This window comes from Hordeum vulgare, chromosome 7H, assembly GCF_904849725.1.
Source record: "Hordeum vulgare subsp. vulgare chromosome 7H, MorexV3_pseudomolecules_assembly, whole genome shotgun sequence".
Taxonomy (NCBI): Eukaryota; Viridiplantae; Streptophyta; class Magnoliopsida; order Poales; family Poaceae; genus Hordeum; species Hordeum vulgare.
In genome coordinates, this window is record NC_058524.1 from 607,123,621 (window position 1) to 607,195,709 (window position 72,089).

A 72,089-nucleotide genomic window follows, 5' to 3' on the forward strand; every position below is an offset into this window, starting at 1 on the left:
TGCTTCTGTTATGAGGGGAACGGTCACTGAGGCAGAGCTACCCTAGATGCTTGGTAGATAAGTAGGTTTGCAAAGTCGAAAGTAGTATATTTGATATACATGATGTTGATGTGTTCTTTACTAGTACTCCTAGTAGCGCGAGGGTATTGGATACCGGTTCAGTTGCTAAGTGATTGGTAACACGAAATGAAAGCTACGAAATAAACGTAGACTAGCTAAAGGCGAGGTGACGATATGTGCTGGAAGTGTTTCCAAGGTTGATATGATCAAACGTTGCACGCTCCCTCTATCATCGGGATTGGTGGTGAAACCCAAATAATTGTTATTTGGTGTTTGCGTTGAGCATGAACATGATTGGATCGTGTTTGTTGCAATACGATTATTCATTTAAAAGAATAATAGTTATTCTATTTGCTTGAATAATTACCCTCAATGGTTTATTGAATCTCGATCGTAGTGTTACACATGTTCATAATATTAGTGCCAAAAGAAAAAAAGTAATAATGATTGTACCACTTAGTTGTGGCACTGCCACTTGAGTCATGTTGGTGTAAAATGCATGAAGAAGCTCCATGTTGATGGATCATTTGGACTCACTTGATTTTGAATCACTTGAGACATGCAAAACATGCCACATGAAACAAGTAGAGTAACTTGTTGGGAGTAATGCATTTTTGATGTGTGCAGTCCAATAAGTGCTAAGGCACGCAGTGGATATCATTATGTTCTTAGTTCACTGACGATTTGAGTAGATACAGGAGTATTTACTTGATGAATCACAAGTCTGAAATGTTGAAAAGTTCAAAGCTATTTTAGAGTGAAGATCGTCGTGACAAGAGGATAAACAGTCTACGATATGATCATAGAGATGAATATCTGAGTTACGAGTGTTGGTACGCAGTTAAGACAATGTGGAAATTGTTTCGCAGTTCATGCCACCTGGAACACCATAGTGTGATGATGTGTGTGAACGTCTTAGCCACGCCCTATTTGATACGGTACATACTATGATGTCTCTTATCGAATTACCACTATCGTTTATGGGTTATGCATTAGAGACAACCGCATTCACTTTAAATAGGGCACCGCGTATTTCCGTTGAGATGACACAGTATAGACTAAGGTTTAGAGAAATCTAAGGTGTCGTTTCTTGAAAGTTTGGAGCTGCGATGCTTATGTAAAAAAGTTTCAGTCTGATAAGCTTGAACCCAAAGCGGATGAATGCATCTTCATAAGATATCCAAAACACTTGGATGCATCTCCTATCTCAGATCCGGAAGCAAAGTGTTTGTTTCTAGAAACGGCTTCTTTCTTGAGGAAAGGTTTCTCTCGAAAGAATTGAGTGGGAGGGTGATAGAACTTATGAGGTTATTGAACCATCACTTCGACTAGTGTGTAGCAGGGCACAGGAAGTTCTTCCTGTGGCGCCTACACCAATTGAAGTGGAAGCTGATGATGGTGGTCATTGAGCTTCGGATCAAGTTACTACAAGCCTCGTAGGTCGACAAGGTCGCGTACTACTACAGAGTGGTATGGTAACCCTGTCTTGGAGGTCATGTTGTTGAACAATAATGAACCTACGAGCTGTGGAGAAGCGATGGTGGGCCCGGATTCTGACAAATGGCTGGAGGCAATGAAATAGAGGATCCATGTATGAAAACAAAGTGTAGACTTTGGAAGAACTACTTGATGGTCGTAGGACTATTTAGTAAAGATGGATCTTTAAAAGGAAGACAGACGACGATGGTGATAAGTCACTATTAAGAAAAGCTCGACTTGTCGCAAAGATGTTTCCGACATGATCAAACAGTTGACTATGGTGACACTTTCTCACTCGTAGCGATGCTAAAAGTCTGTTAGAATTATGTTAGTAGTTGTTGCATTATTATTGAAATATTGCACATAGGATATCAAAACATTGTTCCCTCGACGGTTTCCTTACGCAAACATTGTATGTGATACAACCAAAAGGTTTTGTCGATCCTAAAGGTACTAACGAGTATGCAAGCTCCAGCAATCCTTCAATGGCTGGTGCAAGCATCTCGGAGTTGGAATATACACTTTGATGAGATGATCAAAGATTTTGGGTTTGTACAAGGTTTATGAGAAACTTGTTTTTCCAAAGAAGTGAGTGGGAGCACTATAGAATTTCTGATAAGTATATGTGGTTGACATATTGTTGATCAGAAATAATGTAGAATTTCTGTGAAGCATAAAAGGTTGTTTGAAAGGAGTTTTTCAAAGGAATACCTGGATTGAGCTACTTGAACGTTGAGCATCAAGATCTATGGAGATAGATCAAAACGCTTAACAGAAGTTTCAACAAGATGCAAGCCTTGACAAGTTTTTGAAGGAATTCGAAATAGATCAGCAAAGAAGGAGTTCTTGACTGTGTTGTACGGTGTGAATTTGAGTAAGACTCAAAACCCGACCACGGCAGAATAAAGAGAATAGACGAAAGTCATCTTCTATGCCTTAGCCATAGACTCTAAAGTAGGCCATGCTGAGTACCGCACCTGATGTGTGCCTTGCAGGAAGTCTGTTAAGAGGTACACAGAGTGATCCAGGATTGAATCACTGATCAGCGGTCAAAGTTATCCTTAGTAACTAAATAGACTAAGGAATTTTTCTCGATTATGGAGGTGGTTAAAGAGTTTGTCGTAAACGGTTACGTCGATGCAAGCTTTGACACTAATCCGAATAACTATGAGTAGTGAAACGGATTCGTATAGTAGAGTAGATATTTGGAGCATTTCCGAATAGCACGTAGTAGCAGCATCTATAAAGATGACATAAAGATTTGTAAAGAACGCATGGATCTGAAAGTTTCAGAACCGTTGACTAAAACCTCTCTCACGAGCAAGACGTGATCAGACGCCAGAACTATATGGGTGTTGGATTCGTTGAAATCACATGGTGATGTGAACTAGATTATTGACTCTAGTGCAAGTGGGAGACTGTTGGAAATATGACCTAGAGGCAATAATAATTAGTTATTATTATATTTCTTTGTTCATGATAATCGTTTATTATCCATGCTATAATTGTATTGATTGGAAACACAATGGTTGTGTGGATACGTAGACAAAACACTGTCCCTAGTAAGCCTCTAGTTGACTAGCTCGTTGATCAAAGATGGTCAAGGTTTTCTGGCCATAGGCAAATGTTGTTACTTGATAACGGGATCACAACATTAGGAGAATCATGTGATGGACTAGACTCAAACTAATAGATGTAGCATGTTGATCATGTCATTTTGTTGCTACTGTTTTCTGCGTGTCAAGTATTTGTTCCTCTGACCATGAGATCATATAACTCACTAACACCGGAGGAATGCTTTGTGTGTATCAAACGTCGCAACGTAACTCGGTGACTATAAAGATGCTCTACAGGTATCTCCGAAGGTGTTCTTTGAGTTAGTATGGATCAAGACTGGGATTTGTCACTCCGTATGACGGAGAGGTATCTCGGGGCCCACTCGGTAATACAACATCACACACAAGCCTTTCAAGCAATGTGACTTAGTGTAAGTTGCGGGATCTTGTATTACGGAACGAGTAAAGAGACTTGCCGGTAAACGAGATTGAAATAGGTATGCGGATACTGACGATCGAATCTCAGGCAAGTAACATACCGAAGGACAAAGGGAATGACATACGGGATTATATGAATCCTTGGCACTGAGGTTCAAACAATATGATCTTCGTAGAATATGTAGGATCCTATGGGCATTCAGGTCCCGCTATTGGATATTGACCGAGGAGTCTCTCGGGTCATGTCTACATAGTTCTCGAACCCGCAGGGTCTGCACACTTAAGGTTCGACGTTGTTTTATGTGTATTTGAGTTATATGATTGGTTACCGAATGTTGTTTGGAGTACCGGATGAGATCACGGACGTCACGAGGGTTTCCGGAATGGTCCAGAAACGAAGATTGATATATAGGATGACCTCATTTGGTTACCGGAAGGTTTTCGTGCATTACCGGAAAAGGTTCGGGCTCATCGGTAGTGTACTGGGAGTGCCGGGAGGGGTGCCCGGGACCATCAGGATGGGTGTCACGCCCCAAGGGGTCTCATGGGCTATGGGAAGATATAAACCAGCCCCTAGTGGGCTGGAATAAGTTCCCACTAAGGCCCATAAGGTTTGAGAAGGAAAAAACACAAGGTGGAAAGAGTTTCCAAGTGGGAAGGTGGAATCCTACTCCAAGTAGGATTGGAGTAGGACTCCTCCACCTCCAATTTCAGCCAAACCTTTAGGTTTTGAGGCTGCCTCCTCCCCTCCCTCCCTCCTATATATAGTGGAGTTTTAGGGCTGATTTGAGACAACTTTTGCCACGGCAGTCCGACCACATACCTCCACGGTTTTACCTCTAGATCGCGTTTCTGCGGAGCTCGGGCGGAGCCCTGCTGAGATTAGACCACCACCAACCTTCGGAGCGTTGTCACACTGCCGAAGAACTCATCTACCTCTCCGTCTCTCTTGCTGGATCAAGAAGGCCGAGATCATCATCGAGTTGTACGTGTGCTGAACGCGGAGGTGCCGTCCGTTCGGCACTAGATCGGAGCGGATCGTGGGACGGATCGCGGGACGGTTCGTGGGACGGTTCGTGGGGCGGATCGAGGGACGTGAGGACGTTCCACTACATCAAGCGCGTTTATTAACGCTTCTGCTGTGCGATCTACAAGGGTACGTAGATCGGAAATCCCCTCTCGTAGATGGACATCACCGTGATAGGTCTTCGTGCGCGTAGGAAATTTTTTGTTTCCCATGCGACGTTCCCCAACACCATTTGCATTTGAGCAATGCAGGCTCCATTATCCTCATATATAATAGTTGGTGATCCTAATGAACCAACACCACATGAAGTTTGAATATGGTTAATCATCCTGTGAAGCCATACATATTCCTTAGATGCTTCAAATAATGCAATAATTTCAAAATGATTAGTGGAAGTTGCTACGAGAGTCTGTTTTGTTGACTTCCATGAAAAATCAGTTCCACCATATAAGAATACGAAACCTGTTTGTGACCCGACATTGTGAGGATCAGATAGATAGCCAGCATCAGTATATCCTACCATAGTCATATCTTGGTTTTTCTGATAGAATAAGCCAAGATCTTTTGTGCCATGTAAATATCTAAGGATATTCTTTACTCCCGTCCAATGATGTTTTGTTGGAGCAGCGTTATGTCTAGCTAGTAAATTTACTGCAAATGCAATATCAGGCCTGGTGCAATTTGCAAGGTACATTAGCGCACCAATGGCACTGAGATACGGGAACTCAGGTCCTAATATCTCTTCGTCATCATCCCGAGGTCTAAAAGGATCTTTATTCATATCAAGGGATGTGACAACCATGGGTGTTTTGGTTGGATATGATTTATCCATATTAAATTTTTCCAAAACCTTTTGAATATATGCAGGTTGGTATACTAAAATTCCTGAGGGAAGATGCTCAAGCTGTAAGCCTAAGCAGAATTTGGTCTTTCCCAAATCTTTCATCTCAAATTCCGCCATTAGATGATTGCGTGTTTCTTCGATATCAGGTGTACTTCCAATGATATTGAGGTCATCAACGTACACTGAGATGATGCAAAATCCATTTGAGGACTCCTTTATAAATACACAAGGGCAATCATCATTATTTGAGTAGCCTTTCTGAATAAGGAACTCACTTAGTCGGTTATACCACATTCTACCCGACTGTTTTAAGCCATATAGTGACTTCTGTAATTTTACACAGTATGCGTTGCGATTTGCTTTTAGATTCGGCATTTTAAGTCCTTCAGGGACTTTCATATATATGTCCGATTTGAGTGACCCATATAAGTATGTTGTCACTACATCCATCAACTGCATAGAAAAACTCATTTGTACTGCCATAGATATTAAGTATCGAAACGTTATTCCACTCATAACAGGAGAGTATGTATCATCGTAATCGATGCCGGGTCTCTGCGTGAACCCTTGTGCTACAAGCCTCGCTTTGTATCTCACCACTTCATTGTTTTCGTTCCTTTTTCGAACGAAAACCCATTTTGCTCCAACAGGGAAGACATTATGAGGAGTAGGTATTACTGAGGAAAATACCTCTCTTTTGTTGAGCGAGCGCAGTTGTGCCTCAATTGCTTCCTTCCATTTAGGCCAATCACGACGCTTGAGGCACTCCCTAACGGTCTTTGGTTCTGGATCTAGTTGAAGGGTTTCAGCAATTTCAGAGGCGAAATATATGTCCATAATTGTAGTCTCTCTATTATATGATTCTCCTGATTCTGTATAGTTTATGGAAATTTCTTTTATACCTTCAGACTCTATGTGATTTCCCACAACAATAGAATCATGGTGTTCCGATGTCCCAGCTATTATGTTTTTATGCGCATTTATGCTAGGTTCAAGATGTTGAGCATCTGGTTGGTGTCCTTCAACTTGAGGTTGAATTGCATTTACTAGTAGAGGATTTGATTTCCTCTGTTTCCACGGAGGCTTTTGAGAAGCTATATTCCGACTAACCAGATTTCTGGGTTTGAGTGGTTTTAGTTGGTACCTCCACTCGTTCTGGTGCATTAACAGTGGGAATATGTGATTTACTGACACCTTTATGGTCAGTAAATGCATTTGGCAGATTATTTGCAATGTGTTGCAAATCTATGATCCTCTGAACTTCAGTTTCAGATTCTTTATTACGTGGATTTAAGGACTGAATGTCTGTTACATTACAATCTATTTCCTGGCATTCTCTGTGGCTTGATTCTCCCCCTAATGCCGGAAAATGGTCCTCATCAAAAATAGAATCAGCGTAACGGGCAGTAAAGAGGTCCCCTGTAAGAGGTTCAAGATATTTTATTATTGACGGAGAGTTATAACCCACATAGATCCCTAGTTTTCTGTGGGGGCCCATGGATGTACGTTGCGGTTGTGATATCGGTACCTATACTGCGCAACCGAATTTTCGCAGATGGGAAATACTTGGCTGAGTGCCACGTACTAGTTGCAGCGGGGAGGTTGTATGATATGCAGTTGGTCTGATTTGTATCAGATCTGTGTCGTATAATACCGCATGTGCCCAACAAGATGCTGGTAAATTACAATTCTGTAATAGTGGTCGAGCAACTAATTTTACTCTTTTGATGAGAGATTCAGCCAAACCATTTTCAGTATGAACATAAGACACAGAATGTTCTAAATGAATGGCCATAGCCATGCAATAGTCATTGAATGCACGTGCAGAAAATTCAGCGGCATTATCCATTCGAATTGTTTTTATCCTATTTTCAGGATGATTTGCTCTTAATTTGATAATTTGAGCAATTATCTTGGCAAAAGCATGATTTCGTGTGGACAATAGACATATATGTGACCATTTAGTAGATGCATCTATGAGCACCATGAAATATCTAAAAGGTCCTGATAGTGGTTGAATTGGACCACACATATCTCCTTGAATGCATTCAAGAAAATTTAATGACTCATTTTTAACTTTAAGATAAGATGGTTTTATAATTAATTTTCCAGTTGCAGACGCGGTGCATACAAAATCTGATGATTTTGGGAATTTTTTAGTTGGAAGACTGTGACCAATAGAATTGTCAATAACTTTTCTCATCATCCCTATGCCAGGATGACCTAGGCGATCATGCCAAGTCTTGAATTTATCAAGATCTTGAAAAATTATTTTGTACGCAACATGTGGTACGGGTTTTATATAACTGTAATATAATCCAGATGAAAGTGAGGGGAATTTTTCAAGAATTTGTTTCTCGGACCCATTGCTCTTTGTTAAAAGCACATATTCAGAGTAATTTTCAGAAATTGTTTCCAGATGGAAATTATTTGATCTGAGGTCTTTGAAACTTAGAAGGGTACGTGTAGATTTAGGATACAAGAGTGCATCCTCAATTACAATCGTAGTACCCATAGGTAGAACAAGTGTGGCTCGTCCTGAACCAATAATTGATGCATCGCGACCGGCGATTGTCATAAAATTCCCTTTTCTCTTAGTTAGAGTTTGGAAATATTTCATTTCCCATAAAATTGTGTTAGTGGTACAACTGTCCACCAAACATAATTCTTCTTCCATTGGATTATTTTCCCGTAAAATCTATATAGAGTAAGAGAATATTTTAGAATGAAACTTTATTCATATTAGTCACATATAAATATATATATATAATGTATTCGCATTACAGTTACAAAAATAAATATGACATTATGTTTGAATTACATAATATGATTGGTCCGTAGGACTTTATTCTAATAAGAGTTATACAAATTATAACATCCATTATTACAATAAAATAGCTGATAACATCAAATGAGTGATGTGGAGATTATATGAGATCTCCATATGCGTCTTGGGTGTATTCCACCATCAGGTTGTCGATATCAAGAAGATCTTCATCCTTCTGTCTTGTTTCCTTAGGAGCGCTTTGAGAAGTGCTAGCTGCAAGTTTTCTTCTTGTTGTAAGGCGTTGAAGTGAGATTCAGCTTTTCCATGAACTTGTTTGCCTTTCCAAGTGGATTTGATGTATAAATCCGCTAGATGCTTGGGAGTTCGGCATTTGCTAGTACGATGGTTAGTACATCCACACCTTTGACAAATCTCGGAGTTGGTGTTTCGGTCATTTTTCTTGAAGTGACCTTTACCTTTAGATTGACCAAAGCTTTTCTGCTTGTTGTTCTTTTTCCACTTTCCATTGAATTTCTTGAAATTCTTTTTGTTGCCCCCATACTTTTTAGTAAACTGAGTGTTAGCATGTGCTTCAGGGAGTGGCATTGAGCCCGTTGGGCGTGTCTGATGATTCTTCATGAGAAATTTATCATGTTTCTCAGCCTGAAGTAAAGTATATATAAGCTCAGAATACTTTTTGTATTTCTGTTGACGGTACTGTTGTTGTAGTACCCTTATCGAGGGGTGGAAAGTGCACAAGGTCTTCTCAATAAGATCTTCTTCAGAAATTGCTTGATTGCAAAACCTTAGTTTTGAGTTAACCTTGTGAACTGCAGAATTATATGCTGCCACAGATTTGAAGTCTTGGAACCTTATGAGGGACCATTCTCTCTGTGCTTCTGGCAGCATAAATGCTCTTTGTTGGTCATATCTCTCCTTGAGAGAGTTCCACAAAGCTAGTGGATCTTCTTCCATCAAATATTCCGACTTTAAGTCCGGATGGAGATGTTGCCTTAAGAAACTTAAAGCAGTATATTTGGCTGCCGTGGTGATTTCTCCGGCGCCTTCAATGGGTGTGCTGATAGTGGAACCGAGTTTACGGCTTTGAAGGGCTATCTTTGCATCCATTGCCCATGGGAAATAATTACTACCATCTAGTTCAAGTTCATGAAATTCACGATGCATGACGCCAGCCATTTCCTGCATGGTATTATCATGCATAATTTAATTTTACTATGAGAGTAAAATATAAGTACAACAAATGCTTCAAGGAAGCAAAATTTTCAAGTCTAGCTGATGCTTTATACATATATGTGTAGACCTCATTTTATGTATATGGCACTTTGAAGATAGTCACCATTGCGGTGTTGATCTCACAGTAATGGAGAGCATAATCTGATTTTGACCAGTAGATGTTCATATGTCCATTACCTTGTGTCATACTATATTTTTACAAAAACATTTTGAAGGTAATCATCTGTCAAAAGATTAGATGTAGACCTCACAGCAAGAGTGGATAATCTGCAATTTTATGCAGTAGATCGCCCAATTACCTTGTGATTTTACGAGTATAAAATTCGAGGTAGTCACATCAATTTCACATATTTGGGAGAGCACTCGAAGATAGTCATTTTTCCAAAAGAATGGAAGCAAAATGTAGATCTTTCAGTGATGAGGATAATCTGCAAAGTGCAGTAGATGCCTCATCTACCTTGTGTTCCCGAAATTTGAATTGTAAAAAAAAAATGTTGTACTTGAAAACTACATATTCTAAAAAAAAATGTTGAGGCAATCATATAGAATATATAGACATAGTCTGAGACTTTATTTTAGACAATACATAGTCTAATTATTCAAACGTACAATACAATACCGAGTGAATATAATAAGCAGAGGTTCTTAATACAGTGAGATATCACACCCAAATAAAAGGAACAGGCTGCTACAATATAGTAATACTGTGATTATACTAGCATAACATACTAATTGTTACTTTATTTAGACAGTCTATACGTGGTGGATTCTTGGCCTGTAGGCCTTTGTGGAGAGCAAACGTGGCCTTTTGGAGAGAGAAACGTGGCCATGCACCTCATGAGTAGACAAGGGATCACAGAGCAGCGAACGCATCAGGGTTTCCTCATAGCGCCGCCACTCCCATTCCCATCTATTCTGGCTCAATCTCGTGCAAGAACTCACCACGCCAACCCTCCTCTCCCCATGGCAGCTTCTTCAAGGCAGGCGGGGTGTTCCCCGCGCCGCCGCACGGCCACCGCCACTGCTGCTCGCCTCGGGGGTGCCGGTGAGGCCGAGGGCCGCCGGTGATCACGCGCCTCGGACTGCAACGCGGTTCTACGCCATGGCCGTGGCGAACTGCCGCAGGATGCGGCGCGCCTCTGGTGGAGGCGTGGGAGGGAGGAGTGGTGCTGGAGGCGGGGGCGGAGTCGCCGGTGATGGTGGAGGCAGCGTCGACGACGAGCCCTGGCCCTCTCCTTCTTCTTCCATCTTGATGGCACCGTTCAGATCGGGAACAGCGGGTAACCGCCCGTTTCCGCTGCTGCCGGCATCGAGGACGGCAGATCCGAGACGGGGCCGTATCCTTGGGGGTAGAGGTGCTTCGGCAGTTCGTCTGATGGCGTCGGCGACGGTAGTCGCGATGGTGCCCCCGTACGCGCTGGGCACGGTCCGAACTCGTGCTGCATGCAGTACGGGGGTAGAGGTGGCGGCGCGAGTTCGCAAGGGAACATCTCTTCTTCTCCCAGGAACGGTGCTGATGGCCCTGCAAGAAGCCAATCCATAGGAGGGATGTTGAAGGCGGATGGCGGAGTGGCCGGTGCGATGTAGTCGCCGGCGACGGCCGGAGCCGAAGGCCCGGCCTGATGTATTGCATGTATGTCTCCATTTGCAGCAGGGGTCGGAGCGGAGGATCCAGCCCGGTGCACCGTCGGTGCTTGCCCACGTAGTGGGTGGTTGCCTCTCCGGGCATAACCACGGCGACAGTTCTGGCGGTAGTTCCTGGCGAAGAAGCGACGACGAGGGCCACTCGTGACACCAAGTCCATGACGACGTCGTGCAGCCTAGTGATGAGTGCGAGGAAAGCGACGGAGACGGCTTTCCCGCTGAAGGCAAAAGCAAGGGATGGCAGGCTCTCTCCTGCCATGTTCTTACCTTTTCCTTTTCTCTGTCGGCCTTTTTTCTTGTCTCTGTCGGTAAAGCAAGTGCTGATAACGTGTGTAATGTAAAAAACGAGAGAGGGAATAAAATGATGGAATCATTAATGTAATGGATTGGGAGTATATATACCCTGGTACAAGGCAGTTACAAAGAGACAGTTGCTACAACTAGCAACCGACATAGCGGGGATTAACCCTTTAATTAATCTAATTAATTAATTTCTAACAGGCTCAACCGGTGTTCGATGGAATGGAGCGCCGCGATTTGTGACGTGGAATACGATTATATGAGCAGGGTGAGCAAGTCGCTGATGCGGTCTAGATGTTTCTCCTCACGTGCTCACACTTGTGAGCTTGGCGTCTGCTGTCGCGCAGTGTGAAGATGAGCGTGGTGGGAAGCCAATGCATTGTTATGTGCGTACAAAATGCAGATCTGACCTAATTTTTTTTTAAAAAGCCCCGCTTCGGTACACACCCCCACAAAACGTAGAAGGATAGAAAGGTCATTTCTCTTGAAACGTATTCGGAAAGAGTATACGTACGCCGCCACGCCGGCCCGCCCTGCCCCGCCTCGCCACGTCGCCACCGCTGACGTGGAAAATCGTCGCCTCGTTACGCCGCACGCCACGCCCCCGACCCGGTTGACTCGTCGTGCATGCTGGTCCAGCCCGTCGCTTGACCTAAATCGGAGTCACACGGGGTTGACCTCACCGCCGCCGACGCCCCGTCACGATCAGCCCGCCGCACCTCCTCCACATCGCCGCAAACAACGCCGCCCCATTCCCGACCACCACATCGTCGCTCCATTGCCGATCACCCCGCCGCCGGCCCGTCCACGTTCACTGCCGCCGAACGTCTACCCATCGCCGCCGACGATGTCGCCCGTTCCCGACCACCACTCTGCCGCCTCGTTCCCGATCACCACGCCGCCGCCCCGTCGAGGATCATTCCCTGCCGCCGGAGTCATCGTAGGTTTGTGACCTAAGCTGTTGAAATAAAACTGAGTCTTATACATAAATTTAATTCTAATTTCTTTTTTTTATTATTGTATAGTGTTTGAGGTCTGTTTGAATGGAGGAGGAAACTGGTTATTCGAAGGATGAGTAAGATATAGATACTGTCGATGCAACTGATAACAGTTCTATTAATGATGATGATACATGCAGTGAAAACGTAAGTGACATATATTTAGATCTTTAAGTTTGTAAAATACAATCTTTATTTCATGTGTGTGTTTATTGTACAGAAAGATGTTGATGTTGAGAATGTGAAAAATAATAAGGATGACTCTTTCTATGATAACGTAAATCAGGTATGTTCAATCATTTTGGTACGGTAGCCAGTAGTGTAAACTAGATTATGATAGAGCATAACTTTCATGATTTTTTATTTATTTCTACATGAGGACATAAATGATTGTATCGACGATGACGGTGAAGTAGAGATTGACATTGCGGAGACTGAGAAGCTGGAAAAGATGTTGGATACGCATTGTAAGGTTATGGAAATGACATTTAAATCCCAAGGGGATGCGTACATGTTCTACAACAATCACGCGAAAGAGCATGGGTTCGGCGTCAGGAATGAGAAGGTGAAACGAGGAAAAGGTCCTGCAGGAATTATAAGGTTCATGCGGTTTGTTTGCTTCAGAGCAGGGAGACGGCAGAGGAAATTCATAACCATGGATGGCCGCACGCGCAGGTCAAGGGGGGAGACTCGTTGCGATTGCGGTGCACACTTGGTGGTGAAACTCGATAAAGCCCGTGGAGTTTCGTTCGTGGCGGCATTTTTGGATGATCACAACCATGACCTCCCTCGACCCGATGAGGTGCCATTTTTGTGGTCACATAGACGGATAGATGATTTCCAGAAGGCGGAGATTTTAGCGCTATCAGGGAAGGGGATCCGAAAGCACATCATAGTTGATAACTTTATCAGTAGATACAATTCGTATGATAAATACAGACTTGTGAGACGTGATGTGTACAACCTATGTTGCAGAGAGAAAATGAAGCTCCTTGCTAAAGGTGATGCTGACACGGCGATTGGTATAATGAGGAGTAGAAAGGAGAAATATCCGGACTTCTTTTTTGAGTACGTGCTGGATAAAGAGGGGAGATTGAAGAGCATGTTATGGTGTGACGCACAGTCTAGGCGAGACTATCAGAATTATGAAGACGTGGTTGCATTTGATAGCACGTATACGATGAACAGATACGGTATGCCGTTCATCCCATTCATCGGTGTTAACAATCATCATTGCACCATCGTGTTTGCTTGCGCCATTGTGTCGGACAAGACCAAAAGAACCTATGTGTGGCTTCTCGAGACCTTTCTGAAAGCAAATTGTCAGATAAAACCAAAATCAGTAATCACAGATGGAGACGCTTCAATGATTCGAGCCATTCGTACTGTTCTTCCGGATATCTTCCATCGTCTTTGTTCATGATATGTGAAGAAAAATATGCAGAGGCACCTTTATCACAAATCATTTATGGAGTTCAAATCATTGATTTACTATCCGACCTCGCTAGTCAACTTTAAGAAGAGATGGAACACTTTCATTATTAGGTGGCAGATAGCTAAAACTGAACAGTGGATTAACAGGATGTACAGAAAGAAGACACTATGGGCAGCGTCATATCTTTCAGATGGATTCTTTCTTGGTATGCGTAGCAATCAGAGAAGCGAAAGTATGAACTCCTCCCTTCATCTCCATTTGGACTATGGTATGACTATTGTTAATCTAGTAGTACATTATGAAAACTGTATAGATCGCCTACGTGAGAACGAGGCGGAAGATGATTGCACTACTAATCAGTCAATACCACCATCAATTACTGCATATAAGGCTATTGAGGATCATGCTGCCCTTGTTTTCACTCCAGCTAATTTCTATATTCTGTAAACAGATCTTTTGAAGCTGGCAGAATTTGAGATATTTGAGACGCTTGTGGGAGTTCAGCGGTCTACTTATATCGTCACATGGCAGAATAACCACAACTTATATTTTATATTTATTATGTAGGTATGCACTGTAGACATGATGCTTCATTTGTTAAAAGAAGACAGCATGAGACATTTGTTATTTCAAAAAAATTATGTTGTACTGTGATGTGAGAAATGTTAAAATTTATGAGACATTTTTGTGATGTTTTGTTAGTGATATTATGCTGATTATGATGTCATTCCGTCGATGTAGCCTCTGGTTTATTGTACCAACGATTTGCGTCGATGTAGCCGCTGGACCGACGTTGTGCGTCGCTGTATTTACTTTACCGACGATGTGCGTCGCTGTAGCCGTTGTACCGGCGTTGTGCGACGTTGTAGCCGTTATACCGACATTACATACGACGCGAGGCGCTACTAAACTAAACATTCTCTATGGCGCAGCGGCGTTAGGCACATTTTCTATCCGCGAGGTCACCAGATCGACTCCAGCCGTCGCGCGGGACGGTATTTTTTATTTTTTATATAGGCATCAGGCGCGCGACGGGCCAGTGCGTTGCTACAGCCGCGCGACAGCGACATCCATTGTATATGGGCCTGTTTGGTTCCCAGCCACACTTTGCCAAGCCAAAATTTGGCAACCACAGTTTAGTTGGCATATGTTTGGTTTTTGCCACACTTTGGCTTGCCACACTTTATTGTCCCTATGGCCCATTTGTCATAGAGTCAAATTTTTTGTCAACTTTTGCCAAAGTTTGGCATTCGTTTTTTCAGCCACACTTTGTGGCTTGCCACACTTTGGCTTGGCAAAATTAGTCTCCAACCAAACAGACCCTATGTGTCGTCAGCCGCGTGACGGGGGCAGCGCGTCGCTGCACCAACAGCCAGCCAAACGGCGACGCAATGTCATCGACACAGCGAAGCAGCGCCGTCGCTACGGCCGCGCGACAGCGACAGCCACAGTATATGTGTCGTCCGCCACGCGACGGGGGCATCGCGTCGCTGCACCAACAGCCAGCGACACAACGATGCAATGTCATCGACACAGCGACGCAGCGCCACGGCCAGAACGACACAGCGACACAGCTACATCACAGTTATATTCAATATTTTATCCATAAAATAATATAATGTAAAATTATGGCCATAAATCAATAGAAACTTATTTCATGGAAGGCTAAACAAATTATCTTTCAAAGTATATTGTATCATCACATTGAAAATAAGCATCGAACACATCAGGGAAAGCTTCTACGTGACAAAAACCCCTCCGTATTCTACAACTTAAGCTTGCGAAATAAGTCTCAATATTTTGTGCTTCACTTTCTCAAGTGTGTTGGCCTCTGAAAATATAAGTTCTGCAAGAATTCTACTCAATGCATTAATTTCCTCCTGGTCAAATGTAGATGTCCACTTTTCTCCATCCCAATATTCGACACATCTCACAACAAACAGCCCACAAGAAACTCTAAAAGAAAATGTGTTATGTTAGGTAGTGATTGAATTATGCTTATTATAATAAAAGTGTCATAGAATTCATGACTTACTCATCAATTTGTTTTGGCATGTCGTACTCCACAATGGGCGATGTAGAGGCATCAGGAAATTCAGTTTCAACTTGTTTATTGGCATCCGCAATATCTTCAGCAATTTCTGCTTTCTGAGAAGAAAAAAAATTAACGCTATAATGATACATGTTCCAACTATGTAAAGAAGAAAAGTAAACATACCAGAAACTATGTAAGGAAGAAAAGTAAACATACCAGAATATGAATGGTTCTACGAATATTTCTGTCAATTGAACCAAGTGAATCAAGAACTTAGAACTCTTTCTTAGTGTTGTGCATGAGAACAGTTATCCAATGATTATCATTCACGTTCATAGGAAAATAAGCCTAGGAAAAAATATAATCTAATTAACTTTCTAAATAAAATGTTAACTTTATTGAGAAAACAATACCTTGTCTGTGTTGAAATACTCGTCCATGACTCTAGAGATAGTTGTTGTCCTCTTTACCAAAAGTTCCATCTTGATCTTCCTGCCTGTCACGCGACCAGCAGCTCGGTCTAGAAGTCATTTCGACATCCATGTAGATAATATATGACGATCTTTTACTTTAGAACGCTTCTGAATTTGTTTACAATAAGCATTTATAATCTGTAAAAACAATGCAATATTAACTTATAACTTGATGGTCATACGCAATTACGACTGTATTATCAACATGTGAAAAATAATTATAAGTAGTAGTACTTACAGCGCCACACAACTACTTATTTTTTATGATGTCTCCAAGCATATCTGTGGTGCAAATGTCTACATCTGGTGCGGGTATCTTAACGATTACATATTTCCTATGTGTACCATTTTCTATGAGAGTGTTAATATAACCATTTGCAGCCTCTACGTGCTCTGCATCCAGATAGTCCGTACTAAGCATAACCGCATAATTTCCAAACAAAGCTGCATAACAATTTAATTACAGTCACATATAACTATCAAAAAAATAACAATTGTAATTTAAGTAATACTTACATTTCTTCACACGTTTCGGCCCATCCATTTGTTCGTAAGGAAACTGTAGCCATCTTGAAGCTTTGCGCTTCCGCTTGACATCCTGTACATCCTCATTCTCTTTCTTAATGGTAGCCTCGGACCCCGTTGGAGATACTTCATTTTGCATATTATCCAGTATTAAAATGCCACCATTCTCTGGGGTTCGCGTAACCTTAGGGAATTCATTTGTTGATAACGAAGATGACGATCTCACATGTGAATTGTTATTAACAATGAAAAGATCATTTGGGGTACCTATCCCCGATCCATTCATGCGTGCGACGGTGTCATCATTCAGCTCGTCATCAATAGGCATGTTCGTGAAATATGCATCATTTTTCTCTTCCTGACGTGCATCCAAATGAGATGAGTCAACTTCTAGAAAATATTTGGGAGCGTACTTCCTCTTCACCCAAACCTCACTTTCATCCACAACATTTTCCTTGGGATTAATGTTCTTGAAGGAAGGTTTGTATATCAAACCTTCCTTCTTAAGCCTCTCAATGACGATCTGTAAGAACAAATTGAACACCTTCACTACATGGTATCTTACAATTAATAAGTGATGATGCAATCTTTACCTCGACACATTTTGTGGGAAGGGTAAGAACATCCTTCTGAATTTGTTGCAAGATATTGATGACTCCACTTGCACCTCCATTGCGTTTTGATGTCTCTGTCTGTGCCTCCACCTCCGGAACTGTTCCTTCTTTGGCTACCTTTGCTTGTCTGTGATATTCCCCAATTATATCATCGAACTGTGTAATGCCGAAAGACACTCAATTCAATGACATAAGCAGTGACAATTTTTTTTACAATAAGGCATAACTTATTACCTTGCGATGGCCACGTCCGTTTTCTGAGTCGTACTCGTCACGCTTCTTGGCCTTAAGTTCAGACCAATTAAGCATTAGTGGATACTCATATGACAAAGGTTCGTCTATACCTGTCGGCTGCATTTTTTCCCAGTATGAGTACTGCATGGTACATAAAAGATTAGCACTATTACAAGTTTACAAACATTATTAAAAATGCATTAATAAAATTCCTGAATTAGCGAGAAGTTGCCGACCGGCCATTTGAATTTGTGCTGATCTTTAATTGTCTTTGCTATTCCATCAATGCACACGTGTAACATGAACGCATTCCAGTTATATAACTTGATGGTGTCCACATCCTCCACCAATGTATACAAGTGACGAGGAACAGTCTTCCTGGGGTGTGGTGCTATAACGGTGTCAATAAGAACAAGTACGACCCTCCTCACAAAATCATCATCATATGATCCTGACTTAACAATGCGATCGATCAACTCGTCTATGACTATTTTACCAGTTGTTTTACATGGTACATAATCTTTTGATCCCTCTTCTAGTGTTGCTAAATGTTTCATCACATCTTTGCCTTTATTTTTTAATCCGTAAATGTGGAACACATCAGCGGACCGTACTGTCATCTCAGTCTTTTTTAGGTTGCAAAACAAACCTTCTTTTAGTCACATCATATGATTTAATCAATGTTTGAAGTAGATTCTTTGTCATGAGCACATTAGGAATACGCAACATGTTTTGTAAGCTAGTACCACGTAGCCGCAAACGTTGCTTCGGATTTAACTTATCCACTAATATAAACCATTTTTCAACCTAAAAATATATTGCATTGTGCTCCTCCTTACTAAACAAACAAAATTATACTACATAACAGTAATTTATAATATGTCCAAAATGTACAGAAAATGAAAACATCTAAATTAGTACCTTCTGCCGTCGGGGTGTTGATCACGGCGCGTCGATCCGGCCTCGGCAATGGACGTCGCACGCCGCTGTCAGCGCGTTGACGAAACCCTGACGGACGCGTCGATCCCGCCTCGCCAATCGACGTCGCACGTCACGGTCAGCGCGGTGACGAGACCCCAACGTCAGTCGCGTTGACACGCGGCGAGAACCACGACGGCGGGCGCGATCCCCCCCCCCCGGACGACGGGCGCGATAAAACCCCGATCGTGGGTGCGGTGACACGCGGCGCGACGGACGTGAACTTTAGGTTACCTAATCCAATCGCGACAACGCCGGTGCCGTGCGAACCTGTGGCGGCGGCGGCGTTACCTTAGGTCAGATTGGTCTGCGACGTCGCGGGACAGAGTGGGTGGGTGCGGGATTGAGGCGGCGCGTGTGCGACGTGATAAGGAAACGACGTGATAATCACGGTCACGTCGTTGTCCCCACTGATGCGGGCACGTCGTAAGACCCGACGTAACTGATGCGACCACGTCGTTAGACCCGACGATTGAAAAAAAAATCAGGAATCCTTTTTTTTCGTCTAAAATGCCTGAAACATGACCCAACATGACAAATCTTGCCAACTTTGTTGTAATTCGTTCAAACTTGACATGCACACCTCAAATAACAACACCAAGAGCCTACCAAAAATTGAGATCGTGGAGTTGGTCATAAAATCGACTTCTCTAAAACGGGTCTCCCAGACTAGCCTTGTAGGCTCCGTCTCGGAGCACCTCCATTTTTCGACAGTCAAGATAGCACCCCATGTTTTTTTACAAACTCACATGATCAAAACAGCAGCACATGCATAATTCTATACAATTTTTGCACTAGTTACATATTATTTTATTTTATTTTGTACAAAAATCCCAGGAAATGGCCCCCCGGCCGTCTACCCCCCTAGACGTCCACACCTGGGGGGTAGCAACTGCTTCATTACACCTCCAACATGATAGGGCAAGCCTTACAAACATCCTAGACCATCATGCTACCGTGATGACCAATGTGTGCATTATCGTGCACTCAGACCGATCAATCCGTATACACCGGAACCTTTCTCCCATCCCCTTCACTTTGCGAAGCAAGTGGATCTTCAGAGACTCAGAATTCTGTTTAATTTTTTGTAGTGCCTACCTACATCGTGCAAACCACGCATGCAAAATTTCAATGGGTTTGTGATACGGCGACAGAAATCCTTCTGCCGTCTGTTGAGCTTGCGTTGGTTTTTCCCTTGAAGAGGTAAGGGCGATGCAGCACAGGAGTAGTAAGTATTTCCCTCAGTTTGAGAACCAAGGTATCAATTCAGTAGGAGAATTGCGTCAAGTCCAGAGTACCTGCGCAAACACAAAAGAGTTTGCACCCAACGCTATAAAGGGGTTGTCAATCCCTTCAAGATTGATTGCAAAGTGAGATCTGAAGGCGGAAAGTGCAAGGAAGTAAAAGTGTAAGTCTGAAAATATGGTGTGAAGTAGACCCCGGGGCCATAGTGTTCACTAGAGGCTTCTCTCAAAATAGCAAATAATACGGTGGATGAACAAATTACTGTCGAGCAACTGATAGAACCGCGCAAAGTCATGACGATATCTAAGGCAATGATCATACATATAGGCATTACGTCCGAGACAAGTAGACCGATACTTTATGCATCTACTACTATTACTCCACACATCGACCGCTATCCAGCATGCATCTAGTGTATTGAGTTCATGAAGAACAGAGTAACGCCTTAAGCAAGATGACATGATGTAGAGGGATAAACTCAAACCAATGATGAAAACCCCATCTTTTTACCCTTGATGGCAACAACACGATGCGTGTTTCGCTACCCCTTCTGTCACCGGGTGAGGTCACCGCACGGTATGAACCCAAAACCAAGCACTTCTCCCATTGCAAGAATCATAGATCAAGTTGGCCAAACAAAACCCACAACTCGAAGAGAATTACAAGGATATGAAATCATGCATATAAGAGATCAGAAGAAACTCAAATAAGATTCATAGATAATCTGATCATAAATCCACAATTCATCGGATCTCGACAAACACACCGCAAAAGAAGATTACATCCAATAGATCTCCATAAAGATCATGAAGAACTTTGTATTGAAGATTCAAGAGAGAGAAGAAGCCATCTAGCTACTAACTATTGATCCGAAGGTCTATGGTGAACTACTCACACATCATCGGAGAGGTCATGGTGTTGATGAAGAAGCCCTCCGTATCCGAATCCCCCCTCCGGCAGGGCATCAGAACGTGCCTCAGATGGGATCTTGCGGAGACAGAAGCTTGCGGTGGCAAAAAAGTATTTTTGTAGATCTCTTCTTCAGTTTTGGAATTTTTCTGGATTTATAGGCGGAAGAGGTAGGGAAGACGTGCCACAGGGGGCCCACAAGCCTGCTAGGCGCGGGCCCCCCTCTGGTCGCGCCTAGGGGGCTTGTGGGGGTCCCCTACTGGCCCCTGCCTTGGTTCTCAAGTATGGCGCGTATCTTCTGTTTCGGAAAAAATCTTTTCGGAAGTTTTATTCCGTTTGGAGACCATTTAAAATCCTCCTCTGAAAAGGGTCAAAAAATGCGGAAAAAACAGGAACTAGCACTTGGCACCGATTTAATAAGTTAGTCCCAAAAAAGATATAGAAGGCATATAAAACATCCAAAGTTTGACAAGATAATAGCATGGAACCATCAACAATTATAGATACATTGGAGATGTATCAAGCATCCCCAAGCTTAATTCCTGCTCGTCCTCGAGTAGGGAAGTGATAAAGACTGAATTTTTGATGTGGAATGCTACCTAGCATAGATGTCCTTTGTAACTTCTTTCATGTGACATGAATGTTCAGATCAGTAATATTCAAAACAATAGTTTCCTATTGACATGAAAACAATAATACTTCAAGCAAACTAGCAAGGTAATCATGAACTGTCGAAATAACAAGGCCAAAGAAAGTTATCCCTACAAAATCATATAGTCTGGCTATGCTCCATCATCCTCACACAACTAATTTAAATTATGCACAACCCCGGTATTGGCCAAGTAATTTTTTTTGCACTCTTACTTTCTCAAACCTTTTTCAACTATCACGCAATACATGAGCGTGAGCCATGGATATAGCACTGTAGGTGGAATAGAGTGTGGTGGTGATTGTGAGACAAAAAGGAGGAGATGGTCATATTGACTCGGCGTATCAAAGGGCTATGGAGATGCCCATTAATAGATATCAATGTGAATGACTAGGGATTGCCATACAAAGGATGCACTAGAGCTATAAGTATGTGAAAGCTCAAAAGGAGAACTAGTGGGTGTGCATCCAACTTTCTTGCTCACGAAGACCTATGGCAATTTGAGGAGGCCCATCCTTGGAATATACAAGCCAAGTTATGTAATGAAAATTCCCACTAGCATATGGTGGTGACAAAACAAGAGGCTCTCAATCATGAAGAACATGGTGCTATTATGAAACACAAGTGTGGAAAAAGATAGTAGCATTGTCCCTTCTCTCTTTTTCTCTTTTTTTTATTTGGGCTCTTTGGCCTCTCTTTTTTATGTGGGCAGCTTTGGCCTCTTTTTTTATTTCCTCACATGGGACAATGCTCTAATAATGATGATCATCACACTTTTATTTACTCACAGCTCAAAGCTCAGAACGATGATGACTCTTTAGGAAATGCCTCCGGCAGTGTACCGGGATGTGCAACGATCTAGCTTGGCGTGTGACATTGAAACATCTCGCTAGCTATCTTACGATCATGCAATGGAAATATGAGACTGACGACACAAGTCATGATACCGAACCGTGGGAGTTGCATGGCAATATATCTCGGAATGGCTATGAAAATGCCATAGTAGGTAGGTATGGTAGCTGTTTTGAGGAAGGCATATGATGGGTTTGTGCACCGGCCAAAATTGCACGGTACTAGAGAGGCTAGCAATGGTGGAAGGTGAAAGTGCATCTATACCATGGACTCACATTAGTCATGAAGAACTCACATACTTGTTGCGAAAGTTTTTATTAGTAATCGAAACAAAGTGCTAAACGCATACTCCTAGGGGAAGGGTTGGTAGGTGTAAACCATCGCGCGATCCCGACCGCAACACAAAGGATGACAATCAATAGATCAATTATGCTCCGACTTCCTAACATAGCGGTTCACCATACGTGCATGTTATGGGAATCACTATTTTCAACGCAAGTATTTCTAGATTCACAACACCTACTAACATAACTCTTAATATTATCAAATCCACATCTCAAAACTAATTGAGAGGAATCAAACTTCTCTTTCTACTCAACGCACATGAAGATGGAAGTTTTTGTATCCTCTTTGGGTACCTATCACCTTTGGGACTACTTTCATAGCACAAACCAACTACCAAGTCACGCACCGCCGTGCTCTAAAAGATCTAAGTGAAGCACACAGAGCAAAATTATATAGCTCAAAAGATATAAGTGAAGCACGATGAGCATTCTAGCAAATTCATGATGAGTGCATGTCTCTCCCAAAAGGTGTGCAGCAAGGAAGATTGTGACACAACAAAAAGAAAATACTCCTACGATACAAGGCGCTCCAAGAAAAACACATATCATGTGGTGAATAAAAATATAGCTCCAAGTAATGTTACCGATGGATTGAAGACGAAAGAGGGGATGCCTTCCCGGGGCAGCCCCAAGCTTAGGCTTTTTGGCGTCCTTGAATTTAGCTCGGGATGCCTTGGGAATCCCCAAGCTTGATCTCTTTCCACTCTTTATCCCTTTGTCCATGAGAACATCACCCAAAACTTGAAAAATTCACAACACAAAACTGAAACACAAACTCGTGATATCATTAGCACAAGAAAACAAACTACCACCTCTTTAGGTACTGTAGCAAACTTGATTTCTATTTATATTGGTGTTAGATTACTGTATTCTCACTTTTCCATGGCTAGTACCCCCCCCCCCCCCCCCGTACTATCCATAGTTTCATTAAAACAAGCAACCAACTCAACAAAAACAAAATCTGTCAAAAACAGACCAGCCTATAGTAATATGTATACTTCGTATACTTCTGGTACCTCAAAAATTCTGAAAACTTACGACAGCCTGGGAAAAAGGCATATCAACCAGCAGCAAAAATAATCAACTCAAAAGCTCTTTCGGGATAAAAATGAAAAAATAATTTCGTGAGCAAAAAGTTTCTGTCTTTTTCCAGCAGGATCAAACAACCAACATCAAACTAGTCATAAAGGTTTTGCTTGGCTCAAACACAAAAATAAATGCAAAAGACACAATCATAACAGAATTATGATGGTGTGGACGCAACAAAATAGAAAAAAGAAAGCAAAGATAAATTCATGGGGTTGCCTCCCAACAAGTGCTTTTCTTTAAAGCCTTTTAGCTAGGCATTGATAATTCAATGGTGCTCACACAAAAGACCAGAATTGAAGCACAACGAGAGCATCATAAAGCATGTGAAAATCACATCTAAGTTTAACATACTTCCTATGCATAGGCATTTTATAGGAAAACAAATTGGCAAGACAACCAATAGTTACCAAATGCAAGGAAGAAGAAAGAGACAATAGAAATCTCAACATAACGAGAGGTAATTTGGTAACATGAAAGTTTCTACCACAATATTTTCCTCTCTCATAGCAATTACATGTGGGATCATAATCAAATTCAACAACATAGCTATCAGAAAGGATATTCTTTTCATGATCCACATGCATGCAAAGTTGACGCTCTTCAAAAATAGTGGGATTATCATCAACTAAAGTCATGGCTTCTCCAAACCCAGTTTTAATATTATTGCAAATATCATAATCATCATGAGGGTTAAAAAAGATTCAAGATCACAAGAAAAATCATTACCACAATCATGATCATTGCAACGAGTAGTGGACATAGCAAAACTAGCATCCCGAAGCTTAGGGTTTTGCATATTTTTAGCATGATTGTCACTAATAGAATTTATAGTGAAACCATTGCAATCATGATTTTCATTCAAGGAGCCCTCATGAATCACTTCATAAATTTCTTCATCACGATTTTCAGATTCACGCATCTCAAGCAAAACTCCATAAAGAAAGTCAAGTGCACTCAACTCACTAGCAATTCGATCAACATATTTGGATATCTTAAAGAGATTAGCAAGTGGATGAGGATCCATATCACTAGATTTTCAGCAAGCGAAGATGCAAGAATATTGAAGGCACATAGCACACAAGCAAAGGAAAGGCAAACGAAAAAGACAAATATTTTTGTAAATTTTTGTTTTTCAGAAGTGGGGGAGAGGAAAACGAGAGGCAAAAAAGTAAATGCAAGAGATGAGTTTGCGACACTTACTTGGAGGAGTTCTTGACTTGATCCTCCCCGGAAATGGCGCGAGAAATTCTTCTGCTACGGCGGCAGAAATCCTTCTGTCGTCTCTTGAGCTTGCGTTGGTTTTTTCCTTGAAGAGGAAAGGGCGATGCAGCACAGGAGAAGTAAGTATTTCCCTTAGTTTGAGAACCAAGGTATCAATCTAGTAGGAGAATCGCGTCAAGTCCAGAGTTCTTGCTGTTGGGGAACATCGCATGGGAAACAAAAAAATTCCTACGCGCACGAAGACCTATCATGGTGATGTCCATCTACGAGGGGGATTTCAGATCTACGTACCCTTGTAGATCGCACAACAGAAGCGTTAATAAACGCGGTTGATGTAGTGGAACGTCCTCACGTCCCTCGATCCGCCCCGCGAACCGTCCCACGAACCGTCCCACGATCCGCTCCAATCTAGTGCCAAATGGACGACACCTCCGCGTTCAGCACACGTACAGCTCGACGATGATCTCGGCCTTCTTGATCCAGCAAGAGAGATGGAGAGTTAGATGAGTTCTCCAGCAACGTGATGGCGCTCCGGAGGTTGGTGGTGATCTAATCTTAGCAGGGCTCCGCCCGAGCTCCGCAGAAACGCGATCTAGAGGAAAAACCGTGGAGGTATGTGGTCGGGCTGCCGTGAAAAAGTTGTCTCAAATCAGCCCTAAAACCTTCGTATATATAGGTGGGAGGGGAGGGGCGTTGCCTTGGGGCTCAAGGAGCCCCAAGGGGTTCGGCCGAAGGGGGGAGTAGGATTCCCCCTTCCAATCCTAGTCCAACTAGGTTTGGAAGGTGGAGTCCTTCCCTTCCTTTCCACTTCCCTTTTTTTTCTCTTTGGTTTTTCTTTATCCTACGCATAGGGCCTCTTGGGATGTCCCACCAGCCCACTAAGGGATGGTGTGACACCCCTAAGGCCTATGGGCTTCCTCCGGGTGGGCTGGCCCCTCCCGGTGAACATCCGGAACCCATTCGTCACTCCCGGTACATTCCCGGTAATGCCCGAAAACCTTCCGGTAACCAAATGAGACAAACCGATATATCAATCTTCGTTTCCGAACCATTCCGGAAACCCTCGTGACGTCCGCGATCTCATACGGGACTCCGAACAACATTCAGCAACCAACCATATAACTCAAATACACATAAAACAACGCCGAACCTTAAGTGTGCAGACCCTGCGGGTTCGAGAACTATGTAGGCATGACCCGAGGGACTCCTCGGTCAATATCCAATAGCGGGACCTAGATGCCCATATTGGATCCTATATATTCTACGAAGATCTTATCGTTTGAACCTCAGTGCCAAGGATTCATATAATCTCGTATGTCATTTCCTTTGTCCTTCGGTACGTTACTTGCCCGAGATTCGATCGTCAGTATCCGCATACCTATTTCAATCTCGTTTACCGGCAGTTCTCTTTACTAATTCTGTAATACAAGATCCCACAACTTACACTAAGTCACATTGCTTGCAAGGCTTGTGTGTGATGTTGTATTACCGAGTGGGCCCCGAGATACCTCTCCGTCACACGGAGTGACAAATCCCAGTCTCGATCCATGACGGCCGTGACGGTGTACGGGAGACCGTGCCAGTCCAGGCCCATGTGTGCCCGTAAAGCTCTGCGGGCTCCTGCTCAATCCCCACCCACCATGGCTACCCGGGCTCCTGCTCGGCCTCCTGCTTCTCCTCCATGGCGGTGTCGTGGAGCACCCGAGCGAGGCCGTCCCAGCGCGTAATCTCGTCGAGGGCCACACTTTCGATGGAGTCCCTGAGGACCTACGTACCGGACCACGTGGTCATTCTCTGGGTCGTCTTCCTCCTCCCCCTCCTTCACCACGGGCCGTGGAGGTGGCAGCAAAGCACAAGGTGCCCAGATGCACAGGAACGGTAGTGAAGCCCGTGCGTGCGGCGGCTCCGATTCACGTGAGAAGGAGCTTCGGTGATGGATATTGTGCTCATCGCTGAACTACGTGTCCAAGTGGGGCAAGTCCTCGGTAAACGTGGATCGAGGTACTCCTTCAGGAGCATTGAGAGGCGTTGTCGGATCTCCCGTTCCGGTGCATGGCCGAAGGACAAAATGGTCGGCATCACAGCATCTCCCACAGACATGTTAAATACACCGCGTGCATGAAAAAAACAGCCTTTTAGCGTGCACTACTGAATCGGCAACTTGAGGAGATGCGTTAAAAACGCACGCATGCTAAAAACTACTCTGCACGTCAAACAGAACCGCATCATGCGCTGTATTTTTGTAGCGTCAACTACCGCGCGCTGAACAGCGACTCGCCCGCGTGAATGCCCACTAACCGTCAGATTTGAAAGCTCCGGTCACACGTGTGACTTTCTCATCCTCTCCGGTGACCCGTCGACGCTTCCCCCCGCCGTTCCCTACCACCCACGTCGCTTCCCTCTCTTTCCCGGTGGCCGCCGCTGATTACTTCGTCGCGGCTGCTTGATAACCCACAAGTATATGGGATCGTAATAGTTTTCGAGGATAGAGTATTTAACCCAAATTTATAGATTTGACACAAGGAAGCAAAAGAATATTTGCAGGTATTCGCTGAGTTGTCAATTCAACCACAGTTGAATATTTAGTATCAGTAGCACAGTAATTAATATGATAGTTTTGATAGCAGTGGTAATAGTAACAAAGTAACGGTAATAGTGATAGCAGTTTTGTAGAAGTTGTAACAGCAGTAGGAACAGTAGTAACTTAGCAAGCACAATATATGGAAAACTCACAGTCACTAGATCCGTGATATTGCTAGATGATATTCATCATGTATCAGTCATAACATAGGGTGAAACAGAACTAGCTCCCGTTCTTCAAATATACTATATGCATGTATTCCATAAATAATCATACGTGCTTATGAAAAAGAACTTGCATAAAAAAATTGTCCTACCCTTCCGTGGAAGCGTGGTCCGTAAGGAAACTAAAGGATATTAAGGTCTTCTTTTAATAGAGAACCGAAACAAAGCATTAACACATAGTAAATACATGAACACCTCATACTACAGTAATCACCGAAAAGAATCCAAATTATTATCACCTTGGGGTATGTGGATCCTAAAACGTAGTATGTGCATATGACTTGCAAGATCGGATCAAGAACATAGATATAATGGTGAAAACATAAATGGTTTATATCTGAAATCATGGCACTCGGGTCCTAGTGACATGCATTAAGCATGGCAAAGTCATAGCAACATCAATCTCTGAACATAGTAGATACTAGGGATCAAGCCCTAACAAAACTAATTCGATTACATGATGAATCTCATCCAGCTCCTCACTGACCAGCAAGCCTACGAAGGAATTACTCACTCCCGATGGAGAGCATCATGGAATTGGCGATGAAGGAGGGCTGATGATGACGAGGATAGAAGATTCCCCTCTCCGGAGGCCCAAACGGACTGCAGATTTGACCTCCCGATGAAGAACAGGAGGTGGCGGCGGCTCCATATCGTTAAACGAGATGAAACTTCCTCTCCTGCTTTTTCTCCAAAAATAGGATTTTATAGTGCTAGAGTTAGGGTCAACCGAGCCTCGTGGGCCCCACCACCCACCAGGCCGCACGAGGGGGTGGCGCACCCTGGTGCCTAGTGGGCATCTCGGCCTCCCCTCGAGTGGATCTTGGTTCCAGTATTTTTATTTTATTCCATCAAAAATCTCCAGAAAGTTCCGTCCAATTACGAGAACTTTTATTTCTGCACAAAAGATAACATCATGGTAATTCTGTTGAAAACAACGCCAGCCCGGGTTAGTTTCATTCAAATCGTGCACATTAGAGTCCAAAACAAGAGCAAAAGCATTGGGAAAAGTAGATACGATGACGACGTATCAACTCTCCCAAGCTTAACCAATTGCTTGTCTTCAAGCAATTCAGTTGACAAGCTGAAAGTGAAAAATAAAAACGTTTACGAACTATTGTGTTCTTGTTTAAATATACATGCTTAGAGAGGTTTTCAGCATAAATCATGACTAACTATATCGGCAATAACCCTTGGAAACTGTATTAGCTCATATGAATGGCATAATCAACTAGCAAGCAATAATAACATAGCTCAAATGCCAACAAACTTTGTCCAAACAACCATGATATAATGTTACAAGAGTGTTATCTCGCTAGAAGAAGAAAAAGAACAAGAAGGAGGAGGAGGAGGATCTGATGCGGAATTTTATCAGTGCCTTCTTATTGTTTTCTGGGTACACATCCTCCCTGTTTAATGTCGAGACGTGTATCCGGAGAACAGTGGGGAGGTTCTGCCGAAATTCTATGTCGGATCCTAAGCCTAGCATGGGAAACAAACCCAATCTACACATATTCTGGTGGGATTAGGACCTATCTTTATCTATTAGCGCGTAGGTTGCATGAACATAATAAAATTGACATACTTAATTAACTCATGATTATATATTGTGTGTTTAGTATCCATGCAAGACGAGTACTTAATTAACTCATGATTATATATTGTGTGTTTAGTATCCATGCAAGACGAGTGATCGTATGTGGATGTACACCGGTCACAGTAATTAGAAAGAGATCACCAATGAATGGTTAACAAGAACCGAGGAGTTTGTAAAAGCCGTATTTGCAAATGGCGACAGAAAAACCTGGTGCCCTTGTCGTAAATGCGACAACTTTTCATATTTGACAAGGGATGAAATAGGTAAACACCTGTAGAAGAGGGGCATTACGTCTAATTATACGGTATAGACATGTCATGGTGAATCTGCCCAATGGACTAGAGTTGAGGTGGTTCGTTGTGGCATCGACGAGCATGGTACCGAAATTGAAAACATGGCGCAAGACTGGTGATTCTTGAGATTCGGACGATGAGATGAATGAATCTGCAAAGACCTTCTATGAAATGCTGGAGTCGTTCAGTTTTCGGCTAGTTTATTCATAAATTGGTCAAGACTCTTCTTCTTAATGCAAAGACAAAGCTCCTGCTGGTTTTTCAAAAAAAACTATTAAAGTCTTCAAAACATCCTCTTCACGAATACACTGAGCTTTGTCAGCTGGATGTCATCGTACAAGTAATGGCTGTGAAGGCTCGATTCAACTTGGGCAGAGAATGATACGACGCGATGATAACATTATTTGGACGCTTTCTACCCACACGCTATGTCATACTTGCAAGCCTATACCACTCGTACAAATTACTCCGTGTACTTAAGATGTCCTATGAGAAGATAGATACGTGTGAGAAAGGATGTAACTTATTTATGCTTGAGTATGCGGGCTTGAACTATTGTCCCATTTGCAAGTTTGACAGTTATGTTGTGGTAGACAACGGTATGAGTGAGAAGGGGACGACCAAATCCCCGTTAATGTTCTTCGGTATATGCCAATCATACCAAGACTTCAATGTTTTTCATGATCGAAGAGACGGCAAGACAGATGACATGACATAAATTGGTTAAAGAATCGAACTAGGTGCAGATGTGAATCACATGTTGGTCCACACATCGGATGATTTTGCATGGAAGCACTTCGATGCATTACATTCGGATAAAGCGACAGAACTAATGGGTATAATCCGTTTTGTATGAAACTAATCTTCAGCTGAAACTCTTTCACACTCTTGGACAATACTTGAGCGCGGACTATGCTTGGCGTGTCTCCTGACCCAGCCAGGACGTCTTCGCCTCCTGCTGGAGGGCGACGAGAGGGATCGGGACTGCATGTTGGGTTTTAGGAAATCTAGCAAAATCCGATGGATCCGCAAAGCCTGGACGGAATTCATCTCAGATGTCGGGCTGTAGGAAGATGACATCTGCCTCTTGGAGCTGACAGACACGAGCCATCTCACGATGAAGGTCCATGTGATCCGCAAGCAGGGCCGGGCCGGCAAAATTGGAGGCCGTGTGCTAAACTCTAAAATGGGACCTACTATAGTATAATACTCCTTCCGTTCCTAAATATAAGTCTTTTTAGAGGTCTCACTATAGAACTACATACGGATGTATATAGACATGCTTTACAGTGTAGATTAACTCATTTTGCCCCGTATTTTGTTCCCCTAATAAAATCTCTTTAAAAACTTATATTTAGGAACGGAGGGAGTATAATAGAAAATAGAGTGATAATAATGTATAGTTCATACTCTCTCATGTAGCAATGGGATGGATCAAGAATATTATATATTCAACGTTGTGTTGCATATATAGTCCTTCCTTAGATTCAGTTAGATCTTCTATTCTTTAGTTTTTCCTTGCGTATTTTGGCAAATTATAGATTATTTTTCTGATGAAACCCTAACCTAGATGTTGGATAAGTAAACGTCTACAATATACAAATAGATAAAAGAATGAAAATTAACTACAAGGTATTGGTAATAAACTCAAAGGGCAAAACTAGAAAGATGAGAAAACAAAAATATTAGTTGAACTCATGGCTAGAGCCACCGGTCATTGGCCGATGGAAAAGGAGTTCCATCATTTGCCCAAAGGAATCGCTCATGCCTTCCTGGTTCTGAGCTATTGCTGTACGGAGCAAAAGATCCATCAGCGTTGTGGAAGAAGAGACACAGAAGTAGACTGGATGGAGTGGCTCATTTGCTGAGAGAAACCTTTTTTTTAGAAATGGAGAGACAAACGGTTCGGAGGGATTGGGGGATCGAGTAGTTGTTGCTTCATCGTGGTGGTGCATGGTGCATGCAAACGAGAGACGAACCTCAATTTCTTTGAAGCCTACAGGACCAACTGAATTGTATATTTGCAAGTGGGCTTGCTACTGTGTAGTTTTGTAAATCAGGGGCCCCTAAGAAGTGGAGGCCCTGTGCGCCCGCACAGGTTGCACTCCCATCCGCCCGGGCCTGTCCGCAAGTCGGATATACAGGCGCCATCAGAGGGTTTGACTGAAGAATGACCTGATGCTAGATGGAGCCTATGCCTAACCGATGGACCCTACCTACACTATTGCTGACCGTTGTGGTATTGTTGCTCATCCAAGTATTGTCTCTTGTTTAGCAGCCGCCCCATGAACCAGCTTCCTATAACTAGTAATGATTGGGATTCTAACCATGTCTCTCTCTCTCTCTAGTGAGATGATAAAATTTCATGTTGTGTTTGTGCTTCCTACTCACTTTTGTTGCTTCTTCAGCTGGGACTAGGATGTGTCCTTTTTTTTAGTCAAAATTGTTGCAAAGGTACTGCATGAATAATGATATCGCACAAGATCACATGAACTTGTTGCAAGTAGATGCAAAAGAGCATTCAAGTCTGTATACGCAAAGAAGAGCGGCAGGGTCCCAGATGATGTTTTCACTCGGTCCGGCATACCGTCGGTCTCCATGATCGCTTCCGAAGAACCCATGGATGCAACCTGCAACAAGTATCTTCATTCTTTCAGTAAAGATCTGAGGCCAGGGACAACTTAAATGATAAAACCTGTTATGCTGAAAATGAGGAAACTTCTCAGTAGGAGAGTGTACGCTGTAACATTGCGCGGTCGAGGCAGAGCAAAGCAGAGGAAGCAGACCACTCACGATTTTCCTTTAGGAGAGCTAGAACCAACTCCTAACAAATATTCTTGCTGTTAAAATCTAAGTCACACGGTATACATTTAGACACCATCTAAAATACAAATAATAATCGGTTTTGCCAGCAGTTACAACTCGCATCTACTATTTTGCACCTTTGCTCTCGTTCTGGGCCGTGCTGTGTTGGCTCGACGTGACAAAAGTCTGAGCATACTCAAGCATGTAAAAAGGGCAATATGGTCACTTGTTTTGGGCATGTATCATCAAATGTACTCACTCTGTCCCATATTATAAACGTGTTTTCTATACTAGTATAGTGTAAAAAAATGTTTTTATATTATGGAACGGAGAGAGTATTTGAAAAGAGTCAAGAAGCCCAGAAATTCAAAGTACAAATTAGGACGATGTAACTAAATTATCAATCAAACATGTTGATTGCAATCTTTGTTGGTGGCTTACCAAGCTGACGGTTTGCTAAATCAAATAGGACAATGTAAGGAGTGGTAAATTATCAAACAAGATAGCGGTAAAAAAGTTCTCGGATTTTTTTTCTCCCCCTCGCTGCGGTTGTGCCCGGTTAGTTCCATTATCACAAAGCCGCTTCTAAATTGGCCTGATTCCTAGATCACGCAACCACACGAGCTTCTTGCCGTCCGCCGCATGAGATCCTTGCCACCCTCGGCACTGCCATCTTCACCTGCACCGTGCGAGCTCCATGTCGCCCCTTCCTGGACGTGGGGGTGCATGGCATCCTGTTCACTAGCAAAACCTAGGAGCATCATCCGGTCGATGACCTTCTCAATCCCCTTCTCCCTCATTTAGCTGCAACATCACCATCGTGTGGGGCCCAACACATCAAGATAGCGGCACGACATGTTGTGTGTTGTGTCGGGCACGACTACGGCGGGCTGGGCCGGGTCATGTGGCATCAAGCTGACGGTTTGCTAAATTAAATAGGACAATGCAAGGAGTGGTAAATTATCAAACTAAATAACGGTAAAAAAAATCTCAAAAAAATTCTCCCCCCTCGATACAGTTGCGCTCAATTGGTTCCATTATCACAAAACCGCTCCCAAATTGGCATGGTTCCAAGGTCACGCCACCGCACGAGCTTCTTGTTGTCCACCTCACGAGATCCTGGCCGCCTTCGACGCTGCCATATCCGCCTACGTCGTGCGAGCTCCGCGTCGCCCCTCCCTGGTCATGAGGGTGCACGACGTTCTGATCACCAGCAAAATTCAGGAGCATCATCTGGCCGACGAGCTTCTTGATCTCCTTCTCCCTCATTTGGCTGCAACGTCGCCATCGTGTGGGACCCGACATGTCAAGATGGTGGCATGATGCGTTGTGTGTTGTGCTTCAACTCTCCTACGATGCAACTGTGTGCAGAGTTGGCTAGACGATACATGGTTGTCAAAAGCACTTACCAGATTGTTTTTATACAGTTGCCAGATTGTAATTATATGGTTGTTGGTTTGCTCCAATGCGGTTGCCCGATTTCTTTAACATCATCCACTTGATTGTTTTTTATAGAATTGACAAGTTTTTGGGAAGCACTTATCATGTTATTTCTAAAACAGTTACTACACATAGTTGCCACTTTGATTCAATGTGATTGCCGGATTTTTTTGAAATTACCTACATAGTTTATTCCCAGGTTTTTTGCAAGGCCTAACATTACTGGCAACTTTTCTTTTAAGGGAAAGAAACTTTTCATTAATCAAATATGATGAGTACATTCAGATCAACACTCGCAACTTATTAAAAACTTTGTTGGTATTACTCTGTAATGTTCAGCTGTTAAGTGATAGAAGCAAAGTTTAGTACTAGCAAACATCATTTAGAAGTAATTAATTACCGTCATAAGGGATGTGTGATCGTCGTAAAAAAATATTACGTTATTCATAGCACCCAGGATAAAATGATAATTTTACATATTGTAGTAGAGCATGCAGTAAATGACTGTAGCAAATATTTTAGCAGGTCGTGTACTAGCGATTCCATGTGACAGGGTCCTGTAGCGCCTTACATGGTACTGGCGTTTGTATTGCTCATTCCACAATGTTTCAGGAAAAAGTAAACCCACATCGGATAGATCAAGCACGTCTAGGGGAAATCGGACGCTCAGATCATAGCGCGACGTGTGTGCGCACTAAACCAGATAGAATTTCCTTTTTTAATACGTCAGGTGTGGAGAGTTTTGCCCATGTGGGCGCTGCTAGGGGACTGGGTGCTTGCGCTGGTCATGCACGTGCACGCGGTGAAGCACGGGTGATGTGGAATAGAGCGCCGCGATTTGTGATGTGGAATTCGATTATATGAGCAGGGTGGGCAAGTAGCTGATGCGGTCTAGATGTTTCTCCTGACGTGCTCACACTTGTGAGCTTGGCGTCTGCTGTCGAGCAGTGTGGAGATGAGCGTGATGGGAAGTCAATGCACTGTTATGTGAGGACAATTTTTGTGGTTTAACCTACAAGCGTTACAAAATGCAGATCTGACCTATTTTTTTTAAATCCAATCTAATCTCTTTAGCTAACGCCAACACCCCTGACGTTTGGGTTACACGGAAGATGCCACAGATTATGGCGTTTGGTTCGGGCTGCTAATGTGGCAAAGGGCCAGACGCCAGGGACCCTGGCGCCTGGTCGCCAGGCCCAAACGTCGTGCACCTTGGCGTCTGGCCAGTTAAGTCAGTCAGTCGCTCGGCCCCGCCCCATCTGGTGCATCTTGTTGCTCTCCGCTAGAAACGCATATGGCTTTCGCCACCTCTTCGCCCTCACACTCCATCTCCCCTAACCTACTTCCTCCTTCGTTAAAGTGTGTGGATCCAAGCCCTCCAAGCATCCTTGAGGTAATCTTTTTCAATCCCTTCATTTGTTTTCGTTTTAACATCTTATTTTCAGCGTATTTGTGAAGAATGGATGATGTGGGTGACATAATTGCAGGAAATGCTATGCTTGATATGTATGCCAAGCTATAAAGATTGAGGCCGCCCCAGAGGATGTTCAATTCCACATAAATTCCAACCACCGCAATCCATCCCGTTGACAAAATGAAGCTTGAACTACGGATGTTTTCACCAAATCGGGATGGAAATTCGGAGCGCCTCGAACTACAAAACCACCAACCATGGACCAAGTCAAGAATAAACATTGGGGGATTCCACCATCCCTGGCTCGAACTACAACACCGCCAGCCACCGACCAAATCAGGACTAAATTGAGTATGATCCAAGGGCACAATGAATACAAAACAAATGAGGATCCAGCAGAATGTAGATGCACGGCAGATCTTTTCTTCTGGTAAGGTACACGGTATGTCTTTCCTAACAACAGAAATTTGGGTTACATATCTAAGTCTCAATCTAAGAATACACAAATTTTGGGACGGAGGGAGTAGTATTTTTCTTCTAGTATGTCAAAAATATCTTGTCATCTCCAGTATTGGACGGTTGGGGTTCGCGTCGGCCATGCTCTTGAAATCATCCTCCGCAGCCTTCACTTCCGCCGCCGTCCAGGCATGGCAATATATAAAGACAATGTCCAGCCGAGCAAGGCTCGAGAGGCGTTGGATGCCAACGTCGAAATCGACCGCAACAGATTTGGGCTTTTTGAAGCTATAAAGTTTAAGCTCCTTGAGCCTCGGCATAGCCCCCGGTTCAAACATTAAAACTCCCATACGAGTATTGCGAACCTCAAAACTCTGCAACTGTTGAAACCCTTCATGACTGATGATGAGCCGCCCAACGTTTTTTTTTAAACACAGTGACAAGTCGATCAGATTGGGTATCAATCCAATAATCTCAATATCCTGCTGCTCTATCTTCGGATCGACGAGAAATAACATGTGTAGATTCGGAAGTGACGCGAGCCATCTGCTAATCCAGCTGACATCTTGTCCATATACACAAACCTCCTGGATACAACCCAAAGCAGGGAGGAACGGCTCTTGTCCATCCTTTTCTCCCAGTACATAATCAATACGCAGGGAACGGAGGCCGCATTCGTCCAGTTTACAGAGAGAGGACACCAGCTTTTCCTTGGACTGTTCTAATTTGTCGCCTTCTATCCCATCAGTGTCCAATCTAATCCTCAGCTTTCTCAGGTTTGTTAGTTTGCCGAGCTCTTCCACAACCTTCGACTGCAAGGCATCAACGCAATCAAGCTCTTGCAAGTTTATCAAGTTTCCAAACCCATCTGGAAGCTTACAACCGCGGTAAACAAACAAACGTGCCAGTCGTTGTAGCCGAGTTGTGCTTTCAGGAAGCTCACATAATTCATAGGATGTAACAAGTGTCTCTAGATACAGTAACTCTCCAATTTGCCTGGGTAGCTCCGTGATTCCTGAACAAGAACTACAACACCACCAACCATGTACCAAGTCTGGAATAAACATTGGGGGATTCCACCATCCCTGCCTTAAACTACAACACCGCCAGCCACCGATGGGACTAAATTGAGTATGATCCAAGGGCACAATGAATACAAAACAAATGTGGATCTGATTACTGCATACAGGTTATAGAATATAGATGCACGGCAGATCTTTTCTTCTCATAAGGTACACGGTATGTCTTTCCTAACAACAGAAATCTGGGTTACATATCTAAGGCCCAATCTAAGAATACACAAATATTAATGGAAAAATACTAGGAGAGATAATCTACTATTATAAGATAAATAACACTTGATGCAACCTCAAATGACAATCCACTTTTGCCCAAAAGAATGTTACCGTTTTACAGAAGCAAAAAAAAAAAATGCTTTCCACGAATTCGTGATACTTGTCTTACTTATTCCTAGTCATTCCACTAATTCGTGATACTTTCAGACATATACAGAAGTATCAGTTGTGCAACACAAACCACAAGAGGACACCAGCTTTGAGACAAAGAGGTAGCCCGAATAGAAATGTGGAGCTTTATTTGTTGCAGCGTCCACATCAGAGTGACTTGGGCTCCATATATAACCAAAGGTGCATCTCGGTTTAGGCATCTAGGACTTCACGGCTTGCGTTGTAGCTGAAATAGATTACCGCTACTGCTCGCCAAGACAAAAGTACAAACTTGTTAGTAGTAACATATGCTGCGGACCAAGTCTTGTCATCTCCAGTATTGGACGGTTGGGGTTCGCCTCGGCCATTCTCTTGAAAGCATCATCCGCAGCCTTTACTTCTGCCTCCGTGCAGCCAGTGCAGTCTATGCCGACAATGAGGCGAGCAAGGCTGGAGAGGCGCTGGATGCCAAAGTCGAAATCGACCGCAGCAGATTTGAGCTGTTTGAAGCCATAAAGTTTAAACTCCTTGAGCCTCTGCATAGCCCCCGGTTCAAACATTAAAACTCCCATATGAGCATTGTAAACCTCAAATCTCTGCAACTGTTGAAATCCTTCGCGCCTAATGATGAGCCGCCCAGTGTCCTCTCTGAAAGACAATGACAATTCCATCAGATTGGGTATCAATCCAATCATCTCAATATCCTGCTGCTCTATCTTCGGATGGTTGAAATATAACACATGTAGGTTGGGAAGTGACGCGATCCATCTGGTAATCCGGCTCATATCTTTTCCATATACACAAACCTCCTGGATACAACCCAAAGCAGGGAGGAACGGCTCTTGTCTATCCTTTTCTCGCAGTACATAATCAATACGCAGGGAATGGAGGCCACATTCGTCCAGTTTACAGAGAGAGGACACCAGCTTTTCCTTGGACTGTTCTAATTTGTCGCCTTCTATCTCATCAGTGTTCAATTTAATACTCAGCTTTTTCAGGTTTGTTAGTTTGCCGAGCTCTTCCACATGCTTCGACTGCAAGGCATCAACGCAACCAAGCTCTTGCAAGTTTATCAAGTTTCCCAACCCATCTGGAAGTTTACAACCGGGGCGAACAAACAAACGTGCCAGTCGTTGTAGCCGAGTTGTGCTTTCAGGAAGCTCACGTAATGCATAGGATGTAACTAGCGTCTCTAGATACAATAGCTCCCCAATTTGCCTGGGTAGCTCCGTGATTCCTGTACCAGAGATATCCAAGTATCTCAGCTGATAGAGTCTTTCAATACCCTTGATATGACGATTTTTCAACTGATCACAGCTTTGCAAGTCTAGCACGCGCAAGCATTTTGACCTCCCAAGCGAAGGCAATAGCTTGATATCCCCAAAAGCACTGATTGACCGCGCGTGTGACAAATCCAATTGCTCCACGATTTCTTCATCCTCATTTCCCTTTAGAGAGAGGCGACGAACTACGCCATTAGGCTTGCATTGTTTCTTTAGGACAGTACACATGTTCTCTTCGGAGGATTTCTCAATTAGGAAATCAAGGATGGTGTCATGGACTCGGCAATACCTTGCCTTGCCGTCATACCCTATGTTGTCGGGCTGTATTAGACTTCGGTTCACAAGCTGGTGAAAATATTCCTCTCCTAATTCCATGAGATCTTGTCCACTTTCTCCATGGATAAAGCCTTCAGAAATCCATCTGCGTACCAACCGTCGCCTTTCAATTATTTCGTCTTCAGGAAACAGAGCCAAGTACAATAAGCAGCTTCTTAGGTGGTGGGGAAGATCAAAATAACTAAGAGATAATATGTAATTCATGGTCTCTATTATATCACTTTTGGCCTTTGAAGAGCGTATTGAATGTCGCACCCGATCCCACTCTTCTTTTGTTTCCCTTGTTGTGGCCAACAAGCTAGAAATGGCATTGATGGCCAGAGGTAGACCACGACATTTCTTCAAAATTTCATTGGCAGCTTCTTTCAAGATATCAGGACAGCTTTCTTCACAACCAAATATCCTCTTGAAAAACAATTTCTTTGAGTCAGCCTCACAGAGTGGTTTCATCTCATAGACAAGATCTTCACTAGAAGGAGAACAAGATTTGGCAACATCAACTATACGTGTTGTGATAATTATTCTGCTGCCCAATGTATTCTTGACAAATGCACATTTCAAAGTTTCCCATGTTCCTAACTCCCATATATCATCAATTATGATAAAGTACCTGCAACACAGTTTTATGGACATAAGCATTAGAGCTCATTAGATATTTATAGTAATACCTATCAAGTAACGTAAAATCCTGAAACAATGTCACATATGTGTGCATCCTAGATATAATACACCTCGATGTAATTGTCTAACATCGATAAATATGTCATTATCTAAAATATACTTGTACGATAAGTGAAATCCTGAGAGCATCTCACAATAATACACAGCTACAAATGGGAAGGAAACTCAAAGATAACAAGTCCACAAAGAGTACTAGGTACAAGCAACTCCAATGCGCCGACCATTTGGTCGACTCGTGTCCGTTTGAGTTGAAACGGACAACAACGCCGGCACAATGCGCTGACGCAAATCCAAATCACGTTCACTCGGTGTTAGTTTGGACGCATTTCCAGCCCAAATTTGCGCCTGATTTGCGTCCACATGGACACAAGACGGATGTGCTGCACGTACGCTTAGAGCCCGCGTGTCGTCCAGCCAACTACCACCTCGGTCATAGACAATGCTGCCCACCTACCTCGAGCACGCATGACAGCGATTAGAAGCGTCCAAACCCGTCTTTCTTACTTGCAAGCGTGCGATGGGGCAGTCCTCATCCATTTCTCCTCCCACTCTAGTCCACATCTGCTTCCTCGTCGGCGACACAAAACCCTAGCCGTCATGGGCTTTTTTGGCAAAGCCAAGGGCAAGCAACACCATGAGGCCGGCTCATCACAAGGGCCGGTGAGGCCGCCGGCAAAGGGGTTCACATTGGTGCCGGCGCCACGGGATGGGAGGGCGGCAGCGCCAGTGGACCGCCAGTAGATCCAGGTGCACCACTCACAATACCATTGGAAATACCGCGTCCCGCTGCCATGGACGTACGTGAACCATCCCCACGGCTGGCACCTCGACCCCCACCGCATTCCGGTGCCGGCCGTGCTAGTCTAAGTGCGCATGCCAACATGATTTGGGCCCGGCGTGCTCTCCTTACGCCGGAGCAGCGCCGCAGCCCCGCCTACACGCCAGACTCCCTTAACTAACTCCCCTAACTAGGACATCTGGTTCGCCACCAAGCACGATGTGTGCCACCGCGACACCGTCCAGCTCGACGCCCGCCCTCCACGGCTCCACCGACGTCGGTGGTGGTCAAGCAGTAGGGTGAGGAGGAGGAGGAGGCATTCCTCAAGGCGTTGGAGGAGGCAACCCGACGTGCCATTGAGGAGTTCCAGTGGGAGGACTCCTCGAGGCCTGGCCTCGAGGACACGTTGTAGCTGACGGTCGCCAGCTGCAGCGTCTACCCGCCACTACCACCGGCCCCATCGTCACCGCCAGCATCCGTGCCCGCACCACCCGCGCCCATCAGCATCTACTAGTGGCAGGGCGTCGTCCGAGAGTGGGTGAGCGCGCCGCCTGTTTGGCCGGGCACGACGAAGGAGGAGGAGGCGACGTACCTCGCGGCATGAAAGGACCACACATCGAAGGAGGAATGGGACAACGGCCAGGCCCGCATGTAGCAGGAGCCCGAGGAGGAGGAGCGCCGGCTTTGTTGGGTGCGCGGGGAGGAGGAGGAGCGGCGGGAGCGCGAGGAGGAAATGCGTGCAACGCTAGGCAGATCCACCGCAACAAGACATCGTGGAGCAGGTGACGCTAGCGGCGTACCAAAAGGACTTCCCATGGGCTGAGCCGCCAGCATTCTTTGACCTCACCCGCTCCGATGACGAGGATGACGCCTAGGGTTGTGGGCTGGGGCGGCTGTTTGTTATATTAATATTTTAATATTTTATATTTGATTTTATGGACTTTGACATGCTTTAATATGCATTGTTATTAATGTTTAATTATTTTAAACTCTTTGAGTTTTTAAAATACCCGTGTGGACTAATGCGTCGGCTGCGTTGGGCACACCCACAGATCCAAAGGCAAAACCGGACATGTCCGTTTGCTTGGTCGACCCAAACATATAAAAAACGGACAAAAACCACGTCGATGCGTTAGAGTTGCTTTTATATACAACTGGTAAACATGCCCTTGCATTGCAACTGGAAAAAAATAAAAATCACACACTTCTAATGGTTCAAGGCCTCCTTGTCCAGCTCATATTGTAACAAGAAACCGCCTGGTTCAGACATGTGCTGTAATACATGTACTATAGCACCCCCACCCAGTGGTGTCAATAATCTAACTGGGCATGTCTTGCACTTTACTTCTATGACAAATATGCCCATTTGTTGCACCGTTACATACATATACATATAGAGTAAATATTGCAAACATATCCATGCATTTTAACGTGAGAAAAATACCACATGCCCTAACCTAATAAGCATGGATCATGCTGTCAATGTAATAACAACATGACCAATAATTTAACATTGAAACAGTTTTGCAAATAGCAAAACACAGCCTGAAAGTTTGATGTGCAAAATTTTCCAACGACCATCGATTTTTTTATGATATTGTAGTGTCGTACAACAATATGTGTATGCATAGTCGAATAAGGTTTTACTTCTCCAACTTACAAATAACAAGCACATTCATAAATGTACAAATTTTTTTACCAAGTAAAGCTTTGCACACTTAGAGCAATAATGAAGTAGACTAAGCTGGCCCTTGTGGCTGGATTGTTTTGTGAGGTTGGGAGTTCGACTATAATTTTTTTTGCCACGTATGAGTCATTATTTCCCTGCCCAACAATAAAATTGTTTTCTTCTGGATTGCGGGTTCACACTGTGGAAAGGTAGGGTTATTTTTGTAAACACGCATGACGGACTAATAATATCTATTTCTTTTATTAGTAGAGATAGATATAGATTTGATCGCTATATAAGGAAAAAAAACATTGCCATAGGATGCAAACAAAAAATAGCAAGATTTAACAACCAAGAGGAAAAATTATGAATTCCTTGATGAGATGATGAGGCCAAGTCAAGGCAGCTGTTGCGAGTGGGAAGATACAATGTTTTGCCACTGCCAATAGCATGTTGGCAAGAGGATAGATATCGAAACAATGTTGGGCATTTCCTATTTTCTTTTCTGTTTTGGTAACAAGTTATTTCCTCGTGATTGGTAGGACCACATATTGAGTGGGTCTGCGCCTCAATTCTTCATGCAAATTGCTACCAAAGCAGGAAAGAAGCAACAAATTACGGTTATCATTATGTTAAGCTAGTCAGGCTGGTCCTAGCTGACCTCATTAACTCCTCTATTAATTCTTCCTTTTTCTATTTTTTTGATACGGATATAGATTCTTCAACGGATATTTGATATCCATTCAGGATAATAGTGCTGATAACCGTAGGTTTATAGTCTCTAGAAAGCCCATGTTCTTAAAGTGGCTAATCACAAACCTAATGTACTGCATATCCGCTGACACTGGTTTGCGCATGCAAGTGCTTTGGGTCCTTAGAAGATAGATATATTCACAATCATGTAGTGCGTGCTGATATTTGTCTTGCGGAATTGCATGTACTTTATTCTTTTCACTGGCGCCATGTCACAACTAATTTAGTAAACAGAACATAGCCGCAAGTTTGACAAACCTGTGACAATCAATTGGAAAATGTGTGGCGCCAGAAATCTGCATATAGATTTTAGCTATATCTTATAGTGAACAGATCGACATAGGTTGCAAAAAAACAATGACTTCAAAATTTAAACACAATCATAAAAGTTAAGGGCGAATGTAAATCACACAAAGCAATCTTCATTAGCTAAATTCTAGGCAACGGATTATATATACATGAGCTAATTAAACAATGTTACTTTGTAAAGTAGATCTCATATATGTACCTTGTGTCTTGGAGTAATTCTCGAATCTTGTCCATGATGAGTCGTGCATCATCTAAATTAGAGTAAGCATCGTCTTTCTTGGTGATTTGTGATAATATAGATCTTAGTATCGCCTTCATGTCAGGCTTGCGTGAAATCGAGACAAAAGCCCCACAGTCAAAGGTCGCTTCAAGATTGACCCGGATCTGGTTGGCGAGTGTGGTCTTGCCCAACCCTCCATATCCAACGATAGAGACAAATTGAAGTGATTGGCCCTCTTTCTCACTCAGCCACTTGACAAGTTCATCTTTTGGTCCATCAATTCCGACAAGCTCCGTAACATCTTTGTAGACTGCACGAAGTCGAGGATCCACCTTCTCTTTTGCAGGCACAGAGGTGGAGGACTCGTCGATCTTGTACCTTGAGTTGCAACAAATCGGAAACATCTGCTTAGTCACAAATTTGATGGTACTAAGTACTAACACTGTAACTGTAAAACAAGATCTGATAGTACCTTAAGAATCTGTCGCTGACATCCTTGATTTCTTTCTTGATGTCTTTGACCTCCTTGGCGATCTTGCGGCGGGTCTTGATGTCCGGCAGCAAGTTCTTGCATTTGTCCATGAGCTTGGTGAGGCCATGAGCCTCGGAACCGGAGGACTCGTGCTCCACGAGGACCATGAACTTGTCGATGTTGTCCTCGATCTTGTAGGACATCTCCCGCACCGCCGTCACGCGCAGCTTTGTTGGTTCGTCGGGCTCCTCCACATCTGACATCTTGAGGAGGAACGCACACATGACCTCCAGCTCGTCCTTGAGGAACTTGATGTCCCCACGGACATTTTTGAGAAGCTTGTATTCATCTGTCAACATAGCTCCCAGCTTCCTCAGGAGGGAACCCATTGCCCCTGTGGATGCGCTCACCAGAACTTCCGCCATTGTTGCTCTCTCTCTCACTCTCTCTGTTGACTTGGGCTTGCAGATGGCGATGGCAATGGCAAGCACGGGAAAAAAAGAACCCAACCCACCCCCGACGCGTTAATGTACACGCCTACACTCTGCATACAACCCAACCTCCCACCCCCGGCTCATTCGTGGGCCTGCTTGGAACCTGGATTATTGATGCCGAGCACATTTCCAGCGCTCGTCCTGTGGCCATTTACCCCATCGCGTCGTTCCAACAGCGTACTCTCACTCGTATTCTATATAATGTTTGTTTAGCAGATCCCCCGCTAATTCGGGCGAGCTACATGGTATACACTGAGACAGCTTTGCAGGGATACATGTGCTGCTCACTCCTCGAGATATAAAGCGTGCAAGGGCACTCAAAGCTGCCTCTAAAAGCATCTACTGACCGACTTTTTAAAACCGCAGACGCATGCGGTTCTGTTCCCGGACACTGACTATTCAAGGCTTAAATTTATTTTCTAAAAGGACGATGCTCTGCAGAACGATTTCACCGGCCCAGCACGGGCCTCCCGATCCGCCAGCTGTAGACGGGCCGCGTCGATACATGTCCATACATCATTTTTTTCTTAATGCAACAAATTTCATTTATGATGTAGTAATTTTCGTCAACGGTTGCGATAAAAAAAATAATTATAACAAAAAATATATCTACGTGATCGTAGCAAAGAAACGAAGCTGATGGTGCGTGGTAGCAAAAGTAAAACACCGGTTGTAGCAAATATCTACGTCGCGGACGCCACGCCGATGATCCTCCTCGTGCTCCCATGCAAACCAGGCCTCCCATTTGAGAGAATCTGCAGCATACACGGGGTTGCGCCGCTGCTCAGGCGCCAGCTGCTGCCGCCGACGCCTCACCTCCTTCGTATGCGCCCGAGCCGACCGCGGCACCGCTGGCACTGGGATCCTCTCCGGATTCAAATGCCAGTCATGCGGCAGCATGACGTCGGGGTAGGGGAGGGGGACGCGGTGCTTCCAGTGCCACCTCACCTATTGCACTGGTAGCTGACCCGCTGCTGAGGCATACGACCCAAACAGACTGTGACGGCTGAAATGATTGCCCAGTTGGAGTTGCTCTTAAGCCTTAATTTTTTTTCTAACTACTGGATGCCTTAAATATCACATCTTAAATCCATACTGGTGGTACATGAGTTCAGATTTTTTAAATTAAACTATGCTAAGATGATACCGGTCAATGCAAAACGTGTTCTTACTGAACTGAAAGCAGAGGTGGAGAAGACGAACCTGGCTGATCATGCATCAATCGATTAAGGAAAATGAATATATTATTCTAATATTGTTTTTATATATGAATGTGAACTAGATATATGTTGTACTGTGTTGTTTTCAGTCTAAGAATACACAAATATTAATGGAAAAATACTAGGCAAGACAATCTACTATTATAAGATAACTACACTTGATGCAACCTCGAATGACAATCTACTTATGCCCAAAAGAATGTTACTGTTTTACCGAAGCAATTTTTTTTTACATCCTATGAATTTATAATACTTGTTCTACTTATTCCTACTCATTTCACTAATTCGTGATACTTCCAGACATATACAGAAGTATCAGTTGTGCAACACAAACCACAAGAGTACACCAGCTTTGAGACAAAGAGGTAGCCCGAATAGAAATGTGGAGCTTTATTTGTTGCAGCATCCAATCAGGGTGACTTGCGCTCCATAACCAAAGGTGCATCTCGGTTTAGGCATCTAGGACATCATGGCTTGCGTTGTAGTGGAAATACATGACCGGAAAAAGAATTAAACATACTAGTTGTCAACCCGTGCATTCGCACGGGCACCCCAATAGTCTTGAGAATGTTAAAATTCATACATAACATGAGCCACGAACATATATTTGTATATGATTTGTCAATTTGTATTTCTTATCATCATTTAAAAATATTACTACAACTCATTGTCAAACAAACTATCAGGGAAAAAACATTATCCAAGCCATTGAGGTGTTGGTCGAAAGCACGTACACATTTCATTAATTTTGTTAAACGATCATGACATAGTAAACCAAAATAATTCTTTTGTTCCATATAATCATATAGAGCAAGCATTGTGAATCTTTGCAACATACACCACATGCTTCAAATGTATGTTAGAAAGGACATACGTGAAGCATGTATATATACCAACTAACATACCAATAGGTAATATTAATTGAAAATTTTGGATGCATTTGAGATCTTCCATAATTACATTGGAGTAGGTCGATATAATACTTACGTACCAAAATAGCTAGCTAAACTGCACAAGTAAGCTTTATCACTTTATACTTGTGTCACACTGTGATTCTCCATGATTTCATGTGTTAAGAAGCCCCAATATCTTAAATTATAATTACGAACAAACAAAAGAAATTGCATGAAAAGTATGCACAGTTAATATTAGTTGACATTGCTATTGTATCCATTAAAGGTCACCATAGGAGTTGTCCGATGCCGACACACTCAGGAACAGTAGAAAATTGAATAAACTGTGTAAGAGTAGATAAAACACAAGTGAGATGGGAGAGCATTGGCTTACATAACTGCACTTTTACTACTCTATTTCTTGAAAATATTGTTATAAAGAAACAGAAATAACCTAGATCTTGATTCATGTCACCTAAACTCCAATGATAATATAAGGCAGTATGGAAGCACTACATAGCTGAGAACAACTCCAGATTGGTACATAGTTCAAATAATATATATTTTGAACTTTTATCTTTATATTTGTGCACAAAAACTATAGACCATAACTGAAAAACATGCTCAGACACACAAATTTAATTACATAGAAACGTAATCTGAACAATCTTGTGAATTATTGATCTATGGTCTACCAAGCCTAAATATCATCCTGGGTGAATGTATGTTCCAATCTTGATGATTTTATTACAGAAAAAGTTAAAATCTTAGATCTCGTGGAGCAAAATCGTAATCTCTGGTTTTGTGGAATGAAAAAGGAACCATAGCTTAAATATTTTTTTCATGGTGCATGTCAAATATTAGATATTATGTCTACAGACAAAATAAAAAACTAACCACTGTCACATACACCTTATGTGTGTAATGCCAGCCAATAGAAAAAAATCCCCGCACTTTTCTTAGTATAGAATGTAATGATGGACATACACATGATATATTGAAACAAAAATGTACTATAATCAACTCGAGATAATCATAAATCATATAATGATAAACCAGCAGAACAATCACCTTAATTATTTTCCTATGAGGTTATCTATGAAAAGAAAAACAACAAATAGAATGGCGAGATTGCAATTAATCTTGTCCCTGGTTATCCATCTCGCATTAGCTGATAGACTGCTAAGGGCCGCCTGCTTTTACTAAAGACTGGGTGCACATAGCAGCTTCCAATACATAGGACCATGGAAGAAATAATCATTTGTTAGAATAAAGCAATCTTATACTTATACTTAATGATGTCAACAGTTGTTCATGCTTCGTTGCTGGAAAGACTGTGCAGGGAAGCCAGCTTGGGCCTGCCTGATGACTTTTGTACATAGGCACATAATAGCTTTTGCGCCAATTTGTCTCACTGAGAGAAAAAATATTGTGAAAATACACTAGAATAGTTTTGTCAAGATGTATTTGCTATGAGAAATGTGTGATAGCTCCCGGGTGCATAGGCACTCTCTATGAACAGTAAAATCAAAACAAATAGAAAATAAAATCAAAAAAAATCTGAAACTTTACAGCATCAACGATGATCAAACTTTGTAGGTTCCTACAAGTTTTCATGTCAAAATATCATGTAGAGAAAGATGTACAAATAAGTTTCAGATTACAGCTAAAAAGTGCTCAAAACTTCAAGCATTGAAATATTTTCCTTGTGTAGAGCTCCTTCAATAGTTTTTTGGCATGAAAACTTGCAAACACCTACAAACTTTCATCATCTTTGATGCTGCAAAGTTTCAGATTTTTCTTATTTTGTTTTCTATTTCTTTTGATTTTACTGTTCATAGAGGGTGTCTAGGCACCCGGGAGCTGAAAATCCACTCTCATTTGCTATGAGAGATCATCCGAGTGAGTAAAACATTTTTTCTAGAACAAAGGAAAACAGGCCAACACATTGCTGTAATCAGGATACTATCTTCCAAAGTAATACAGTATACAACGAACCCGGACCAGCTGAATTTGGAGTATGCAGTGTTCGATATTACCATGTTAGCACCCGATTCAGTCTGTTGAACTGGCACATTGTTTCTGGCCGTTCGTAGACTGCACTATATGATCTCTTTGCTGGTCGGTACATTTGGCTGTAGGAAATCCCAGGTATAGTATGTAACCAGGAATCCAGGATGATGGATCCCTCCATGTCACTAGTGGGGACAGGGCCTATAGCCCCGGCTCGTAAGGAGCTTTAGTCCCGGTTCATCAACCGGGATTAAAGGGGCGGGACTAAAGGCCTAACCTTTAGTCCCGGCCCTGTTTCAAGCCGGGACCAAAGGTGCTCCACGTGGACGTCTCGGAGCGTCCTCAGGGGCAGGCCCTTTAGTCCCGGTTCTTAACACGGACCGGGACTAAAGAATTTCAGATTTTGTTTATTTTTGGGTTTTAGGGTTTTAGGGTTTAGGTGTTCGGGAGATTAACGTGATGCCTCGTTTGGTGTTCGGGAATTAGTTTTCATATAATTTTAAATAAAAATAATTATGCATATATATATATATAAGATTAACTTATCTTACAAGTGAGCATATATATACAATTATATGGAGATCTGAATTATCGAGACTAGAGCCCGTCTATTCGATTACATGGACCAACATCAGTAATGGCCCCTAGCTACACTAAATCGTCCTTTGTCATCTATAGCTTCCGTCCTCAGAAAGGTCGCAAGCTCCTCTGCAATAGCAATCGCGCGTTGCTCTGGTAGGAACTTCTCCCTCATGGTCGTGTACTATATAAAAAGAGGAGATGAATATGAATATCAATCATGATAATAAAGAATGACGGGTAAAAATAGAGGTGTGAATGTTCATTGCTTACGTCGTATCTGCGATCCTTGTGCTCAGAGGTAAACGTGCGAATGGTCTCGCAAACATAGTATCCGCATAGATGCGTCCCTCGTGGCTGCTGGTCGCACTTTACGAGAATAGAATATATATAATCAAAATAATAATCTAGCATCATAAATGTATTGAAAATAGAAGTATATCATACTACTACTTACCTGAGCCGCTCTAAAGGTCAGCTTCTCAGGCTCGATACCGGGAGTCACGCACTTGAACCGCTTCCAAACCCTGCCCGACAAGGAAAATGATTTGCTAAGTTTTTCATTAATTGATATATCAGAAAATCATCGAAAGAGACCGATAGAGCGCAAGAATGATTGAAATTACCCTTGGAGCATGTCATGCAGGCTTTGGAACTGTTCCAAGGGTCTCGATAATGGGTCGAAGGCATCAACTCTTCCCTTATCAATTTGAATGTCCAACAGAATCCAATGAAAGCTGCACATGTATATATATATATATATATATATATATATATATATATATATATATATATATATATATATATATATATATAGTGTGTGTGTGTGTGTGTGTGTGTGTGTGTCATTAACTTATCAATTACACTTATAAGTGAATGGACACAACAGAGTAAAGACCCTCACCTGAAGTTGTATGGAAACAGTATGTGGTCACAGAAATTTTGATCTGTTAGAAACCTTAGAAGGTTTTCCTCCGTCGCCTTGGGTTTATCAGTTAGCGTCGCTATATGTATTTTATCTGGGTCAATAAACCCAATATTTAGGATGTTCTTATTTTTACAATACAGAATCTTCATTCTGCATAATAGAACTTCATAGGTTACCCAAAAGAGACAGTTGGGTACACCTTCTATCTCAAATCCGAGGGGCAAAGTGTTTGTTGCTAAGAACGGAACTTTTCTCGAGAAGGAGTTTCTCTCGAGAGAATTGAGTGGGAGGAAGATAGAACTTGACGAGGTTGTCGAACCTCTCATCCCTCTGGATGGTGGCGCAGGGCAAGGGGAAACCTCTGTCGTTGCGACGCCGGTTGAGGAGGAAGTTAATGATGATGATCATGAAACTCCAGTTCAAGTTTCTGTTGAACCACGCAGGTCGACGAGATCACGCGCTGCTCCAGAGTGGTACGGTAATCCCGTCTTATCAATCATGTTGTTAGACAACAATGAACCTGCAAATTATGAAGAAGCGATGGTGGGCCCAGATTCCAACAAATGGCTAGAAGCCATGAAATCCGAGATAGGATCCATGTATGAGAACAAAGTATGGACTTTGGAGATACTGCCTGAGGGCCGCAAGGCTATTCAGAACAAATGGATATTTAAGAAGAAGACGGACGCTGACGGTAATGTGACCGTTTATAAAGCTCGACTTGTGGCAAAGGGTTTTTCACAAGTTCCAGGAATTGACTACGATGAGACTTTCTCTCCTGTAGCGATGCTTAAGTCCGTCAGAATCATGTTAGCAATAGCTGCATTTTTCGATTACGAAATCTGACAGATGGATGTCAAAACGGCGTTCCTTAACGGTTTCCTTAAGGAAGAGTTGTATATGATGCAACCCGAAGGTTTTGTCGATCCTAAAAATGCTGACAAAGTGTGCAAACTCCAGCGATCCATTTATGGACTGGTGCAAGCATCTCGGAGTTGGAACAAACGCTTTGATGAGGTGATCAAAGCATTTGGGTTTATACAAGTGGTTGGAGAATCTTGTATTTGCAAGAAAGTGAGTGGGAGCTCTGTGGCGTTTCTAATATTATATGTGGATGACATATTACTGATTGGAAACAACGTAGAGCTTTTGGAGAGCATAAAAGGTTACTTGAATAAAAGTTTCTCTATGAAGGACCTAGGAGAAGCTGCTTACATTCTAGGCATTAAGATCTATAGGGATAGATCAAAACGCCTGATAGGACTTTCACAAAGCACATACCTTGATAAAGTTTTGAAGAGGTTCAAAATGGAACAGTCCAAGAAAGGGTTCTTGCCGGTGTTACAAGGTACGAGATTGAGTAAGACTCAGTGCCCAGCAACTGATGAAGATAGAGAGCATATGCGCTCCGTCCCCTATGCTTCAGCCATAGGTTCTATCATGTATGCGATGCTGTGCACTAGACCGGATGTTAGCCTGGCCATAAGTATGGCAGGCAGGTTCCAGAGTAATCCAGGAGTGGATCACTGGACGGCGGTCAAGAATATCCTGAAGTACCTGAAAAGGACTAAGGGGATGTTTCTCGTGTATGGAGGTGACGAAGAGCTCGCCGTAAAAGGTTACGTCGATGCAAGCTTTGACACAGATCCGGACGACTCTAAGTCACAAACCGGATACGTATTTATTCTTAATGGGGGTGCAGTAAGCTGGTGCAGTTCCAAGCAAAGCGTCGTAGCAGATTCTACATGTGAAGCAGAGTACATGGCTGCCTCGGAGGCGGCTAAGGAAGGTGTCTGGATGAAGCAGTTCATGACGGATCTTGGAGTGGTGCCAAGTGCACTGGATCCAATAACCTTGTTCTGTGACAACACTGGTGCCATTGCCTTAGCAAAGGAACCAAGGTTTCACAAGAAGACCAGACACATCAAACGACGCTTCAACCTCATCCGCGACTACGTCGAGGAGGAGGACGTAAATATATGCAAGGTGCACACGGATCTGAATGTAGCAGACCCGCTGACTAAACCTCTTCCACGGCCAAAACATGATCGACACCAGAACTGTATGGGTGTTAGATTTATTACAATGTAATTCACATGGTGATGTGAGGGCTAGATTATTGACTCTAGTGCAAGTGGGAGACTGTTGGAATTATGCCCTAGAGGCAATAATAAATGTATAGTTATTATTATAATTCCTGTATCAAGATAATAGTTTATTATCCATGCTATAATTGTATTGAATGAAGACTCATTTACATGTGTGGATACATAGACAAAACACCATCCCTAGCATGCCTCTAGTTGGCTAGCCAGTTGATCGATGATAGTCAGTGTCTTCTGATTATGAACAAGGTGTTGTTGCTTGATAACTGGATCACGTCATTGGGAGAATCACGTGATGGACTAGACCCAAACTAATAGACGTAGCATGTTGATCGTGTCATTTTGTTGCTACTGTTTTCTGCGTGTCAAGTATTTATTCCTATGACCATGAGATCATATAACTCACTGACACCGGAGGAATGCTTTGTGTGTATCAAACGTCGCAACGTAACTGGGTGACTATAAAGATGCTCTACAGGTATCTCCGAAGGTGTTAGTTGAGTTAGTATGGATCAAGACTGGGATTTGTCACTCCGTGTGACGGAGAGGTATCTCGGGGCCCACTCGGTAATACAACATCACACACAAGCCTTGCAAGCAATGTAACTTAGTGTAAGTTGCGGGATCTTGTATTACGGAACGAGTAAAGAGACTTGCCGGTAAACGAGATTGAAATAGGTATGCGGATACTGACGATCGAATCTCGGGCAAGTAACATACCGAAGGACAAAGGGAATGACATACGGGATTATACGAATCCTTGGCACTGAGGTTCAAACGATAAGATCTTCGTAGAATATGTAGGATCCAATATGGGCATCCAGGTCCCGCTATTGGATATTGACCGACGAGTCTCTCGGGTCATGTCTACATAGTTCTCGAACCCGCAGGGTCTGCACACTTAAGGTTCGACGTTGTTTTATGCGTATTTGAGTTATATGGTTGGTTAACGAATGTTGTTCGGAGTCCCGGATGAGATCACGGACGTCACGAGGGTTTCCGGAATGGTCCGGAAACGAAGATTGATATATAGGATGACCTCATTTGGTTACCGGAAGGTTTTCCTGCATTACCGGAAAGGTTTCGGGCTCATCGGTAGTGTACCGGGAGTGCCGGGAGGGGTGCCGGGGACCATCGGGAGGGGTGTCACGCCCCAAGGGGTCTCATGGGCTATGGGAAGAGATAAACCAGCCCCTAGTGGGCTGGAATAAGTTCCCACTAAGGCCCATAAGGTTTGAGAAGGAAAAAACACAAGGTGGAAAGAGTTTCCAAGTGGGAAGGTGGAATCCTACTCCAAGTAGGATTGGAGTAGGACTCCTCCACCTCCAATTTCGGCCAAACCTTGAGGGTTTGAGGCTGCCTCTTCCCTCCCCCTCCCTCCTATATATACTAAGGTATTAGGGCTGATTTGAGACAACTTTTGCCACGGCAGCCCGACCACATACCTCCATAGTTTTTCCTCTAGATCGCGTTTCTGCGGAGCTCGGGCGGAGCCCTGCTGAGACGAGATCATCACCAACCTCCGGAGCGCCGTCACGCTGCCGGAGAACTCTTCTACCTCTCCGTCTCTCTTGCTGGATCAAGAAGGCCGAGATCATCGTCGAGCTGTACGTGTGCTGAACGCGGAGGTGCCGTCCGTTCGGTACTAGATCGTGGGACTGATCGCGGGATTGTTCGCGGGGCGGATCGAGGGACGTGAGGACGTTCCACTACATCAACCGCGTTCTCTAACGCTTCTGCTGTACGATCTACAAGGGTACGTAGATCACTCATCCCCTCTCGTAGATGGACATCACCATGATAGGTCTTCGTGCGCGTAGGAAAATTTTTGTTTCCCATGCGACGTTCCCCAACAGTGGCATCATGAGCTAGGTTCATGCGTAGATGTCTTCTCGAGTAGAACACAAAAGGTTTTGTGGGCGGTGATGTGCGTTTTGCTGCCCTCCTTCGTCTTTTCTTGATTCCGCGGCATTGTTGGATTGAAGCGGCTTGGACCGACATTACTCGTACGCTTACGAGAGACTGGTTTCATCGTTACGAGTAACCCCCTTTGCTCAAAGATGACTGGCAAGTGACGGTTTCTCCAACTTTAGTTGAATCGGATGTGACCGAGGAGGTCCTTGGATGAGGTTAAATAGCAACTCATACATCTCCGTTGTGGTGTTTGCGTAAGTAAGATGCGATCCTACTAGATACCCTTGGTCACCACGTAAAACTTGCAACAACAAAATTAGAGGACGTCTAACTTGTTTTTGCAGGGTATGATTGTGATGTGATATGGCCAATGATGTGATGTGATATATTGGATGTATGAGATGATCATGTTGTAATAGAAATATCGACTTGCACGTCGATGGTACGGCAACCGGCAGGAGCCATAGGGTTGTCTTTATACTAACATATGTGCTTGCAGATGCGTTTACTATTTTGCTAGGATGTAGCTTTAGTAGTGATAGCATAAGTAGCACGACAACCCCGATGGCGACACGTTGATGGATGATCATGGTGTGGCGCCGGTGACAAGAAGATCGTGCCGGTGCTTTGGTGATGGAGATCAAGAAGCACGTGATGATGGCCATATCATGTCACTTATGAATTGCATGTGATGTTAATCCTTTTATGCACCTTATTTTGCTTAGAACGACGGTAGCATTATGAGGTGATCTCTCACTAAAATTTCAAGACGAAATTGTGTTCTCCCCGACTGTGCACCGTTGCTACAGTTCGTCGTTTCGAGACACCACGTGATGATCGGGTGTGATAGACTCAACGTTCACATACAACGGGTGCAAAACAGTTGCGCACGCGGAACACTCGGGTTAAGCTTGACGAGCCTAGCATGTGCAGACATGGCCTCGGAACACATGAGACCGAAAGGTCGATCATGAATCATATAGATGATATGATTAGCATAGGGATGCTTACCACTGAAACTACTCCCGACTCACGTGATGATCGGACTTGGGATAGTGTAGGTGGATCATGAACCACTCAAATGACTAGAGAGATGTACTTTTTGAGTGGGAGTTTAGCATCTAATTTGATTAAGTTGAACTCTAATTATCTTGAACATAGTCTAAGTCCACTTTGAATATATTTGTGTTGTAGATCATGGCTCACGCAAGTGTCATCCTCAATTTTAATACGTTCCTAGAGAAAGCTAAGTTGAAAGATGATGGAAGCAACTTTGTAGACTGGGCTCGTAATCTTAAGCTAATCTTACAAGCTGGAAAGAAGGATTATGTCCTTAATGCTGCGCTAGGAGATGAACCACCCGCTACGGCTGATCAGGATGTTAAGAACGCTTGGTTAGCGCGTAAGGAGGACTACTCAATAGTTCAATGTGCAGTCTTGTATGGCTTAGAACCGGGACTTCAACGTCGCTTTGAGCGTCATGGAGCATTTGAGATGTTCCAGGAGTTGAACTTCATCTTTCAGAAGAACGCCCGGATCGAGAGGTATGAGACCTCCGATAAATTCTATGCTTGTAAGATGGAGGAAAACTCGTCTGTCAGTGAACATGTGCTCAAAATGTCTGGGTACTCAAACCGTCTAGCTGAACTGGGGATTGAACTCCCGCAAGAAGCTATCACTGACAGAATCCTTCAATCACTGCCGCCAAGCTATAAAGGCTTTGTGTTGAACTACAACATGCAAGGGATGAACAAGTCTCCCGGCGAGTTGTTTGCGATGCTGAAAGTCGCAGAGTCTGAACTCCGTAAAGAACATCAAGTGTTGATGGTGAGCAAGACCACTAGTTTCAAGAGAAACGGCAAAGGCAAGAAGGACAATTCGAAGAAGAGCGGCAAGCCTGTTGCCAATCCGCCGAAGAAACCCAAGGCTGGACCTAAGCCTGAAACAGAGTGCTTCTATTGCAAGGGTATGGGTCACTGGAAGCGCAATTGCCCCAAGTATCTGGCAGATAAGAAGGCGGGCAAAGAAAAATCAGGTATATTTGATATACATGTTATTGATGTGTACTTAACCAGCTCTCGTAGTAGTGCCTGGGTATTCGATACCGGTTCTGTTGCTCACATTTGCAACTCGAAGCAGGAACTGCGGAATAGACGAAGGCTGGCGAAAGACGAAGTGACGATGCGCGTAGGAAACGGTTCCAAGGTTGATGCAATCGCCGTCGGCACAGTGTCACTTCAACTACCATCGGGATTAGTGATGAACTTAAATCATTGTTATTTAGTGCCTGCGTTGAGCATGAACATTATATCTGGATCTTGTTTATTGCGAGACGGTTACTCTTTTAAGTCTGAGAATAATGGTTGTTCTATTACTATGAGTAACATCTTTTATGGTCATGCACCGAATGTGAGAGGATTGTTCATATTGAATCTTGATAGAGATACGCATATACATAACATTGAGACCAAAAGAGTTAGAGTAAACAATGATAGCGCCATATTTTTGTGGCACTGCCGCTTGGGTCATATTGGTGTAAAGCGCATGAAGAAACTCCATGCTGATGGACTTTTGGAGTCACTTGACTTTGATTCACTTGACACGTGCGAACCATGCCTCATGGGCAAGATGACTAAGACTCCGTTCTCCGGAACAATGGAGCGTGCAAGTGACTTGTTGGAAATCATACATACCGATGTGTGTGGTCCAATGAGCGTGGAGGCACGCGGCGGATATCGTTATTTTCTCACCTTCACTGACGATCTAAGTAGATATGGTTATGTCTACTTGATGAAGCACAAGTCTGAAACATTTGAAAAGTTCAAGCAATTTCAGAGTGAAGTGGAAAATCATCGTAACAAGAAGATCAAGTTCCTACGGTCTGATCGTGGGGGTGAATATCTGAGTTTCGAGTTTGGTACTCACTTAAGACAATGTGGAATTGTTTCGCAGTTAACACCGCCCGGAACACCACAGCGTAATGGTGTGTCCGAACGTCGTAATCGTACTTTATTAGAAATGGTGCGATCTATGATGTCTCTTACTGATTTGCCGTTATCATTTTGGGGTTATGCATTAGAAACAGCTGCATTCACTTTAAATAGGGCACCATCGAAATCCGTTGAGACGACACCATACGAACTGTGGTATGGCAAAAGGCCAAAGTTGTCGTTTCTTAAAGTTTGGGGATGTGATGCTTATGTCAAAAAGCTTCAGCCTGAAAAGCTGGAACCCAAAGCGGAAAAGTGCGTCTTCATAGGTTACCCAAAAGAGACAGTTGGGTACACCTTCTATCTCAAATCCGAGGGGCAAAGTGTTTGTTGCTAAGAACGGAACTTTTCTCGAGAAGGAGTTTCTCTCGAGAGAATTGAGTGGGAGGAAGATAGAACTTGACGAGGTTGTCGAACCTCTCATCCCTCTGGATGGTGGCGCAGGGCAAGGGGAAACCTCTGTCGTTGCGACGCCGGTTGAGGAGGAAGTTAATGATGATGATCATGAAACTCCAGTTCAAGTTTCTGTTGAACCACGCAGGTCGACGAGATCACGCGCTGCTCCAGAGTGGTACGGTAATCCCGTCTTATCAATCATGTTGTTAGACAACAATGAACCTGCAAATTATGAAGAAGCGATGGTGGGCCCAGATTCCAACAAATGGCTAGAAGCCATGAAATCCGAGATAGGATCCATGTATGAGAACAAAGTATGGACTTTGGAGATACTGCCTGAGGGCCGCAAGGCTATTCAGAACAAATGGATATTTAAGAAGAAGACGGACGCTGACGGTAATGTGACCGTTTATAAAGCTCGACTTGTGGCAAAGGGTTTTTCACAAGTTCCAGGAATTGACTACGATGAGACTTTCTCTCCTGTAGCGATGCTTAAGTCCGTCAGAATCATGTTAGCAATAGCTGCATTTTTCGATTACGAAATCTGACAGATGGATGTCAAAACGGCGTTCCTTAACGGTTTCCTTAAGGAAGAGTTGTATATGATGCAACCCGAAGGTTTTGTCGATCCTAAAAATGCTGACAAAGTGTGCAAACTCCAGCGATCCATTTATGGACTGGTGCAAGCATCTCGGAGTTGGAACAAACGCTTTGATGAGGTGATCAAAGCATTTGGGTTTATACAAGTGGTTGGAGAATCTTGTATTTGCAAGAAAGTGAGTGGGAGCTCTGTGGCGTTTCTAATATTATATGTGGATGACATATTACTGATTGGAAACAACGTAGAGCTTTTGGAGAGCATAAAAGGTTACTTGAATAAAAGTTTCTCTATGAAGGACCTAGGAGAAGCTGCTTACATTCTAGGCATTAAGATCTATAGGGATAGATCAAAACGCCTGATAGGACTTTCACAAAGCACATACCTTGATAAAGTTTTGAAGAGGTTCAAAATGGAACAGTCCAAGAAAGGGTTCTTGCCGGTGTTACAAGGTACGAGATTGAGTAAGACTCAGTGCCCAGCAACTGATGAAGATAGAGAGCATATGCGCTCCGTCCCCTATGCTTCAGCCATAGGTTCTATCATGTATGCGATGCTGTGCACTAGACCGGATGTTAGCCTGGCCATAAGTATGGCAGGCAGGTTCCAGAGTAATCCAGGAGTGGATCACTGGACGGCGGTCAAGAATATCCTGAAGTACCTGAAAAGGACTAAGGGGATGTTTCTCGTGTATGGAGGTGACGAAGAGCTCGCCGTAAAAGGTTACGTCGATGCAAGCTTTGACACAGATCCGGACGACTCTAAGTCACAAACCGGATACGTATTTATTCTTAATGGGGGTGCAGTAAGCTGGTGCAGTTCCAAGCAAAGCGTCGTAGCAGATTCTACATGTGAAGCAGAGTACATGGCTGCCTCGGAGGCGGCTAAGGAAGGTGTCTGGATGAAGCAGTTCATGACGGATCTTGGAGTGGTGCCAAGTGCACTGGATCCAATAACCTTGTTCTGTGACAACACTGGTGCCATTGCCTTAGCAAAGGAACCAAGGTTTCACAAGAAGACCAGACACATCAAACGACGCTTCAACCTCATCCGCGACTACGTCGAGGAGGAGGACGTAAATATATGCAAGGTGCACACGGATCTGAATGTAGCAGACCCGCTGACTAAACCTCTTCCACGGCCAAAACATGATCGACACCAGAACTGTATGGGTGTTAGATTTATTACAATGTAATTCACATGGTGATGTGAGGGCTAGATTATTGACTCTAGTGCAAGTGGGAGACTGTTGGAATTATGCCCTAGAGGCAATAATAAATGTATAGTTATTATTATAATTCCTGTATCAAGATAATAGTTTATTATCCATGCTATAATTGTATTGAATGAAGACTCATTTACATGTGTGGATACATAGACAAAACACCATCCCTAGCATGCCTCTAGTTGGCTAGCCAGTTGATCGATGATAGTCAGTGTCTTCTGATTATGAACAAGGTGTTGTTGCTTGATAACTGGATCACGTCATTGGGAGAATCACGTGATGGACTAGACCCAAACTAATAGACGTAGCATGTTGATCGTGTCATTTTGTTGCTACTGTTTTCTGCGTGTCAAGTATTTATTCCTATGACCATGAGATCATATAACTCACTGACACCGGAGGAATGCTTTGTGTGTATCAAACGTCGCAACGTAACTGGGTGACTATAAAGATGCTCTACAGGTATCTCCGAAGGTGTTAGTTGAGTTAGTATGGATCAAGACTGGGATTTGTCACTCCGTGTGACGGAGAGGTATCTCGGGGCCCACTCGGTAATACAACATCACACACAAGCCTTGCAAGCAATGTAACTTAGTGTAAGTTGCGGGATCTTGTATTACGGAACGAGTAAAGAGACTTGCCGGTAAACGAGATTGAAATAGGTATGCGGATACTGACGATCGAATCTCGGGCAAGTAACATACCGAAGGACAAAGGGAATGACATACGGGATTATACGAATCCTTGGCACTGAGGTTCAAACGATAAGATCTTCGTAGAATATGTAGGATCCAATATGGGCATCCAGGTCCCGCTATTGGATATTGACCGACGAGTCTCTCGGGTCATGTCTACATAGTTCTCGAACCCGCAGGGTCTGCACACTTAAGGTTCGACGTTGTTTTATGCGTATTTGAGTTATATGGTTGGTTACCGAATGTTGTTCGGAGTCCCGGATGAGATCACGGACGTCACGAGGGTTTCCGGAATGGTCCGGAAACGAAGATTGATATATAGGATGACCCCATTTGGTTACCGGAAGGTTTTCGTGCATTACCGGAAAAGTTTCGGGCTCATCGGTAGTGTACCGGGAGTGCCGGGAGGGGTGCCGGGGACCATCGGGAGGGGTGTCACGCCCCAAGGGGTCTCATGGGCTATGGGAAGAGATAAACCAGCCCCTAGTGGGCTGGAATAAGTTCCCACTAAGGCCCATAAGGTTTGAGAAGGAAAAAACACAAGGTGGAAAGAGTTTCCAAGTGGGAAGGTGGAATCCTACTCCAAGTAGGATTGGAGTAGGACTCCTCCACCTCCAATTTCGGCCAAACCTTGAGGGTTTGAGGCTGCCTCTTCCCTCCCCCTCCCTCCTATATATACTAAGGTATTAGGGCTGATTTGAGACAACTTTTGCCACGGCAGCCCGACCACATACCTCCATAGTTTTTCCTCTAGATCGCGTTTCTGCGGAGCTTGGGCGGAGCCCTGCTGAGACGAGATCATCACCAACCTCCGGAGCGCCGTCACGCTGCCGGAGAACTCTTCTACCTCTCCGTCTCTCTTGCTGGATCAAGAAGGCCGAGATCATCGTCGAGCTGTACGTGTGCTGAACGCGGAGGTGCCGTCCGTTCGGTACTAGATCGTGGGACTGATCGCGGGATTGTTCGCGGGGCGGATCGAGGGACGTGAGGACGTTCCACTACATCAACCGCGTTCTCTAACGCTTCTGCTGTACGATCTACAAGGGTACGTAGATCACTCATCCCCTCTCGTAGATGGACATCACCATGATAGGTCTTCGTGCGCGTAGGAAAATTTTTGTTTCCCATGCGACGTTCCCCAACAAAAGGCTCTCCCATGACAAACTGTGGCTTAGGGGCTACCACAGCCTTGGGTAACCTGTCGTCTTGGAAAGCCAGAACGTCTTCAACCGGGATACCCCATTCATCCGCCCACTTCTTTGCTAATTCCAAATGTTGCCCCTGCACCAGAGGAGAGACATTCTCGGGTAACACCCTGGCGGGTGGGATCGACTGTTTGGCCTGTTGTCCAAGCTGAGGAACGTCTGATCTTTTTTTGCTTGTAGTTGAACTTGATTTGCTCCCACTTGCACTTGCACGTGATCTGCTCTTTTTCACTTCCTTCTGCAATGTGCGTGTATAGTCATCAAGCTTATGGCGTAAGTCATACTGTGATGGAAGGTTCGTGAAGTATTTTGCAAATGCTATTTGCTTCTCGGTGTATTTCGGGCAGGGCTCGGGTTCCTTCTTTTTCATCTGCGCATCATGATGTTCGTTTGCTATCCTGTCATTTTCCTCGGCGGTACGATCATCAGGTCTGATAGGAAGATTAGCATGAGGTACCTTTGGGAGGGGTGATCGTTTGCGCTTTGGGGGGCTCCGTTGCTTAGGAAACGTCGGCGGAGCGTTCTTGGTGGCACGCTTCCGCTTAGTATCCTGTGCGGGCGGCGGCGGAGACGGACGACCCAAGTCCGGCGGCGGTGATCGAGATGGACTCGTGTTGTGCTGGCCGACGTCATGTGGAGGGCTTGGAGGTAATGGAGGTGTAGGTGACCTGCGATGACTCGGAGGCGGTGTTGTCCTTGGGGCCGAGCCTGGAAGCTTGATGTAGTTCTTGTCCCATAGAATTACTCCACCCAGTACTTCTTCGAGTGTCCTCTCATCTTCGGGTCCAGCTATGTCGAGCTCCATATCATTAAACCCCGTCATGATTTCATCCACCCCGACTTTAGCAAAGCGAGCTGGAATCTCACGGCCATGCCAGCGTGCATCAGGGCCAGAAGGTAAAGCTTGTCCGACGGCCACCTTCATGGATATGTTCTTAAATTTCTGATGGAGTTCACATGATGTTGACTCCTTGATTCCATCCACGGGGTAGCCAGGACCGCCCTCTATCATTCTTCGTGCATCGTCGGGCGGGGCCTTAGATTCAGCCACGCTGCTTTTCCGCTTAGATGGGGCGTCGGTAATATCGAGTGCAGGACCTTCCTGGCGCACTACTCCTCTAAGCTCATCAATCTGCTTCTGTTGCTCGTTAATCCTGGCAAGCAACTGGTTGAACTTGTCATTCTCCTCATCCTGATGTCACTTCTTTGCTCTCGCTCGGCTTCTGTAAGTGTCTTGGTCTCTGGCAAATCCAAGCCACCACGGGTGAGAAGGACCGAAGCCTCGCGTTCGTCCTCCATGTTCGTCATTGCCGAGGACCAGTCTGAGAAAATCTTTCTCTCTATCTGCAGTGAACTGTCTTTTTTCCTCCTTAATTTCTTTCACTATCTTTTTCCAATTCTCCCTGGGTATCCTAAGACCGTCACTGCAGATGAGGTCCCCTGTTTCTTCGTCGTACGAACCACCATGCGCAAGGAACCAATTTCTTGCTCTCAATTCCCACTCATCACGAAGTGGTTCAGGTATGATGCCTTTAGCTAGCAGATCTTGCTCTTTCTTATCCCAGTTTGGGATGGCAGTCTCATAGCCCCCTGGCCCCAACTTGTGGTGATATTTCTTCTTGTCGGCATTTTTCTTGTTCTTTTCTGATAATGTCTGGGCAATTTCTGACTCCTTGTACTCTTGAAATGCCTTCCAGTGATTCGCCTGCTTGGAAAGAAAACCCGGCTATAAACTGGTTTCCTAGCTAGCTTGCCCCCATTAATTTGAATAAATACCAGACAACTGGCATTTTCTCGCCAGCGCGCGACGTGTGGAGAAGGCAGCCTCATATATTACCTAGTGCATGCATAGGTTTTTGGAGAAACAAGTATTGTGTGAGGTTTCAGGTTAATCTCTACAAAAGCCAGACCTAAAGTGCCAAGCCAGGGCTAATACCTTTCTATCCATGTAACACGGTGACCAATTATTTCCATATTTTAAAACTAAATGAATCATCTTATCAAAGAAAAATGTGTCATTACAACTATCTTTTTAAAACACAAAATCTCTCCCCGAGGAGAAAGTTGAGGCCCAAGCCCATCCCAAATGTCGTACTTTAGGTGCGAAGCAGATGGCCACATATATTACCTACTACATTGATATGATGAACCTTGTTAACAAATCTCCATGTCTAGTGTGATTGTTTGATCCTTGGTTGATCAACGACGTGGATCGGATTTTTTATTATAACACATGAAAAAAAACGCTCGTACTTTTTCACAAAGCGTACTATCTACCGGAGGGTCGATAACTCACCTATTGCGAGCTGTAAGCCCAGCCACACTCAATATTAATGGGGCATGTTTTCTCAATATTAAATAATGTTTTTTGAATTTAGGGACATGTTTTAAATTGATAAACATTTTTAAGTTCATTAACATTTTTTAAATTTTGTGAACATTCAGGCAAATTCATAAACACATTTTGAATCCACGAGTATATAAAAATGCAAATATTTCCAAAATTATTAAAAAAATTAACTTTTTTTGAAAACATGGAAAGAAAATTAAGTATGTCAGTGTTTCCTAAAATTTCCACAATAGTCGGTTTTGGGGAGAAAACCTGGCTATAAACCGGTTTCCTAGCTCCCTTGCCCCCATTAATTTGAATAAATACCAGACAACTGGTGTTTGCTCGCCAGCGCGCTACGCGCGAAGAAGGCAGCCTCATATACTTTCTCCATTCCTAAATATAAGACCTTTTAAAATTTTGTTATAAACTATATTTAGATGTATATAGACATATTTTAGAGTGTAGATTCACTCATTTTGCTCTGTATGTAGTTCGTAGTGAAATCTCTAAAAAGTTTTATATTTAGGAACGGAGGTAGTATTACCTAATGCATGCATAGTTTTTTCGGGAAACAAGTATCGTGTCACAGGTTCGGCTAATCTTTACAAAAGCTAGACCTGAAGTGCCAAGCCAGGGCTAATACCTTTCTATCCATGTAACGCGGTGACCAATTATTTCCATATTTAAAAACTAAGTGAATCATCTTACGAAGAAAATGGGCCATTACAACTATTTTTTTTAAACACAAAATCCCTCTCCGAGGAGAAAGTTGAGGCCCAAGCCCATCCCTGATGTCGTGCTTTAGGTGCGAAGAAGCAGATAGCCACATATATTACCTACTACAGATGCTGAAAAGAAAAAATATTACCTACTACAATGATATGATGAACCTTGTTAACAAATCTATTTGTCATGCTAGTGTGATTGTTTGGTCCTCGGTTGATCAACGATGTGGCTCGAATTTTTTATTCTAACACGCGAAAAAACACTTGTACTTTCTCACAAAGCGTACTATCTACGGGTGCGTGGATATAACTCACCTATTGCGAGCTGTAAGCCACGCCCAATATTGATGGGGCCGAGTGGGCTCAGCTGATTTTTCGAGAAACAAGGATGGGTCCGAGTTTTGTGCCAAGTTCTGCAAAAGTCCGACCTTAAAATGTGAAGTCAGGCCTGAGTCATGTCCAACCCAGCAACATGGTAAAAGACTATTACTGTATTTATAAAATTAAATAAACTATCATGTGGCAACTTAATGATATATTATACCTATTCCTCTTCCTCATTTCACACTTTTTGGGTACAAAAATGAGGCCTGAGTCCATCCTTGATGCCAGGCTTTCTCTCCGCGCTACCCATACCCAACCTTACCGCAGGACATGACACACTCTAAATCTCGGTCCTAACAATCTCATTCGTAATCTTTTTTATGTTTAGAAAAGGCCGCTTTTCATCCAATATCTCCTTTTCTCTTTTAAGATGAAACCTAAACTTGTATTCATATTCATATAGACATTCACTCACCTATGCTACTGTTTACGCCGCATGACGCGGAAGAAAAATCCACGTCACACAAACCAAACATGGAAACTGTCAATCCAACCCGCGACACCAGAACCCGGTCCAAACTATTGGATTTTGATGTATTTTTGAAAATAAAACTCATGGATTTTCAAGTATGATTTTTTTCAAAAAAAAATCTACTCTTTTATGAGGAAAAACAAGAAGAAATAAGACGTCCCTTCTTTTAGAAAAAAATTGGATTTACATCCGAAACCTCCCATATTTTTTTGTTCAAAAAGATGATAATCACATGAAGAGCCGGTCAAACCCGACACATACTAACTGAACCCGACCCAAACTTACAATACCATTTCTAAGACACATGGATTCTTCACGTATGTTTTAAAAATATTAATTTTTGTAAAATTCCTACAAAGATATATCCCTGATTGTTGAGGAGATTTTGAAAGGTAAAACCCCTGTCATGGAGTCTGCACTTACATTGGCTACGCCAACATTACAACCCTGTAGGCCATGGCCAGCTCCGGCAAGGAATGTGGTAGCCTTGTCTGTTGATGGCTCTTATACTCCTATGGATGGGTCGGCGGGCTCAGGTATGATTCTCCGAGATGATAAAGGGGCTGTTATCTTTGCCTCTTATCGCAAATTGTTCCATTGCAATGAGGCTCTTGAAGCAGAACTACAAGCAATGAAAGAAGGGCTTGAGCTGGCGGTGGTTCATTCTCAAATCCCGGTGGTGCTGCAATCTGATTGTGTGGTGGCTCTCAAGATGATTGCGACGGATTCCTTTGATAGATCGGCCTATGGTAACTTAGTCTCGAAGATTAGGAAGTATCTTATGAAAAGGGTTGTTATTCCTCTTAAAATTAGCCGGGAACAAAATAGAGTTGCTCATTGTTTAGCAAACTATGGTAGATGTGGTGATAGCACAGCTTGTTGATTGGGCCAGCCACCTCCATGCATCACTAAATTAGTTGTTGAAGATTGTAATTCTATACCTTTGGAATAAAAATCCCTGTGTTACATCGCAAAAAAAATGAAATGCATTGGGAGTTGGCCTGGCTAGAGTGGAACATGGGTGCCAGCCAAACCAGACATGTTTCTCTTTCTCGAAACGGTCACAAAATTCTTGTCTCATCTATTAATTAAGCAGAAGAGAGTTGTCCGGATAATTAATGGGGAACCAAACTGAAACCATCACAACAGACGAGCAACACACACAAGATATCCCACACATGCAACTCTAAAGAGGGTCTCGTTGAGACAACATGCACGCGCCATCGTCATCATTCCTCTCCTAGAAAGCGTCTTCGCCATCCCTAAACTCTCTGAGCAAAAGACTCCGACTTCATCGTCGGCGATCGTCGACTCAACTCACTATGCAGAGGCCTTGCGGAGTTGCATGAAGATCCGTGCCAGAACTCAGCCACCTGCAACCAGACAGCACATCTCCTATTCTGATGAAGAGCTACGAAGGACAAAACCAGGCACGACTGGCGCCACGAAAGATCACTGAACGGCCCATCGGCAACGAGTCATCGTATGCCACAACTTTGACTTCACAGCAACAACCAAACCAAGCCAATCACGTGGACACATTGAGAAGAGTCACTACCTCAACCATTGCCATGTCGCCGACATCGCTCCCACCATCATCGTTGCCACATAGGCATGAACACCACAACCACCACATACCATCGGTCTCGCTCGCCGATGCCGAGCTCCAAAGACGAAGCCCTCAAAAGGGAAAACGACACTATGGTGCCCCGTCGTCCGATCACACAAGATCAAGTGTTTCCCCGGAGAGGTTGAGATGGCTGAATCCGTGCGGGAGGGGTATGACGGTAATGTAGAGATGCCTCCAGGAAGGTCAACGATGCTCATAGCCGCCGCAATTGCTAGTCAAGGCACCAGGCCGAGACTGTGTTTTCACTCAAGCTCCCCGCACACCCCCAACCACACATGAAACCACACCGGCACCGACAAGCCCATGAACCATCTCCACCAACAATCCTGCCCGTGAACGAAGAACCACGTCAACCAACCACACCACGCGGAGGCCGCCGGCACCCAAACCCCAGCCGCATGCACATAAATGAGAAGATGTTTCTAGCACTAGCACAATGGACACCAGTAGCAACACTCAAAACAAAAGTAGACACCAGTATCATTACAACCGTTGGGTTGGGCTTTGGGTGGGTAAATAATTGAAGGGAGGGATACACACGCGTATATCCTCCTCAAGTCAACTGCCTCGCTTGCCTCTTCCGGCTCGCCGCGGCGCATGCAGAAGCACCTTTACCCTCCGCATCGTGCCCCCATTTTCCCAAAATGATCAACCCCAAGGACCGCTCCTACGTCGTCGGCCAGCCGGGGTTGACTCACCCACTTCGTCTCTACTCTCCACTCTCCACGGTAGCAACGACAGATGGACATGGACGGAGCTCACCGAGGTACGGCCGCTCCACGGTTCCCGGCTAGGGAAGACTTTGTAGTGTTGGCCAACAAGAAATGCCTCTCATCTTTCTTTCCATTCCTCACACCCGCCTGCTTGCTCGCGCTGTCAGGATGCGGCGAGGAGTGCGACGCAGAGGGTTGCGGCTGCGGGGCTAACGGCTGCAAGGAATGCGAGTGTTGGAGGCAGCACTACTACTGGAGCCACGCCGACGACCACCCGAGGCCGCAGTTCTCCCGAGGGATAGTCCAAGCAAATTTTGGGCCTCGGGCGAAATCAAAAATAAATAAATTTTATATCAAGCTTTTATATTCGTCTAAACATATTGTTTCATCATACTAAAACATAAACGAGTATGATGTGTTACACTTAGTTGACATAATTAATCATACAACAACATTGCTAAATATTAATTATTGTATTCTTTGTCCTACGATTATAACTTACATCAACAAAACAATTATGCTAAGTTTAAATTATTTATCTTAACACAAATTAATGTTGATGATTTGCGTAAATTATATATATAGCGGGGGTGAGTGTGTCCATCGATGTTTATTTTAATATCGTTAAATATCATTAATATAGTATAAATTGAGTAGTTGCCAACTGAATCTTGCAAATTAAGTTCATTAATAAATTGACACTATGTTCTTGCTCTTTACTAGATAGTTGATTCTAAAATAGCATCACTTATATTGATCAATTGTGCTAAGATAAAAATAACGTTAGTTCAATTTCTATGTACTGATTTTATTATTTGAAATGCACTTATGTGATGTGTTTGGATTTATCTAGTGAAACTATCAGTCTTTCAAATCAAAAGTTCTGCATGAAATTGCACATATAAATCTACCTAAGATGGTGTTCATTACAAAGAGCCTAACTTAATTTAATATCACCATTGATTTGTTTATACCTTATAGATGCTATTGGTTTGCAGTGTGGACTTTGCTCATTAAAGTTGAGAATTTTGTTTTTTTTCCACATATTCTATGATGTTTTGACCTAATGGTAATATTATGATGGTTAGTAATATAGTTTAGTGTTTGGTGGACTCATCCTCTCAGGGCCTGGGCCAGTCGCCCTGTTTACCCGGCCTATAGGCCGGCCCTTGTTCTCGCTCGTCGCCGGCGACACCTTCAGGGACGATGTGGTAAGGGTTCGGCGTCCGCTGCTTCCTTCCTCCGTTCATCCCAACGTCTGTTTGTCTGTCTGACGCTGTTGCCGAGGTGACGGAACATAAAGTTCAGATTTATCAGTCCATCCATATCTGCAATGTAGATGGCAAATATGGAGCCCCGGCCCCCTGATCCTAATAAAGAGTTTCTTCTTGATATGTCCATTGTGTCCACATTCCTGAAGACCCCAAAATTTACCAGATACTATATTGTTTGAACTAGAATCTAAGGCTGAACTGAACCAGATATATGTTACCCATTTCTTCCCTGCAAAAAAGTATTCACCTTTTGACAGGAATACAGAGTACTGGAGGAGATATCCAAGTATTTGACCTCTGAATGTGTAAGATAATTGATTTTTAAGGTTAGATTGTTATTCTAGTGTTTGCGATAAATCAAGGCGAGCAAGACCCACTTGCCACTTAAGATCATTGCTCTAAGCTTTCTACACCATCAGAGTGTTCTTTCTGCAGTAGTCATGCAACCTGGATTCTTTCTGCATTTTGGGGCAACCTGGAGCAATTGTGTCGGAATTTACCATAACTGATGGACCCTACCTACACTATTGCTGACCTTTGTGGTATTGTTGCTGATCCATATATTGCTGCTTGTTTAGCAGCCGCCCATGAACCAACTTCTTATAACTAGTGATGATTGGGATTTCTAACCATGTCTCTCTCTCTCTCTAGTGAGATGACAAAAATTCCTCGTGTTTGTGTTTCCTACTCAATTTTGATGCTTCTTCAGCCGCGACTAGGATATGTCCTTTTCTAGTCAAAATTGTTGCAAAAGGTACTGCATGTACAGTGATGTTGTTCAAGATCACATGAACTTCTTGCAAGTAGATGCAAAAGAGCATTCAAGTGGATTTCTAACGATGAACGATCCAAGCTCATAAACAGCATCGCATATAACACAACAGGTTCGACCATCAGAGGTTCCATGTGCAACGACTACACACTGCTTGCAATGGGCGCTGCGAGAAGGCTCTGCGCCGCTCTCACTCGGTCCGACATACCGTCGGCCTCCATGATCGCTTCCGAAGAAGCCATGGGCCGCAACCTCTGCAAGCATCTTCATTCTTTCCATAAAGATCTGAAGTCAGGGACAACTTAGATGAGAAAGACTGTTTAAGCCTTGGAGGTCAGATGGCATGTGATGCCTTGGCGGTGCTACGGCCTCGGGGTAGGGCACCAGAGAAAAAGAGGAAACTTCTCCGCGGGAGAGTGTACCCTGTAACAATGTGTGGGGTCCAGGTAGAGCAAAGCAGAGGAAGTAGAGCACTCACGGTTTTCCTTTAGGTTAAAATCTAAGCCACACGGTATACATTTAGTCACCATCTACAATACGAATGATTATCGGTTTTGCTACCGGTCACAAGTGGCATCTACAATTTTGCACCTTTGCTCTCGTTCTGGGCCGTGCTGTGTTGGCTCGACGTGACCAAAGTCTGAGCATACTCAAACATGTACAAAGGGCAATATGGTCACTTTGTTTGGGCATGTATCATCAAATGTACTCCCTCCGTCCCACATAATAAGACCGTTTTTATACTATCATAGTGTCAAAATTTCTTTTATATTATGAGACGGACGGAGTACTTGAAAAGAGTCAAGAAGATAAAAATTCAGAGTACAAAGTAGTATGATTGTCAAACAGGTCATTGATTTGCTAAATTGGCCTGGTTCCAAGATCATGCCACCGCCACCTCCTTCGCCACTGCACGAGTTTCTTGCCGTCCGCCTCATGAGATCCTTGCCGCCCTCAACGCTGCCATCTCTGCCTGCACCATACGAGCTCCACGTCACCCCTTCCTGACCGTGGGGGTGCACGGTGTCCTGATCACCAACAAAATCCAGGAGCATCATCCGGCCGACGACCTTCTCGATCTCCTTCTTCCTCATTTGGCTGCAACATCACCATCATGTGGGGCCCACGCGTCAAGCCGGCGACATGACGTGTTGTTTGTTGTGCCATGCACGACTACGACGGGCCGGGCCGGGTCGTGTGTCATCAAGCTGATGGTTTGCTAAATCAAATAGGACAATGTAAGAAGTGGTAAATTATCAAACTAAATAACGGTAAAAAATCGCAAAAAATATATTCTTTAACCTCGATGCGGTTGTGCCCAATTGGTTCCATTATCACAAAGCCGCTCCCAATTTTGCCTAGTTCCAAGAACAGGCCACCGCCACCGCATGACCTTTTTGGTGTCTGCTTCACGAGATCCTTGCCGCCCGGGCGCTGCCATCTCCGCTCACGCCGAGCGAGCTCCATGTCGCCCCTCCTTGACCGTGAGGATGCACAACGTCCTAATCACCAGCAAAATTCAAGAGCATCATCCGGTCGACGACCTTTTCGATCACCTTCTCCCTCATTTGGCTGCAACGTCATCATCATGTGGGGCCCGACACGTCAAAACGGCGGCATGACGTGTTGTGTGTTGTGCTTCGACTCTCATGTGATGCAGTTGTGTGCAGAGTTGACGACCCAACCCAGCCCGCCGTAGTCGTGCCTAGCACAACAAGACCCGCAAGGACACATTTACTAAATGGGTCATGTCGTGTCGGCCCGTGTGCTGTGTGCTTTGGTCTAGGCACCGTCCAGCTGTTATTCGGGCTGACACAACATCACGTCAAATTTGCTAGGATGCCGGCATACTAGATTATTTTTGGATGCTTTTAGCCCATTGGGCTGTTCTTTAGGTTAGACAGAGCATGCCGTGTTGATCCGTGTGCCCAGCCTCCAGCTCAGACATATCCCATGTGCATGTTGTGTCGTGCATCTCAGGGTGTGCCTTCGGTTTGATTCAGTTTGTTTAATATGGTTTATGATTTATACGGGCTTTTATACATATATACGGTTTAGTTTTCATAATAACCATTTACTTTCAGTTTGGTTTTGGTAATAACAAAATTAACCAAATTGATGCGAATTTTAAACCAACACATAACTTTCCACGTGTGAATATATGATATATACCATAAATGAGGAAAAACAAGTAGAAAAAGATAGAAAATGGACGTTGGATAAGCAGTTAGGCTATTCACGTAAATTGAAGCATTAAAAGCATCTACAACAGCATTGCTATTCCGACTTGCTAAAATTTGGGTATAGCAAGAGGAAAGAGAAGATTTAGCAACCCCAACAGTTTGTTGCTTCAACAACATTGCTATAAAATTTAGCAAGCCTCTCAATGACACGTGGGGACCTGTGCCAGGCCCAGGACAGCAGGAATCTAGGAAGTGATGGGGTCCACTTGTCAATAAAATAAAGGGATGTAGGGGATCACAAAAACCGAGGTGCTAAAATTTTTAGCAAGTGCCTCTCCACTTTGCAAATATACCAAATGTGGGTGCAAATATAGCAAGCTTTGTAAAACAATTTGTGGAGGGACCACTTATACAAAGGCTGTTGGAGCAACATTTTTGGGCCAAGTTGCTATATTTCCAGTTTTTAGCAATCCTAGCCAAATATACAAAGGCTGTTGGAGATGCTATAAATAGGCTAGAAACTATTATTCTATAGCATATTACGCGTTTGAACCCCAAAAACCTCAATTTTGGTTGATTAGGTCTAACCAAATGGTTTTCATATTTCAAAACTGAAAATGAAA

General features: G+C 43.6%; 1 protein-coding gene across 1 annotated transcript; it reads right to left on the minus strand.

Moving 5' to 3' along the window:
* Nucleotides 1–37,352: 37,352 nt before the first annotated feature.
* LOC123410128 (disease resistance protein RGA5-like) lies at nt 37,353–44,182 on the minus strand. Its single transcript, XM_045103015.1, has 3 exons — nt 43,727–44,182; nt 43,234–43,632; nt 37,353–39,454 (listed from the first exon to the last, which is right to left on the minus strand). Exons 1-3 carry the CDS (start codon nt 44,149–44,151, stop codon nt 37,489–37,491), a joined length of 2,790 nt encoding a protein of 929 aa, XP_044958950.1. The 5' UTR covers nt 44,152–44,182; the 3' UTR covers nt 37,353–37,488.
* Nucleotides 44,183–72,089: the final 27,907 nt, after the last annotated feature.

Bases quoted from the DNA above. Each gene is read 5' to 3' on its own strand.
- LOC123410128 (XM_045103015.1), bottom strand. From the start codon at position 44,151: ATGGCGGAAGTTCTGGTGAGCGCATCCACAGGGGCAATGGGTTCCCTC. The intron at 43,633-43,726 runs GTACTATCAGAT...TTGCAACTCAAG, and splicing joins GTCAGCGACAGATTCTTAAG to GTACAAGATCGACGAGTCCT. The intron at 39,455-43,233 runs GTACATATATGA...ACTGTGTTGCAG, and splicing joins GAATTACTCCAAGACACAAG to GTACTTTATCATAATTGATG.